We start from the raw sequence: 68,071 nt of genomic DNA on the forward strand, positions 1-68,071 counted from the left end.
CAATTTCTTACAATTTGACCCTTTTATTATCACTAATAAAGTGGAAAAAAAATCTTAAGAAAAGGTAGGGTTTTTAGGATTCCAAAAATTTAAAAAATTTGGAAAATTTTGTAAAAAATTGTCTGGTATAAACCCTTCAAAAAATTTTTTTTGAACCTATAAATTTTTTAATTAAAGGGACAAATTAGCTTTATTTTAAGCAGTTCATGTACACTGAAATATTTAAAACAAGGAATTTTTTAAAATTTAAAAGGAAATAATAGCTTTTTGACACTGAATCATAATGAAATCTTTGGAAAATTGCTGCAACATTCCACATTAATTTACTTAAAATTTCATCAAATTGATAGTACTTAATGGCAAAAATTTAAAAAATTTCTTTTTAATAAAAAATTTTAATTTTTTAAAATTTGGGTATTTATTTAATGAAAAATTTAAAAGTTTACATTTTTGTTTCAATTACTTCACACTGTATCATATTTTTTTAAAAAAGAAAAAATTTTTTATTAAACAAAAGTACATGTATTTTGAAAAATGATTTCATGAAGAAAGGTACCTTTGGGTTTGACATTTTTTTTCTTTTAAAACAGTATTTTAAGCATTATCTGGAAAAAAGGGATTATTTCTTTTCATAACAATATCTTTTTTTATTCCAAACATTTCAATGTTCTTTCAAATGTAAAAATAACGGGAAGAAAACAAAGGGCCCATTTGAAAACTTTTCATTGTAAAAACCAAAAAAATTTAAAGAAACTCCATAATTTCGGGTAATTTTCTACATTTTTCTCAAAATTTTGTTAAAATTATTTTACATTTATTGTACATTAAAAAACATAATACTCTAGGAAATTTTTTTTTACTTGAAAAAAAAAACCAAAAAAAAAGTTTTAACTATGAGCTTTAAAAAAATCTAGTGAAACCCATCCGTCCCCCAAAAAATGTAACATCCTTTCCCCCAATGCAATTCATTCGGGGATTATCGGGACAAGAAAAAAACATAAGAAGGGACCTTTTTTATTTTTACTGTTTTATAAAAAATTTATGTTTGCAAATTTGTTTTAAAAGTATGTTTTGGGAATGTACCATCCTTGTTTTTTTTTATTTTTGTTTTAACATTTTGGGAAAAATTTAAATTTTTGGGGGGGAAAAAAACTGAAAATTTTGATAGAAAAATATTTTTAATTTTAAGATGAATTTCTAAAAAAAAAATTTGGGGAAAATTTTAATGGGAAAAAAACATAAAAATATTAATAAAACAAAGAAAAAATAATAAAATTTTTAAATTTTGAAAAATTTTAAGATTTTTTCAGACTTTGAGTATATCTGTTTTAAACTTTCCCTTTCCCCTACCCACAGGTTCACATAAAATGAAAATATTTTGAAAAAAGTTTTCCCAAAAAATTTATCCTTTTTTTCAAAAAATATTGTTCCCGGGAATCCTAAGGTTCTTAAAGGGAAGCAAATATTTCTTGTATGTTAAACTTTATTTTTTGATTTAGTTTGCTAACACAATTGGCCCTTTTACTTGCAGCGGGCATATAGGCATTAATCTGATAGTTTTGAAATCAAATTCAGTTTGTTTAAAATATACGTATCATATTTTATAAAAACATTAAAAAAACAAAAGGAAAAATTTTTTTTAGAAAAAACATGCAAATTTCGACTATTACGTGCGACGTGAAACTTTTACGTATCAACGCAATATTTTTTTCCCGTCGCCCCAATACGTGCTTTTAAATATTAATAATTAAGTGCCCGAGGTGGTCAAGTCCACTATCCGGGTTTTTAAAAACAGCAATTCAATTGTGTTTATTATCTTAAAACAGCCTACCCTATATAAATTAAATTATCAAAAAAATTTTACCAACTCTCAGCCGTAATTGCAGTAGGAAAGGTTTTGTAAATATCAACCCAAGAAGCTGGGCTCGGATTGCCCCTTTTTTCCCCAAAAAAATATTGTTTTATAATTATCAATAGGTAAAAATTTTGTTCATTTTTTGGTAAAGATTTTTAAATGCTATTTTTTTCTTTTAAAATTTCTCATTTGTTTTAAATGTAGCTATTTTTTAGCCCAATTTTACGGAAGAGTTTTACTGCCCCCCCCCCTTATATTTTTTATTATCCCCTTTTTAAAAACGACAAAACATCTAAAAAACATATTTTAAGGGTTTTTTTTAAAAAAGTTATTTTAATATATTCTTTATTATTTTTTTCTTTTTTTTGGCCCTAAAATATGTTTAAAGATACGTATTATAAATTTTAAGCTTTTTTAAAAGCCCTTTTATTTTTATTTATAAGAAATATGTTTTTTCTTTTTTTCCCTTAAAATTTTTCTACCTCAAGAAGCGGGACTTTTTCTTCGAGTAAACGTTTTTATTTTTTTGAAAACAGTATTTTTTCGAGGCATTATTTTTTGACAGATATAGAGTTTGATATAATCATATTAATATATATATTTTTTTACCTAGTTTTTAGCTTAAAATTATGTTTTAAAATTTTTCCTAAAATAAATTGATCTTATTATAACAGGGCTTGCGGTCCCACGAGAAATTATATAAAATATTATTTTTTATCTTTTATATATTTTTTAATTTTATATAAATGGTTTTGAAACTTTGAGAAAACCCTTTTTTTACTTAAAAAATTTTTTTTACTTTCTTTTTAAATTTAAATTTAATTTTTTTTTGTTATTTTCAAAACAAAAAAAAGGGCCATTTAATATTATAATAATAATGCAAATTTTATTATCCCAAGAGAATCAAATTTTTAATTTAAAAATTCATACATCTTTTTTCATGAGTTTCATATGATAAAGGCAAATTTTACAACTACTTTATGTTAAAAAAAACCCATTCTGTTTTTTTTTTAAAAATTTCCCAAATACTTTCAAAAAACCCAATCCCATATTTTTTAAATTTTTTGGGTTTTGATAACAGAAAAAAACTCTGAAAGACTTTTTTAAAATTCATAAAACTTTAAATTTTTTTTAAAGATAGGGAAATATACAATTTTTTTTTTCTTGAAGGCATAAAAAATTTTTAAAATTTGGGGGTCAGAAACCCTTTTCCTTTTACTATTTAGAAATTTGGGGGGGCAAATTTTATACGGAATGCATGATAGGGTTACACGGGACTTTTCAATTTATATTTAAAAGTTTCCCACGAAATACTATTTGAAACTGCAAAAATACTATGACTACTAACAACTTACGGGTCAAAAAATCATTTATCATCCGTCCCATTTTAATCTAAATTTTTAAAATTTTTCATAAAAAAAAATCCCCCTTTCTATCCAAATTCTTTTTTTCAAAATGAAAAAATTAAAAAAAAAAATATTTTGAAAAAACAAACGAAAAAAAATTAAGCCCAATTTTGTGGGGCTCGAATTTGGTTTTAAAAAATTTAATATGAAATGAATTTTTTTGGATGACTTTATTTAACTTTCCCACCCAAGACTTTTTAAAATTTCTGTTTTTTTATCTTACATTATTTTTCGCTTTGAAAACCCTGTTTTACCTTCTCAGACTAATGTTTTTTAAACTTTAGTGTACTGTAAAAAAGGGAAAATTTGAAAACGTCACTCTCACTTAAAAAAACCGGCGTATTATCGCTTACGCACTATTTAACAAAAAAAAAAAACTATCTTTAATAGAAGTGTTTAAAAAACTGTAAAAAATAAAAATATGAGCCGTGTCAGGGAAAAAAAACCAAACATAAGGGTTTCGACCAGCATGGATCCAGACCACCCTTTGCGCACCCGCGCAGCCCTGATCGGGTTTCCATGCTTTTCGCTACCCCTTTTCTCACTTTTTAAAAAGACTTGGTAAGCAACAGCATGGACCTGTTTCAGACGCGGGGTTTGGGCAGGCTGGTTTTGGATCCATGCTTGGTCGCAAACCTTTATTTTGGGGTTTTTTTCATGACACGGCTCATTTTTTTTTGTTTACAAAAAACATTTTTTAAAAAAAAAACACTTTTTTAAATTAAAAAAAAAGTCCATGCACATGCATTTATATAAAAACCCATTTTTGTTTGCAGTTAATTCTTATATTTTTATATATTGATTTTTGGCATATTAAAAGCAAGTATATTTTAGCATTTTCAAAGCCCAAAAATTTGCTTCTTTTTCATATATCCCTTTTAATTTGACGTCATTTTATAAGTGTAAACATCTTTCCCGCCTAAAAAATTTGATTCAAAAAAACCCAAAATTATTTATAACTAACCACATTTATTAAATTTCAAAAAAAAATTTCGTTTTAATTAAGGAAATTTGATTTTCCTTTGAGAAAGAATAAAACACAGGGATGCCCAATACAAGGGGAAATTTTGGGAGTCTGGGAAAACTCTTCTTTACAGCCCAGAAAGCCCGGGAAAATTTTGTTTTAATTTTATTCACAAAAACACAAATATTTTAACTGAATTTAAATCTTTTATAATTTGCTACCATATTTTGCTTCATCTTTTAATTGCTGTAAAGGGGGCCACAGCTCCCCTTTCTAGAAGTTTTAAAAACCACGTTTGTCCCCACTGTCCTAAAAAAAATCATAATATTAACTTCAGAAATAAAAGGTTTAAAAGCACATTGAAAATATTTCATAAGTGTTTCACATGTGTAAAAGTTTTTAATACTGTGGGAAAAACGTGTTCACTTTTTTTGTGCATGTGTATTATTTATTTTTTGGTTTGTTCGTGCGTACGGCGTTTTGTTCCCAAATATTGTTTTATGTAAAAATTTTAAGTCATTTTAAATGTATAAAAAAAAATTTTAAAATTTAAACTGTTTCCTAAAACAGGGGGCCGTTTTGTGACAAAACCAGCGATATCACCTTATCCCGTAAGTTTATCTTAAAAACTTAACAAAGATTTTTTAATTTATAGTAAGAAACAAAAAATTTAAAATTTTTTAATTTTTGTCCAATAAAAAAACCCAATGTAAATGTTAAAAAACCCCATTTCCCTTTTAATTTTAAAATTTTTTAAAAATTGGGTAACCCCTTGAAAAAAACGTTATAAAAAAAAAAAATATGGGAATTTGAAAACCAAGAGTTGCTGTCCTGAATGCGAGAAAACTCGATCTTGCTAATTACTATAAATGAAAAAAAACCAATACAAACAAACCCCTTTTTTAAAACTTCTGGTTCGTTGCGAAGGTTATATTTTCGATTTTAAAAAAATTTACACCACAACAGGTTTTCCCGATCTAATCTTCCATCAATGTGAACACTGGAAAAAGCATGGATTCTGATCAGGGCTGCGCGGATGCGCAAAAACTGGTCTGGATCCATGCTGGTTTGCAAAACCCATTATGTTTATTTTGTCGTGACGCGGCTCATATCTTTTTACACCAAGGGGAAATGAATTAACAGTTTAAATGTTTTAAAATTAACACCTGTCGGGCCCTATAACATCAATCATTTCAGATATGTATCTGCATTTCTTTGTATTTAAAATAAATAAAAAAATTTGACAAAAAATTTTCATTTTATTTATTTATTAAATTTTATAATTTATTTAAATAACAAAGAAAAAATTTGTTTTTTCCCATTTTTTTTTAAATTTTTATTTATTAAGAATAGGTTAATTTTAAATAAGAAATATTTTAAAATTGTACAGAAACTTAAAAAAAGGAAAAAATTGAAAAGACGGAAATCTTTAAAATTGATTATTTTATCAAATAATGGGTTTGGGGGTTAAAAAAAAAAAAAACTGGGAAATAAAACAAGTATATTGTCCGTTAAATTATCAAGACTGGAAAAAACAATTTTTATCTAAAAATTTAAAACCTTTTTTTTAAATACCCAAGCAATTTTTTTTAAATTTTAATTATAATTTTTTTTTAATTAAAATAAAAAAAAAATATTTTTTATAATTCATTAAACATTAAAAAAAATAGAATTATGTCTCTTTTCCCTTAATTAATTATTATATTTTTAATGAAATAAGATCGCCCCCAAAATTATTTAAAAATCCAATTAGTTTACCATCAAACATACATAGGGCGTGCCACACACTGATTAAAACCCTTTGTAAATACCCTTCCAGGGGCTGTAATACCTTTACATCTTCATTTTAAATGTTTTTTAATTTTTAAAATCGGGGTTTTTTTTTATCCTGAAGGGAAGTTATGATTTACGCATTTTTTCAAATTCCCCTTTTTATTTTTTTTTTTTTTGCACTTTTTATACCAAAAATTTTTAATTAAAAAAGATACAGTTTAGGAAAAACAAAAAACAAACTCGTATCCTCCCAAACCCCAAAAATTTTGGGGTATATCCCTGCTTTAATTATCTAAACCCCGGGGCCATATTGGCTACCCAAAAAGATTAAACATTTTTAAAGTTTTTTCAAAAAAAAATCAGTTTAACCCCGAAATTTAAACGTTTTTCACAAAAAAGCAACTATTCTATTTATCGCATATTGGGTATTTCAACGATAAAAAATAACTTTTAACCTACCTGTTTTGCAAAAATTCTGAATTTTTTTTAAAACCCCCATTTCCCAAACCCGTTTTTTTTCTTTTTTTATTTTTGCCCGCCCCTATTTTGATTTTGGGTTTACAGGATTTTACATTTATTTCAAAACCAACGCTTTTAAAATCATTGGCCCCGTTTTGGAAAAAAGCGTGAATTGCCCAATACCCTTTGTGTAAAAAAAGGGATTTAGCATTAATAATCAACGAATTTATAAATTTTGATTTAGGATAAGCGGAAAAAAACCAGCCCTAAAAAAGACCTTTATTTGATCCAAAAAAATGCCCAAAATTAAATTGGAAAAAATTTATGTATCCATAAAGATAACTTTGCATACATGTATAGCATAACCATTTATACTTTTTCATTTGTAAAACTTTTATTTTGAATGCTCCCAAACGGATTTATTTTTTTTTATTTATAATAATAAAAAATAAAAAATTTAAAAATAAATAATAATTTAAAAATAATAATACTTATGATTTTGATGATTTATGATGATGGGTGATGAGATTATGATGATGATTTATGATGATGATAATTTAAAAAATAATAATAACAATAATAATAAATTATGAATTTATGATATAATAATTTATAATAATAATAATAAAATTTAAAAATACTTTAATTTATGATTTATGATGATGATGATGGGTGATGATGATGATGATGATTTATGATGATGATTTATGATGATAGATGATATAAAATTGATTAAAATAATTTTAAAAATAAAAATTTTATTTAAAAATAATAAAAAACGTTTTTGAACACTAAGAAAAAAATTTTATAAATTTTTCAAAATTTTTGTTACAACAACAAGAAGCGGGTAAAAACCCAAAAACCCCCCCCCCCATTAAATTTTTCCCCATAGGGCAAAAAACCCCCCCCCCCATAAAAAAAAAAAAGGGGAGAAAAAAAAGACCGCCCCCAGTCATCAAAAAAAAAAGGGCCCCCCCAAGGGTTTTTGCGCCAGGACTGGGTTAAATACTTATCTTTTTTCCCTGCCCAGTGTTCGGGGAAATTAGGTTTTTTACTTCAAATAATTCTAAAAAAAATATGCGCCTTTTAAATTTTATTTCCTTGATAAAACTTTGGAAAAAACGATTCTTTTGAAAAAATATTTCATTTACATTAATTGTACTGCCCCAATATATAAAAATTTTTTTTAATTTAAAAATTTAAAATTTAAATTTTAAAATTTTTAAAATTTTCCAAAAAATTTTGAAAAAGTTTATTATTTTATCATTTCATGCCTTTTCTCGGTTTATTTTCATAATATTATGTTTTTTTAAAAATGTTGTCCCAGGGCTTTTTTACCCATTGGAAAAGAAATAAAAAAAATTTCCCTATAAAAAAGTAAAAAATAAAAACAATTTTATATCATCAATGAAAAATAAGGACAAATTACACCCAAAAAATCAAATTTGAAAATTTTGTACCTTTAAATTTTAAAACTTAATTAAATTATCTTTTTAAAACCCAATTTTCATTTATTTTTTAAAAAACATTTAAGTTCAAGATTTTAAAATAAGAGATTTCTCCAATAAAAAAATTGGGTTTTTAAAAAATGTTCAAGTTTCCCCAATTTTTGCCCGAAACATGGCTGATGGGAAAACGAGGAAACTCGGGAGATGATGATGGGGATTTTAAAGAAATTTCTATTTTGAAAAATTTGAAAATCATTTTATCAACAATTTCATGTACATACACCCCAGGACATCCATCTGATTCTAGCTTGTTAACTTAAAATAAACAATGGAAACCCGGCGGGTACTTTAAAAATTTTTCTTTAAAAAAAATCTTTAATTTGTCTTGTTTTAAAAAGACGAAAATTTCCCCCAAATTAAAAAAGGGTAAAACAACACGAAAAACATTGGAAAAATTAAAAGCAGCCTAGTCTGTTTCAATTTTTAAAATGTCGGGTTAGATTTTTTATAATATCTGGGAAAAAAATCACATAGAGACTCGGTTATGAGATCCCAATTTTTAAATTTTGTTATTTCGTTTCATGAATTTTTTAAAATTTTGAAATTGACATTTTAAAAAAAAACCGTTTTTAAAACATTCAACACCAATTGCGGGTAAATTACGTAATCGGAGAAAACCCACACTCATAAAACCCTTTCTGCGTTTTTTGATCAATATCCGGGTCAAAATCCGGGTTAATTTAGTATTTCTTTGATTATTTCAATACAGTTTCGTTGGGTTTAAAACACAATATTTTGTCATAAATAGGGCCGCGCGAAAAAATCCAAAATTTGGGAAAATTTTGGAACCCTTTAAAGATTTTAATTCAAAAATTGTGTTTCAGAAACGCCCAAAACTTTTATTCCTGAATAAAAAAAAAATAAATAAATAAATTTAAAAAAATAAATAAATAAATAAATAAATTAAAAAAATTTAAAAAAATAAATAAAAAATAAATAAAAAAATATATAATAAAGAGTAATGAATGAATGGGAAGTATGAATTAATAAATAAATGAAGAATGATTGGTTATTGATTTTAATAAAGAATGAATGAATTTAATGAATGAAATGAATGAAAAATGAATGAATGAATGAAGGGAAAAATGAATGAATGAATGAATGAATGAATGAAAAGAATGAATGAAATGAATGAATTTTAGATATCATTGTTTTTCTTTTTTTCCCTTTTTGCAATACATAGGATTATTTTTTATGTTTTAGCCTATTTTTAATAAGAAAATATATAAACGTAAAAAATTTTAAAAGCTTTTGTGGAAAAATCCCGATTTTTATCTTCGTGGGTTTTAAAAATTATTGTAATTTTCACGATTTCAACTTTACAAAATTCACGATTTTATTATTTAAATTTAAATTTATGTTTTTTAAAAATCCCCAATTTTTAAACTTTATCATTTTTTTCAGGGTTTTAAAGGGAAAAGAAATTACAAAAATACATGATTCACCGTAGAGGGAAAAAAGCCCAAAAAATACTATCTAATCGTTTAATGCAAAGTATTCGCTATTTAAACTGCGGGTGTATGCCCCAAAAAAACAAACCAAAACGCTATTTACTTTGAAATTTCCGCGTCTGCATGTTTCAGGTATGCTTAAAACGTTCTGTTTCACTGGGCATATTATTTGTTCGCAATTGACGCCCCTTTAAAAACTCCAGGGAAATTTTATTTTTGAATTTTTTCAAATGTCTGACAAAAAATATGATCAGACTATTTTTTACTCTTACAGGGAAAAAAAAAGGGTTTTTAGAAGTTTAAAATTTTTATTCGCTTTTTTTTAATACAGAATCCCCTATTTGCACGAATACGGAATTTCGTATTTTTTGTAAAAAATACGGGCTTGTTATAAAAAAATTTCCCTATATTTGTAAAAAAACGGGCTCCGTAATTTAAATTCCCGTTATATTACGAGTGTACGGGGGTTCGTATACTAGTTTATATACGGACTGATATTTAAAAACGACCCCCCCACATCTCCGTATTTCAAGTTTCCCGTATTCTTACAAAGTATATTAATGATATACGGAATTCCCAAAACTTCCGTATATCCATATCTTTTTTTGCAGTGGTTTTTTATTACTTGTAGTGTAAAAAGCCCTAACTTTTTATACACCTCTCAATCACGATCATGACCCATTTAATAATTTTCAGATAAATTTTTAATTTTCAATAATAATAGATTGGAGCATTTTCTTTAAAACAAAAAACTTTTGCACCCAAAACCGTTTTTTTTTATTGGAATGGACCCTGCATTAAAAAAAAAGCTTTTTGCTTTTAATAAAACGTTTTTTGCCACAAAAAAAGAAAAATTTTCTTTTTTTCAAAATATGAAAGGCCGATTTTTGACTTAAAAATTGATTGAGCGGTTTTCAGTTTAAGAGCAATTCAAAAAAAATATTAAACTAAGACACTGGCCCTGTAATTTAATACAAACTCATCTTTTCCCGAGAGTTTGAATATTCAAATTATTAATTAAATTTATTCTAAAAGGAAAGGGTCATTTTTTGTTGGGCCAGTTTATTATATTAAATTTTTTTAAAAAACTATTAAAAAATTTGAAAAAACAAACAAAAATATTGGTTACTGAAGATATTGTCAAACCGGAGTGAAACAATTCGAAAAACGTTTTTGATTGCGTTTTTTTTTAAAAAATTTTTAGGGGTTATTTTAAGGCTTTTTTTGGCTGATTAGTACAATGTAAGTTACAAAAATATTTTAATAAGTCTACAACCCAAAAAAAACATTATATCAATTTTTAACGGAGTTTTTGTTTGTTTTTATGTTGCGTCCCCGAAGGAAATTCAAAAATACCATAAATTTTGATAAATTAATTTTAAAAACATAAAATTACGGATGATAAGCATGTTTTTGAACACTTTAAGGGTGTTAGAAAAAATATCTTTAAAAACACATTTTTCTGTTGGAATGGTTTAGCACATTATAGCGTTGAAAATGTAAATAGTTTAATGTCTTATTTTATTATAGAACGGATGTCGATTTTCATAATTTGGTTTATTATACTGCAGCCTTTTTAAAAAGGCCCCGTTTTTCAATATATGGACATTTTTTGTGAAATATAAAAATTTGGGAAAAATTTAACCGGGTTAAATAAATTAACTTGGTTATTCAGCGTTAAATTTATAGCGGTGCTGCCCATATAAGGCAACATTAGTCATTAAACATAATTATCAAAAAATTGTTTAAAAGGGTTTTTATTCAACCAAAATTAAAAACACGTGCCAATAAAAATTTTAAAAAAAGATTTTTTAGTATATTTTTATTTTTGGAAAAAAACATATATAAAATTTTGTTTCTTTTTCCTTTTTTCTTTTTTAAAAACTTCTTGTTTCCCTTTATTCTTTTTTAAAAAAAAATTTTTGCGAAACCCGTAAATTTTAAAGTTCAATTAATTTATTATCTTTAAAAAATGTAACTGACTATAAAAAATACTGAAATTATAATTTGTTATAAATTTAATACTGTTTTTTTTATCCCCTGTTATTTTTGTAATGTCTTGACAGAATATTAATGATTTTGTTCGTTTTTTTTTTCGGTTTGATAAAAAAAATTTTTGACATAAGTCGTAATCAAAAAAATAATAGAAAGGGTTATTTTTCCCGTAACTATTTAAATCTTTTTCAACTTACGCCATAAATGGTTTAGAAAAAACGTTTTTTAGTCATTTTATTGAAAAAGAACAAATTAAAAAAAAAAAAACAAAATGGAATTTTTGTTTATTTATAAAGCTTAAATAAATTAAGCGTTTGCAACACTTGCGCTTTTTAAAAACCCGAGTTTCTAAATAAAATTTTTTTAAAGAGACAAAAAACGTGGGGGGTATTAAAAAAAGATTCTTTTTATTTCTCACAATTTTTTTTGTAAATGTATGCAGTTAAACTTTTTTTGTTTGTATGCATTCAAATTAGATTTTCTTTTTGAGGGGCCCAGTACATTCTTAATATCCAAATAAGTACAATTAATCATAATTTCTAAGAATGGTCAACGTTTTTATAGTTATTTTTTTTTTTGTTATGCCCGTTGGTTATTAAGCTGTCACTCATATTGCTCCTTTTTAGATGCCGCCTGTTTTTTTTTTAAAAAATAGATTTTTGTGTAACAATATTGCAATTTTTTAACCCCGGGGTAAATTTTTTCCATATATTTGTAGTCCGTCTTCCCCATGTCTTTATGTACGTTATCGTTAAAGTTTTTTTTGTTTTTACTGAATATTTTTATTTTTCTAAAGTGTCAAAAAACCAAAAAACTGAAAACATAAAAATTGTGGGTTTATTGTCACTATTTGTTTTATGAAATATTTGCTAAGAACCCGTTTTATGAAAAGGAAAAAAGGTTCGTGGGAAAAGTTTTTGTCTGTTTTTTTTCGTGAAAAACAGATAAACGACAATGTAAAAATAATATTCGGGGTTGTTATAAAAAAAGCAAACAGAATGATACAGGCATAATCAAAAAGGGATAACTTAAATAATTAAAATAAAAAAATGCCATTTTCTTTATGTATAGGAGGTGATAGACAATACTCAAAATTTTAAAACCAAATTATTATAAAAAGACGTGCCCACATTGTAATGTAACGATAACGCAAAAATTACCTTTATATTTTTTTTTAATATTTGTTAAAATATATTATTTTCGCTATTTAAACTTTTAAATAAAAAAGGTTATCAGTACTCATCAATAAGTTTGTTATTACTTTAAAGATCTTTAAAATTAAAAAAATTAAATAAATTTTTTCCTTAAATAAGCACAATCCGGATTTCGAAAAAAAGGCGTTAAAATTAAAGATGATGTTCGTGACATTTTTTAATTTTTTCCCTAGTTATAAATAGTCCCCAAAAAGTTTTCTCCCATGTCATATTAAAAACTCATTATTATCTTAAAAATAAACACGTTTTTGGGCTCAATTGACAGAATTTTGTCTAATTATTCCAAGTTCCTTTAGTTTAAAATTTTGTAACAGACCAAAAAAAATTCTTCTTTTAAAACGAGTGCTTTGGTTTTTCATTTTTTGAACGATTCAGCATTTATTAGGGCAGATTTAACCAAGTATGCCCCAAGGGTTATTCAACTCAAGAAAAATCGGCCAATTTTTTCGGTTAAATAGAAAATAGTTCGGGAAAAAATAATATGTTTATGAAAAAATGTATAAAGTTTTGGTACAAAAACCGAAATGAAACATTTAATGCATGATGATTCGAATTGGGCAAGCAATCATTACAAACAATGGCTATTAAAATTAAAGGGAAAAAGAAATCGAGAGGAAATCGGGTGTTTGGGAAATTCGTTAAATTAATTTCGGGTTTTAAAACTAACCTTTTTATGTTTGTATACATTGATTTTAATTTTTTCCTTTTTATTTGTTTTAAACATCACAAATTTTCCTTTTTTCCCAAAAGTTTTTAAATTTAAAGATTTAAATATTTTTGCTTAGTACATCTTTTATTGCCATGAAAATGTGTCCCAGCATTTTAAAATAAAATTAAAAACGATAGGCTGTAATTGTTGTATTCAAATTTTCTCAAAAACCTTATATTATTCTTTTAATTTATTGTTTTTTCAAAAAAAAATTTTAACCCTTTAACAAGATAATAATTTTGAGTTATAATTTAATAAATTATTTCTAATAATTACATGTATATCCATTCTTTTAAAATTTTTAAATTTTGTTTCTTGCATATAATGACCCTTAAAATGTTTTTTTTGACCGTTGCCCTTTGTCATGAAAAAAAAGTAACATAAAAAATTAAAAAATACATTGTTTACCCTTGTTTAAACAAATAAAAAAATGAATTATTTAAAAACCCCCTTGTTAAAGTGTAAGTCAATTTTTTCTAAGCCCTATATCCCCAAAAACCCCCACAAACCCACCCCAAAACCCCCAAAAACCACACACAAAATAGGGGAAAAAAAATAATATATTTCAGTTTAGATTAACTGTAATTTTGTCAGTCCTTTTGCTTTGAAAAGTTTCCAATTAAAATACTTCAGTCATTGTTTTTTGTGTCAAACAATTTTATCGTTAAAATTTTGAAAAAAGTATGACTTTTTTTATTACTTTTTAAAAAATGAGAAAATGCAATGAATTGTTCATTTTATTTTTAGATTTAAAAGAAAAAAACAGTGATTTGACATTAAAAAATAAAAATATACTGGATATTAAATTAAAAAAGGGGTCAAAAAAAGGAAACCCTAAAATACGGATAAAAAGGATAAAAGACAAGTGAGCATTGGGAAAAAAACGCAAATAATTTTGAATGCCGCGAATACTAGGCATAAACATTTAATTTGAAGTTCGAATGATTTTGGTATTTTCAATTCTCATGTTTTTAAAGTTTTTTTTTTTTTCTTTTTTTTTAAGAATCAAACTTTTACTAGTATTTGATTCCGTAAAAAATAATTCCGGGGAAAAGATAAAAATAAAATGTTTATCAGGCTTTTAGTTTTGTGTAATTAATATTGCGCTTTTTCAAATTTATAGTATGGATTTCTATAATATGTGCCATAAAATTTTGTTTGTTTATAAATTTGAATTTAAAATTTCTTAAAAGGCCGTATGCCTCAAAATGCTGTTGTTTATTTTTTGTTTGGTATTTGTTACCCTTTTATAAAAAAATACGATCATTTCCCTATAGAACAAATTTTTTGATTGATTAATTTTGGGGAAAATTTTGCCTTTAACCTTTTTTAAAAATTTTGATATAGTTTTAAATCCAAATCTTTTTGATAAAATCTTTTTTAAAATTTAAATATTTTCAATGTTCAAAAAATTTTATTTTGTTTCTGATTTTTGATATCTTAGAAATTGCATGAGTCAGAAAAACTCCCTAAAAATTTATTGTTAAAATTTTATTCATTTGGAATGTTTATAACCTCAACTTTTTTCCTTTTTTTCGTTTGTTTAAATAACAATTGCAAAAAAAATTTTTTGATGAAAAATTTAAACTTTTTGCTCTTTCTATGTATGCCAAAAATTTTTTTGCAAAATTAAATAAAACATCTTGAAAAACTTGAATATATTTAGCTATATTGTATAACAAGGCAGCATGGGTTAAAAAAGGGCCGAACATTTTTAAGATTTTGTTTTAGATAAAAATTAAAAGTTTAGTTTTATTTTTAGTTATGTTCCCTATTGTTTCTTTTGTTTGTTTTTATTTAAGTTTAAATTGTTTAATAAATGTTTTTAAAAAAAATAATAATTTTATTATATTATTTTAAACGCATTTTTTTAAATGAAAAACCTAAGAAAATGAGAATTTCACAAAATTTTGTTACTAATCAAATTTAAAGTTTAACTTTTATTATGTCTGCTAATGGTAATGGACTTCATGCTAGCATTTTTAGGGCAGGTTTTATTGACTCTAGCTAAAATTTAAAGTTAAAAACGCTGTCATTTTTCAAAGAATTGTACGATTAGCGAATTTAAAGTTTAAAGTTTACAATTTCTTTGGGATAAAAGATATTAAGAAATTAATTTTCACTTTTTGAAATACATGGATAAAAAAATTAATTTTAAATGTCCCCAAAATCTTGTATTTTTTCAAATTTTTACAGTTGGGTGTCATATTACCATAAAATCTTTTAAATTTAAAAAGTTGGTTGAATGAGCTTTCTTCTTTTTGAACCCGGGTTATATAAATTTATATTTTCTATCATTAAAAAAAAAATTTTTTATACACCAAATCCCCCATCGCATATACAAAAAAATTGAAAAACCCCATTTTTTTCTACATTTTAACCTTTTAGTTTTTTTTTTTCATTCAAGCATTTGTTTACATAAAAATTTAGTATTTTTTTTTAACTAATTAATTAATTAAATTTATTTATTTTTTGGTTTTTTAAAAATTTAGTTTCTTTTTTTTTCATTTTTTTTATTTTATCATTAATAAATTTGATTTATTAACTTAAATTTTTTATTATTTTATTTACTGTTTTTATATATTATCATGATTTTCTATATTTACTTTTTCTATTCATCCCCTTTTTTTATTTTGTTTAAAAAAAAGGATAAAATAAAAATCTTTTCCTTTATGAAATGCAATAAATGCCTTTTTAAAAAAAATGTCTTTAGAGTAAAATTTTTTGTTATTTTTTTAAAGTTGAAAGCAAGACGTATCTTTTACCTATTTGCCCATTTTAAAAAAAATTTTCTATGTTTCCTGAATTTAGGTATTTCGGAAAAAAAACCCCTCCGGAAATATACATTTTTGTTTCACAAATTTAAATTCAACATATTTACATGTTTTAAAAAAAAAATATAATATATTCTAAAAAAAAACAACATTTTTTTTCCTTTTTATTCATTATTTTATTTAATTGTTTTTATTTGTTTATCATTATTATTTTTTATTTTCTAAAAAAAATGAGGGTATTCAAAATTTTTTATAAAAAAATGATTTAAATTTTTCATGGTGGGTTTAAAAAAAATTTTATGGGCGGTAGCACGAGTGAAAAATGGTAATTTTCTGCTAAAAAATGAAAAAAATCATGTATTTATGAAAAAAAAATTGAAATTTTTGTTTAATTATATGCTTTTTTTTTTTGACTTAAAAAATTTAAAGACTTTCCCTTAAAATTTTGTGTACTGGCGAAATTTAAAAAAAAGTGTCCGGCAAAACCAGTGAAAATACGGAAAAAAATGTTTAATGTGTGAAAAAAAAAATTTTTAGTTAAAATACGGAAAATGAAAAAAACGCTTTTTTACATCAAAATTTTTCAATATTCATTTATAAGTATATAATAAAAATTTTATATTTGCGTAGTTTTTTTTCCTAAAAAAGTTGATAAATTTAAAGTAAATTTGATTTCACTTTAGTAAATGATAAGTATTTTGTAAAAAAGAAACTGAAATTTACAATAATATGTTTTTTACTGCTTGAAAAATTGATATCAAAAAAACAGTTTTTTTTAGCTTTTAAATATTTTTTTTAATATTTGTTTTATTTACTAATATTCTCCTTAAAAACGAGATGATGGAAAAATTTAAAAAAAGTAACGAATTGTCACCAAAAAAAAACAAAATCTTGCCTTATATTATTACCTCCATTTTTCATTTTATACCACTTTATTTAAAAAAGGGGGTAAAAACCATATATAAAAACTTTTCATCTACATAAATAACAATTCGGGAAAGAATACTAAAAGCCCCCGAGGAAAGCAATGAAAAAAAAAAGCATGTATTGAACAAAAATTTCCATATGCGAAAAAACCCAAAAAATGAATTTTGGAAAAATTTAACTGCTTTTCGGACAGTTTATTTACCCCTTTCAAAAAAGTTTTTAAGAAATAAAAATAAATTTTCTTTATTTTTCTTTTTGCTTAAATAAAATGGTGTTATCCAAAATGAAACTCCCCCCAAAACAAAAGATTTTCCCAAAATTTATCCCCCTTTAAAAATAAAAAACCAAAAAATTTTAAAAAGAAAAGGGGAAAAATTTAATTCCCCCCCAAAAAACGGAAGGTACAAATTTCCTTTGAGTTTTAGGGGATTAAAATTTCCCCAAATCTTTTCTCTCCCCTTTTCCTGCAAAGTAAATTTGTTTTCCCGAAAAAAATAAAAAATAAAAAGGTAAACCCCCCCCCCGGAAAAAAAAAAGAAATTTTTCCCTTTTTTATTTTTGGAAAGTTTGGAAAAAAAAAATTAAAAATTAAAAAATTAATTAAAATTTTTTGGGAATTTTTTAAAAAACTTTAAAAAAAAAAACAAAATATTTAATGTCTGCCCCAGCAAAAAAAGTTAAAATTCAAGTTAAAAGTTTGGGGTGCAAATTAATTTTTAAATTGGGCTTTTTCCAACTAAAAATTTAAAACCCCCGTTCACTTTTTTAAAAACCCCTTTGAGTTGTCCCTGTTCGGGTTTCCCAAAAACGAGCTTTAAATGTAAAAAAAGTCCTAAACCCTTAAAAAAAATTTGTTTGGAAATTTAAGGTTTTAAAAAATTTAAAATTTAAAAAAAAAAAGTTTTTTTTTCTAAAAAACAAAAAACTTTTGGGGCTTTTAAAAAATTTTTTCCCCTTTTTTTTTTTTTTTAAAGCCGGGGTTTAAATTAATCTTTAAATTATTTTTAATTTTTTTTAAAAGGTTTGGGAGTTTTTTAAAACAAATGAAAATAAAAACAAAAAAAATTTTACATTTTTAACCCAAAAATTTTTAAAATTTAAAAATTTCAAGTCAAAAGTATATCGTTCAAGGTTCCCCGATCAGTTTAAACCCCCCCTGAAGGGGCTAGTCCCAAAATTTTCAATTTTGTCCCAAATATGAAAAATTTAATTTATTTGTAATCCAAAATTTTTCCAAAATTTTTAAAAAATTTAAAAATTTTAGAAAAGAAAAAAAAACCAGTTTAAAAATTTAATTAAAAATTTACCTTTCAAGGTCAAAAAATTCCCTAAAAGAGTCAAGGGGCAATTAGAGTTTTAGTTAAAAAATTAAAAGGAAATTTTTGTTTTAAAAAAAAGTCATTCCAAATTAAAAAACTGTTTTTTACCTATTTTCGCCCCCAAAAAAGAAAAAAATTTTTAAAATTTTTTGAATTCAAAGACAAGTTTCTTTATGAATTAAAATTCCAAAACCTTTGTGTGAATTTTGAAAAATAATTTTGCCCAAAAAAGAGTGTTAAAGCTTTAAAATTTTCTAAATTCCCAAATTTAAAGGGGAAAAGAAAATCAAAGATAAAACAAAGCAAAGCCAAATTTTAGAAATTTAACCTCGAAGGTCAAGGTCATAAATTAATGAAGGCCAAAGTTAGTCATGTCTTCTAAAAGATCTTGTTGCAAGGGTTGTGGTGAACAAGTATGTAGACAAACCAGTAAGAACTTATGAACAAGATTCAAGTTTGCAGATGGCAACGCCTAAGTGACTGTAACCTCTATTTCTTTTTTCTAAAAAAATAAAAAAAGAGAAAAATTGAGCTAAAAATGTATGGCATACATGTATATCAAAATATATAATCAAATAATACTTTTAACTTTGTTTACCACATTAAAGCTCATGATAGCACTTATAGTTGAACCCATTACTTCATGAGCATTTTGTGAAAAATGGCTATTATCATTGAAAAGTCTCCCTTTCAAGTTCAAATTGCTATAAAACTATAAAAACTGCTTCTATACTAATTAAACTTGTAACAAATGTAGACTTCACCATTGCCTTTGTAACAACATGCTCAGGCTGGCTTTGATTTCCTGTTACCATGTTACCATGGCAACGAGGAGACATCTCAAAATAGGGAGGGGGTCGAAAATGCGTTGTTTCGCGTATATATGAGGTAAAGGGTTACAAAAAATGATTAAAATACCTGAAATTACCCAATATTGCGTTTTTCCATGTTAAAACATGGCCTAACATATAATTTGAATACAAATTGGTGATTTGTAGAATTTTTAATTTTTTTCATTAACCCATCACTTCATGAGCATTTTGTGAAAAATGGCTGTTTTCATTAAACAGTCTCCCGTTACAAGTTCAAATTGCTATAAAACTATAAAAACTGCTTCAATACTAATCAAACTCGGCACAAATGTTGACTGGACAATTGCCTTTGTAACAACATGCTCAGGCTTAAATTTCCTTTTACCATGGCAACGAAGGGGCATCTCAAAATTGACAAAAATTACTAGTCGTTGTTTCGCGTATATATATGGTAAAGGGTTAATATAATGGATAATATGTTGCACATATATTAAAAATAGAGTCTTTTTTCTCACAAAATGTTACAACATACATTGAGTCATGACAAGTGAATCAAGAGAATTTTTGAAACAAGATAGATACAGTCCTGCATCTAAAAAGATCTTTCATAAAACTATCATGAATACCAGGTATTCAATGTAAGTTTTAATATGTTTCAATGCATGATAGATGATTGAAATTGAGACAGCATACTCCACTTTTGAGGAACCTATATCTTATTTTATACTTATGTATATGTAGGTCAAGCCTGCTTAAAAGCAAATATATCTCAAAATCAAAGTGACGTCACATTTATAGGACAACACAACCGTGGATAGTTAAACATGCTTTGAAGAAATGCCTGCTCTGCTAGTCAATAGTTCTTACCCTCTTTGAGTCACGTGTGGCTAGTCTTTTACACAGCAGTGTAATTACAATGCAAGTTGTACAGCTTATCTTTCCATTTACGCAATAAATTAAATGTGATTGGTAAATAACATTTTCTTCCACTCAAAATATAATTATTTTTCTTTCTTAAATAATATTTAAAAGATTGTGTTTGGCCATATAAAACGATATTGCATTGATGATAACATGCGCCATGAATTCGTAATGGATCAGACTCAGTTGAACTTTTATTTAACAGTTTACTGTAAGGTACGAAATTACAGTGAACGAAAACTTAATGTACAGACGTGGATCTGCAAGCGAAATTTCTTGATCATATATCAATACAATTTAAAAAAATAAAAACAATATTTTTGTTAATATATTCATAGGTGAACTTATTCATATAAGTTAGACCAAAAAAATTAAACGCAAACAAAAAAACACCTTTTATCGCCTTTACCTTTCCGAATCTGAAATCTTATTTCTCTTGTATACGTTTTACACCTTGCGTAATATCCGGCATTATTTTGGTTTGATAATTATTCATACAGTATATATCAATCACGTAACTCCGATCCAAACATTTACGGAAATAATCGAAGGGCTTCCCGCCAAAAGATAAAATTGCATTTTTTAGAATGGCCAGAAATGTTACACATAGCGTTTCTATGTTGAAAACTGTGTCAGTAGTAAATTATGCATTTAATAACAATAAGGTGTTAATTTGACAATTTATGTTCATGAATTTGAACAGGAATATAACTTTAATATATGATAGGCCTGTGGTTTGATCCCTACACCTACTATTGCCATTGTTTTAGATCTGCTCTTTCTTTTTTGCAGTAAAGGAAATGGGAAGTGCTTGCAAAATTGTCTAGATGAAACAACTAAAAACACTGTTTTGACTCTTTTGAGATTGTATTTTACGACATTGAAATTACTTTTTTGATTCTTATCCGATTTAACTCTATTGTGCTCTAACTCTCAGTACAACTAATTTATTGGCACGAATTAAATTTTATCTTATCTTAATGAATACATCTCATGAAACTAACCGAAAATGTATCCAAGATACATATAGTTTGTGCATTGACCGTATAATCAGTATGCAATTGGCATGTTAATGAAATCAAACAGTCCTCGCAGTTTACATATTAAGACTGTTTGTAAAGAACGGAAATTGTATGATATAAAAATAACTGTGTTTGTTTTATTTTGTCTATCAAAATATTAAGTTTACTGATATTAATATTACCTTTAAAATATATTTTAGTCAACCGGATAACTGGGTTATAAGGATATATAAATTAAATCTTACATAATATATATATCTTTATTATAGCTGTATGAATCCCCGCTACCACATGATTTGATGTACATGTGCAAACTCTGTCTTCATCACGTTTTGCCAGCCACTGTAAATTTAATCCTACCTCCTCATTCCTTTCAAACTCGAATTGTGTTCCAGTGCAGTTCCATGATAGTTTTGGGGGCGGGTAACCCCCAACGGTTATGCATGTGATATTACAATTGCTGTTTTCCTTCAATTTGTAGTAACTGTTATTGAAAGCTTTGTCAATATAAGGACCTCGATTTGGAGCATCTGGAACAAATAATTTTTATAAATAAATCAATAAAAACAACAACAAACTAAAACAAATTAAGCATTATAATAGTCAAGTAAGTTTATTTAGAAATTCAAAGAGCGGATAACAAAATACGCAATATTGAATCCTCTAAAATCTCTGTTTCACTAAAATCAGTAAGATTATTATCTCGTGTAAAGTACTTGTAGTCTATTCACTCTTACAAAAATTAAACCATAAAATACCAGTAGTATTTGGAAAATTTACAATATGCACCTTTATAAAAATTATATATTTAAAATGAAAGTGGGTTCCTCTAAAAAAATACATTTAATAGTTGGGTCATTTAAGGTAAATATGTGACCAGAAATTTTACTTACAAAATACATGAAGCGTTATTTTTCGAGAGACAACATTTGATCCTAAGCCATTTGCACCATTACAAAATATTTTTGCTCCCTGTTTTTCTCTAGTGACACTTATGTTTAGCTGACTTCTAGTAGAGTTATACCCTTTGTCGTCAGATACGATTTCGACAGAACTAGCTGTGTTTATTGGACTTGTTTTATCTCCAATTTGCATTAACCATTGAACAGATGGTGTTGGTCTGCTGTATGACGTTTTACATATGAACAATTCATAATTATTTTCTAATACTGTTACATTGCTATCGCTTGGCGTAGTAACTTCAATTTTTTCCACGGGAACTGAAAAGAAAGATATTTTGAATTCAGTAAAAAAGATGAAGCCATTTTTTTGAATTCCTTGCTTGACGTTATTTGAATTGATGATCTAACCTTTTTTGTGACAATAATAATTATAGTAAAGAACGTTATTAAATTATGTAGTTATGCATATTTGAACATAGTCTATTATACAACAATGTATATTGTTATCTAAGTAAATATCAACATCTAAATTATTGCCATTAATTAAAAGTAAAACATTTTTAAACAATATTTATAATCTTTAACATTGACTTTGGTAGTACGGACCTGGATTATATGCGCAATAAGTCTCACAATGGTGAACATTTGTGACAAGTTATATTAAAATCCCCAGATGAATGTAGACGTACGGCTCCAAAAACAAGCATTTTGCAACGACCTCTAAGTGTAATCTTAACCATTAAACTAACAATTTGTTTCATGCACGTGACACAGCTTCTCATAGTAAACCTTTCTATGACGATTCATAAGAATTCCACCACGTGTGGAAGAGATGCTGTGGACAAAATTTTTATATTTGACTTTGACATTGACCTTGCATAATAAATTACATGTTTTACACCAGTAGTTATTATAATGACCAACTGTCTTTCGATCTCTCAATAAATGATGATTAAATATTTTTCAGCCTTTGGAAACAACAGAACATTACACAACTTGCCATTATTCAGATTAAAATCATAGAAGACTTCCGTAAAAGAGTAGAAACATGATTATCTAACAGTTCTTCTTCATCATACTTTCGGAAAAAATAAACACTCCATATTAGTAAGTGACGTAATACAAATTCAAGATGACGTACCACGTGCACAATGAAAACTGGCGAAAATTAGATCAGACAGTGGTGTTACCAATATAGACTGATAGTGAAACTTATTCCTTTGGAAGTTATACAACTTTAACTATGAAATAATATTCATGAAAAGGCACACTTAAAAAGACTGTGTTTTAAAGCTTAATAACGAAAATAACCAAAATGTTTTTACCAAATGAACTACTTAGAGACAAAACATACTCATTTAAATTACGCGTTAATATCGTATGCTGATAAGTTACTTCTGAACATACTGCTTAAATATTCGTATAAACTTTGTGTAATAAGATTAACATTTCGAGGCCCCCAGTATGTCCCCAAGATATCTACATATTTTCGCTATCACCTATGTTACGTATTACCGCGCTATTTGACGTCAACAGCTATTCTGACGTATGTTGTTATTGTTGTTATATTACTATTGAGATGTTGCAAACATTGAATCTAGAGTAAATACAGATCGAACCTACACAACGCCTTTGTATTAATATTTCCAATAATTATGCCCAAATTTACATATCATGGAACACAAACAATGACACATAATGTTATGACCAGAGCTGCATTACTGGTACTAGTACAGGTACTGCAGTACGTACTGCAGCGATTTTGCAAGTATTGGTACTGATACTGAATTACTATTACAAAATTTTGCTACTACTGGTACTGGTACTGCATTACTGTCTCAAAAAGTGGTACTGCTACTGCATTACCCAGTACTTTTGGTTTTGATAAAAAATAAAAAAAATAACATCAATTTTTCTCATAAAATAAAGCTGTAAATTACATTAAAATTTTACTATATATTATTTTTGTGAAAAAAAGTAGGTTATCAAATCTAAAGATAATTTGCTTCAAATGTTAACATAGTATTCATCATAAAAAGCACCAAAGACTAAGTAAAAATCAAATTAAGATAAACAGACTCAATAACTCTTTACCCTAAATTATCCTTATTAAAATTTTTTATTACTTTGTATTTACTAGTAAAAGAGCAAAATAAACACTAATTAATTTCTTCTATTCTAATAATCCCATTTCAAGTGAAAAAAGTGATATTGTTAGCACCATAAAAAGTTGTTATTTACTTTGGTATAAATTGAACAAAGGTGTGAAGGTGTGAAAGGCAACAAAAGACTGTTGTGTTTTAAATGAAAGATGTATGCATTGTATTTATACAGTTGACTGGTTACTAAACAATTAGATAGGACATGAATATATGTTGTAAATATTGTTTGTAAAAAGTATGTAAAACCTACATGTATAAAGTTGTAAATATGTTATGTTTACTTTAAAGTAAATTATGATTTTATTTCTTTGCTGAATAATATTAGCAATTATTTGTTTGACACTGTATTTATTCAAACTTTGATGAATATATAAAAGTAATGGTACTGATACTTAATTACTTCACCAAAAAAAGTACTGGTACTGCAGTACCTAGCTAAAATCTAGTACTGGTAATGGTACTGCATAATTTGCCAAGTACTGGTACTGGTACTTAAGTACTACACCCTTAGTACAGATGCAGCTCTGGTTATGACTAACAGGAAAAGAGCAAAATTCACTCAAATTCCTTGGTTACTGTTTATGAAACTGTATGATAACAGTAAAAACATCCTTTTAAAATTTAGTTTGCACTGTCTGAAGTTTATTTATCAAAACATGATCTTTACTTAAATTTGCTAGAAAAGAGTACATACTATTTACAAAATTAAAGTATTTAGTATTATACATTTAAATCCTTCATAATCATGTTAATTTTAGAGACATTATGAACGTATCTAAAATTATCACTCTGAAACCTCAATTTTTATCATTCTTAATAACAATTCTATCCGGTCCTGACTTTCAATTGTTTCTATATCAAGACGTGGCCAACTAAGATTGAGGTAATGCTAATGACTTAATTACAACATTTTTACAAATAAGGGTAATAAAACGTCTTGACAAATGAGTAAATAACTTATTAATTTTCTCCTGTTAAGATAAATAATCGGCTTGAATCTTGTTATTCAAATTAATGGTAAAAGTAATAACAATTGACTGAAAGCATTCGGATTTCCACTGAATATTTAAATACAGGATAATATTTGAGTATTCCTTTTTCCACGGATTTATATTACAATTTTTTGTAATATAAATCCGTGCTTTTTCATAGAACCAATTCTTACTGCTTTTGTTTTATCTTTTTTAATGCTTAGACCCGCAATTTTAGCATAGAATATTTAAAACTTGCAATGCGTGTCTTAACAGTACCATCAAGCATTATAGTTGTATCATCAGCATACTATGATAATAAAAATTCAGAGTTACATGTATTAAGTTTGATACCTTTTATCACTCGTATAAGTGATCACATTATAAAAATTTTAAAGTTATACGGGATCGCCCTGACGACAACCACGTTGTACTTGACAAAAGTCCAGCAAATATCCATTTATTGTAAAACAAGAATGAATGTTTTTGTAAAGCAATTTTACCCAGCGTATGAAATTTTCACCACTGTTCAAGAACTCTAAAAATGTGTGCATAAGAAACCCATGGTATAGAATCAAAGACTGTTGCAAAGTCAATAAGTAACAACATTCCAGGAATTTGATAAATATTTGTATATTGCATAATATCAGAACTAAGTCTTTTATTGTCACCCATGAAGCTTCTAGATAAGAAACCAGTTTGCTAATTTACTTATAAGTTGAGCTAATACAGCTATAAGGCGTTGCACAAAACTAGCTGATGCAAATTACAAGAAACATTTAATCAAGAAAAAGGTCTCCAGTTTTTTATATTATGCTTGTCTTTGGTTCCTTTAGGGATGCACGTTAAAACCCCTTGTTTAAAAGTATCTGATAATTCTCCTGAAACGAAAGCTTGCTAAACTTCTCTTACTAGATCCCACTAGATCCCTCCCTAAAGTGGATGTGTTCCGTATCCTTTTTAAAAGCACTGTGTAAGAATCATTTCATTGTAACTTGGTGAACTTATTCTAAAATAGCACTGCATTACTGTAAAACATCAACAAAGTAAATCATAAAGATTTTTCATATATTTATATCTATAAAACAGTGAGACAAAACATGCCTAAGGTGTGTTCACCTCGAAGAAATCTATGAAGAAAAAAACAAACTTTACTAGAATGTTCATGGTTTTCAAAAAACTGAGTTACCGTGAATGCATGTAGCTTATATGATAACGGATGCTCTGCACCTTATCTGATCAAAATCGGTAGAGTAACAACATTTTTTAGATTAAAAATCCTTGAAACGATTGAAAATTAAGCGAAAAGTAACATGTTATGGCCACATTATACTTTGCAAAGGCAAATCAGAAATGCAATTGATCAAATGTGTGATACAACGTCATGGACACCGCTAGATTACGACCAGTGAATCTAAAAATGCGCATGACAGGGCACTATTTACATAAATCAACAAACAAAACCACGCTCGGTGTTAAAAGCCAAACATGTGTGTACAAATCAACAGTTTAACACACACACGCACAAAAACCGTTATTTTAGACAACTGAAACGTTCACTCTACTGTAGATTGTAAGGAAACTAAGCATGTATATGATAATAAGGAAATACTGCTAATGCAATGATTTAACCCTTACCTTTTCAATATTATTCTACGTTTTTAACAGTTACATTACTATTTGTTTTTACTTTTTGCACGATTGCTTGAATCTGTTAGTGTTAGGAAATTAATTTTTGAGAGAAATACGATATTCTTTAAATTGCAAACAAGGGTTAGAAGAGGTAAATGGCTGTGATAATTATTAAAACTGATTAAATGGCACATCTTAGAAAGTTAAATCAAATCTAGGCCTTTGTTTATAATACACTTTTTTGTTGAGGAGTGGTTTGGAGGAGAACCATTCACTGTTTTGTTCGTGGTTTTAGGAAATGATTTATGCCTCTTGTTACCATTATGTATACTTTGTCGTTTTCTTTACAATTTTATTTACACCATTTACATTTTCTATTAAAAAACAAATGTGCTGACGAATTAAACTTTATGTCAATAGCAAAAAACATATAGACCTAGAAACGAATATTAATTTTTTCATTAGAAAGTGGCGCTAATGTGGACTACTTGTCATAAATAACGCGAAATGTAAGCAAACAAGTGTTTTGAGTTCCATTCATTTTTACTGTCATATTTCCAAAATAGCAAAAAGAAAACTATTTAAGCTTTTTTTGAAAAAAAAAAAAAAAAAAAAAAAAAAAACAACAAAAAAAACAAAAAAAAAAAGAGCTCCGCTAATTCGGGCAACATACGCTCGATTAGACCTGAATATCTATCCTGCTCTCCCTAATATCCGTATTAGTTCGTTGCATGGTAAATAAAAACATCGGCCGATATGCAAATTTGCAAATTTACTAGCTGTAAGAAAAGTGTAATGTCCACCAACTTAGTACTAAAAATATCCGATTCCATCAGCTTTAAACGTGAATTGTAAATATGTAATCAAGTTGTTGATTAATATAATAATTATATGTTATATAATTGTGTACAGTGTGTTGGGCATAAAATTGACTTTTTATCATTATAGTGTTTTTCATATTGTTGACCAGTATTTGCATTTTATAGCTATAAATAATGTGTTATATAAATTGTTGAATGCCTTTGTTGATGCATTTAGCAGTATGTGTTTTATCTAAAGTCTTAAGAATTTTAATAAAGTTGTTTGTTCTTGGTGTTGTTTTGTTTCTGTTTTTGTTTTGGTTGTTGTTTTTTTTAAACGGTCATTACAAGTTAAGTTCATGTCGTAATGCTGAGAGAGTTATAAAGACATTCTTTGTATATGAATTGCTATATTAAAATAATATTACATGTATAAAAAACTTAAATAAGATAATCATAAGATCTGTCTACAATACAATAGTTCTTGTCAGCTCTGTTTGATAATGAATTTTTTTATCTTTTTACAGGTTGTGAAAACTATTACACTGGAAATAATAACTTCTAAAATAAATATGTTAAATTTCACTGGAGTACAAGAATGAACTAAAACGCCTGTTTAAACTTCAGATAAGCTATTGAAAAATGTCTTGGTATACTAGGACAAGTTGGCATTCAACATTATTATCTTCACACTACGGTGCAAACTTAACGCTTCAATACCATATAATTTCAACATCGTTTATTTTACAATTTTAACGTTATGAGGTTAGGACACATACAATTGTATGCATACTCGGATATGTGGGAAGACGGAAGAAATCTATTTGAAGGAAGACGATGCAACGTATGGAAGGTTTTATCTCTCGATGACGCCATCTTGGATAATAGTATTTCAATGCGGTTGAAGACATACAGTAAGGCATAGTTGCCCATTACTTCTTAGGGATCTTAACTTTTCCAAAATTTAAACCTTAACAAAAGCAGGTGTTAAGTCCGTAAGGAAGCTGTGAAACAGTTGTCCCGTACTCTCACTTTAGTCTTGTTTTATTTGTCTGGTCCTTCTACGCCACTGATTCCAGCACATTTCGTGTTGAAGATTGAATTTTGCCTAACCTGATGCAAAGGGGGTCTGAGAGATATTATCCCTCATTAACAAACTCAATATGAACTTTATATTGTAATTTTGTCTTTTTATTGCTTCCTAGAAATACCCCCTTTTTCGAGATTTAATACTTCACAGCAGATGCAAAGTTCGGTGTTGAAGTTGTAAAAGTTGTTCAGTACCTCAATGTTGCGTTGATATATTTGATAAAAACCAATTTAGTGTTGACGATTGAATGCCGCTTTTTTTTTTTGTTGTTTTTTTTTTTGTTGTTTTTTTTTTGCTTCCGAGGAATCTCCCCTTTCCAAATCTTTTCGTAAAGTAATTATTAAATTCCAATTGAATATATCAGTAAAAATGCATTGTACATTTTTATGAATATTTTGACTGTCCTTTCACTTAATTTGTAATGTAATAAAGATGTTGAATGCATAAACATACAATTACATTTTAGTATTCTCTAAAATAAGTATTTACAGTTTATCTCCTATGAAACGACTTGCTTAACATGTAAAATAAAAAAGCATAAAAAATACCTTTCACATTGATAACTACTCGATTACTAAACGAAAATCCCTGCTTGCACGTCCAAATATTTCCATGTTGTGACCTATCTACTTTAATCAACGTTAAAGTGAAGCTTCCATTTATATGACAATTCCATGAATATAATAAACTGTTATTGACAAAGCCGAATGCCTGACATGTGCCGTCCTCTGATTTGTATATACGCGCCCAGATGGTACTGCTGTCATCATTATTTATGCCCCATGCTGATACGTCACCAGTTAATAAGCATGTCAAAGCGACACTAGAATTTTCAATGACATCAACAGTCGCCGGTGTTAATTCTAGTAGGAATACACCTGTAAAATAAGATTAAATACAAGTATAACAGTATAATAGTTATATATATACTATATATATATATATATATATATATATATATATATATATATATATATATATATATATATATATATATATATATATATATATATATATATATATATATATATATATATATATATATATATAAAGGTATTATAATAACTTTAAATGATATATAGACAATGAAAAAAGCCCTGCATTTATCTCTTCTTTCACAAACTTTTTTTATGTTATCCAGTTGTTGTTATTTTGCAGGAATACAATTATTATAATAACTTTTAAAGGAAATCTTATCATTTTACTGAGCTTAATTTAGCATGTCAATCTTTGCTACTTGTGATAGACCTCAATAAGTTTAAAATAAGTTTTATCAAATTATTTAATTTATAATGTAAGCGGTGATCATGATATTATGGATAAGATGAAACTGTAAGTTTTAAGAGTTTATGTTTCGAGATTTAAATATTGACAGTAAAATTAAAAAGTAATTTGGAAGACTATTCTGAAGTTTCTTAAGGATATTTATGTGTAATTCGCTGAACTTAATATTTGCTAATTTTTTAATATTTCACATAAATTATAGTAATATACTCGTACATACTTTTTAATTATCGTAAATAGCAATAGCATAAGACTTTAATAATTTCTTATACTTTATGTATATAATAGTGTCAGCGACAATCTTTACAAATTTTGAGCATCTGGGCTTTCTCTTCTATTGATTTAGCCGCAAAAAATGCACAATTTGCATGGAATATAGAAATTGATCCGCCCGTCAGTCTGACCGTAAGTAAAATGTTAACATAAATTAAACCGGCAAGTTGTATTATCTAAAGTTCTATCAGTACCATTCGCTTCTTTCTTACACACAATGTAAAGTATATGACCTAATTACATAACGATTGCTTATATTTTTTTCAAGTTATTTCCCTTCATATAACTTTAAAAATATGGTTTACCTAAGTCGACATGATAAATAGAATTTCAAGTTCTACCTGATCAAATAGCTTATAAATTTATATAATTACTAATTAATACAAACGGATACGGCCAGGGTGGGTGGTTATCTGTATTTGTGTGGAGTATGTGCTCATTTAGGTCAAAGTCAAGATCACCAATGTCAATTATGGAAGATTTTATAATTTCCTTATGATGGCTTTTTATTGGCAGGTGTCTGTTGTATTCAGCAGGAACATTATGTGGGTAGTTTCATACGTTTCTACGCTTGAGTGGAGTAAGGGGTCACTGGGACCAGACTTCCACAGTTTTGCTTACACAATTTTACATTTATTGCCAGATGTCTTTCATACTTCGTTGAAGGCTATTTTGGTAGTATGCATCCTTTGGGTGAAGTTCAGGGTTGGTTTTTTACGGTAAGTACTCAAACAGTATTTAATTATTGAAAAATGTACTTTATGCTATACGTGAGCATACCTTGGATGGTCCAGATTTTGAACATACATGAGTTCAACGTCGCCTGCGTGAACAATATATATGTTTTTTCTATACTATAAAACTTAAAACTTATAAATCTATTCTAAAAGCACAGCTTATACAACCTTAAGTTTGTGACCAATGTCTTTCATATTTTTATCAGAATATAACTTTGGTAGTTCACTAATTAAGTTCGAGTTTTGGACCAGTTGTTTCAAGGTCAGTGTCATGTATTTATCTATCTTTGATTTATTTTTATCGGTAGGTAGAATATTTATTAACTTCACCAAAAAGCAATGACATGCCAATTTACAATGACAAAAAGGTAATGACTTAAGTTAACAATTACGTTTCATATTGTGTTAACTTATTATTTTTTGGAACTTTTCTCCCAAAAAGGAAAAGTGGTAATATTACCACGCGTGTGATTATTGCGTTGTTGCGTAATAATCACACGGTAAGGGGTAGTGCCGTTAGAACCGCGCATACAGTCTTAGATTTACTCCAAAATAGTTAAATCATACACCATTTGATTTCAAATGAATTCTGCATTTAATGCTATAATTTTTGTGGGAATTAATTAATTTTCTAACACACGGGGGTGTTTTAAAAAAACATTTATGCAGCGATTTTTAAATAATTATGACAACCTTCGTTATGAATAATTATATTTAGGTTCTGATAAATATTTTTTTAAGTTTTAGTTCTACTTTTTGATGTGTCATATTAATTGTGTTTTCACTTAGTGTTCAGGACAGTTGTGATTTTTATTATTGATAATAGATAGCTATGCGTGTTTGTTATATTTGCCAGGGATGTAAACAGACAATCATTGATGTGTCATTTTGCCTTAATTAGAATAACATTATCTTAATAAATCGAAGTGTTTGAACGTAAGTTAAACATTACATAAGGGTTATCAATAAAAGTGCAATCAGATAGAGCTACTTATATTACCGAAATGTATAATTTGTATTAGAAATTAGAATAGTGCACGTGTTCGATTATATCGCGCCGATGTAACAACGGTCTTGTTACGAAATTATATTAATTTAATCAAACATATTTGAAGTATGTATAGTATAATACTATTTTCTCCGGAATCAATTTTGTGTCTACATGTGTTTTAAGCTGAAGGTTTATGGAAACTTTCATAATGTTTTGATGTTAAACAAACTTGATTTCTAAAAAAATGTATAAACTGCCTGCGACAGTTAAAGCTGTGATAATCATAGCATGGTTTTATATTTAACCAAACATACTAGTAGAATAAAACATATTGTTTTCCAAAATGAATTGTGTCAAATATTTGTCTTTCTTTTTTACGTTTGTTATCCAACACACAGGAGCATCTTGAAAAAAGTAATTGCAGGGAATTGGAAAAAAAACAAGCGTCTAATTATAAATTTGATTTATTTTTCTTAGATAAATTATACTTGCTCATGTCAAAAAATATTATTTAATGATAAAGAAATATTTTTAACTAGATCGAAATTATTCCTTACACCCATTTATTGACAAATAGGGGTGTTGATAATTCTTGTATAAAAGCACATTATTTATCGCCTAAATCTTTTACCACCTGATAAATATTTTATTAGCATAATGGCGTAGTGCTTTGTGGGTGTAGAACTTGGAAAAGGCAATTTATACACTTTTTTTAGTTGTTGTTATTTTTCAACAATCCGTGAATTCCATTTCAGAACATTGTATACACACATTCGCATCCAACAGGTTAAGTATAAGACAACACACTTGTGATAAATGGGCAACGGAAAAATATATGTACAAACACGAATTTATATTGTAATATAAATCCGTGGTACAAATGAGCCAAATTGCTAAAGAATACGGAGTTTCAAACTGAATATTTTTATAATTGATTATTATTAAAATTACGTCCCCTTTATAAAACTACCTCATTTGATAACTGTTCACGAGTGTACTGTATACATATATAAAGTTATAGCTTGGAACATATTTATTTAATACATACGTAAGGAAAGGGAGTTCATTGTCGTAAGGTAACAACAGTTTTTGATTAGAAGGTTATTAATAGATATTTAAGGTCACGGGGTTAATGATTATACAAGCAAAGTAAACCATGAAACAGAAAACAAATTTCAACATTTGAATTTTACCTGAGTGTGTTCAATAGTTTTAACAATTTATTAAGTGGTTCTCTTCTGTGACCAGCGTGTGATTATTACGCGGCGGCGTAATAAGGACACGGTTAGTTATGGGAAGTGGCGTGATAATCACACGCACGACTTTATAATTAATCAGTTTAATCCGAATTATACATATTTTCTTCTAAAACTAGTTTTGCGTTTAATGGTTAAATTTTTTCAGAATACTACTATTTGTACAATTTGTTTTATTTCCACGTTTCGTTATAATCACACGGTTGGGAGTAGTGCCGTGATAATAACACGTACTGTCTGATATATTCTCCAAATAACACCAAATATATATCATTTTATTCCAAAATGAATTTCGCAAATAATGGTACATGTATAACTTTTGTGCGAATGCTATGTGTTCCCAAAACGCGGGAATGTATTAAAAAGCACATTTTACTGCAATTTTCATATAAACATATAATTGTGTTTTATTTTTTTTTCTGCATATATTTTATGCATAAAAAACCACCAGACGTTAAAAGATATTTGATTTAGTGCAGTTTGATAAAGTGCTCAAGATTATATTCTAAATCAAAGCACTGCAAGCACTGAGGTATACATTGCCTGACATTACGGTCTCTATTTGTGTCATCAAAACCATGTTGATTTCGACTGGCCTCAAAATCCATAGAGGCCATCTTCTGGCTACGTTCAATGTTCTTAACAAGTTACACAAACCTAAGCTTATTTCTTTTCAAGTTATTAATGGGTCAAAGAAAAAGTTTCGTTCCTACAGACTAGGGCTGTATTTTTCCAGGCAATTAAGACACTAGACTATATGGTTTGCAAAACTGAGCAATACAGAAATCAGTTTGCGAAACACCTGTCTATTATCTACATCATACAATATTGGAATAGTAAAACGGAGTCTTCAGTGATATTTTTTATTACTATAAAAAACTATAAAATGTGGAAATGAATCATCCAGCAAGACTAAAATGTTACATGCTAAACACACACACTGGAAAGAATGCACGCCATAGTTTTTACTATATCCATATAAGGAAAACCTATGACCACCTGGTAGAGCACATTTTGACCCCCAGGGCTATAATTTGAAGAATCTTGGTCAAGGTCTACACAAGTGAAGGTGTCATGCCAAATATCTAACGTCTAGCCTTTGTACATTCAGAGAAAAAAACATTTTTTTAAGTTTGTACTATATATACACATGAGGAAAACACCTATGACACCCTGGGACAAATTCACTAGTGCCAACATTTGAACAACTATGATAGAGGATCTACTGATGATATTATATACCCAGTATCTAAGCTCTAAGCCTTTAACCTTCAAACAAGAATATTTTTGTTAAATTTACTATATACATATAATAAAAAACCTATATATATTTGACCCTAGGGGCGAAGCCAATTTTGACTCTAGGGCTATAAACTGAACAATCTTGGTAGGTGTTCGCTACACAATGTTTCATGACAATTATTTAACTTCTAGCCTTTGTCAATTCAGAGGAGAAAATTTCAAGTTTATACTACATACATATAACTTAAAGGAAAATCTATGGCCCCCAGGGTGGGGTCAATTTTGACCCAAGTTGTAAAATGTGAACACTCTTGGTGAAGGTCTACCAGATAATGACTTATGCAAAATATCAATTTTGGAAGCCCTTCACCCATGGAAAAATTCTGATTTGTTTGGTTTGGTTGAAATTGGACAAAATGTTTTTCAGAAGATAATGTTTTAAATTCACTATTTAATCTAGAAAAAAACACACATACACACGCATGCTCGCACAAACACTCGCAAGCACCCACACACAGGTGAATCACTATATGCCACCGCAGTATCTACTTTCATCAGACCAGTAGTATAACACATTTTCAAAAACATAAGGTGACAATTACATTGTTGATGTGTCCACTCAATCCTTATGAAATTTAATGAAATCTTTTTAACATATAAAAACAAAATTTTAGCTTTCATTCCAAGCTGTAATCAAACAATTTGAGGTAAGATACATTACCATGGTCAATGGGAATCCAAAGATTACTGAATTACTTGTAAAGCATGTGGATTTACCGAAAGAGTGCATCATAAAGTATTAAGCACACACTATGCACACACTATGCTATATATCAAAATAAAATGCCCAATATCTTCATTTTTATGTTAACTATAAAGAAATTAATAAATTCTTTTTATGTTATCTATGATTTCAGTTAATAATATCTTTTTGCACAGACTTTCATTACAGTCTCCATTTCCTTTCAAGCTATCATCATCATGCAAAATAAAACTCACTGGTGAGGAGTTAATTAAGGGCTTCACCCCTCGTACAAAAAGTTCAAATTAAGGAGTTGTACTGTTTACAATGTCTAACCAAAAATAAAGTCACATAGACAATCATTAAATACTTAAAACATTATAAATCATTAATATATGCAGGAAATATTTATGAATATCAAAACTAGGATGAGAACAAAATGCAGCCTGACTAAGACTCAATCCAGTGACCCTCAGAATACATGTACCATACCTCAGCACCACCAAAAAACCCAGGGTAGAGTGACCAGAAACACTCGTTACAGCTATGATCATCGTTAAACCTTGGTTAAACTCTAGTTAGTAATTTATCCTCTAACCTAAAACGTTCGTTTTACCAAGAATTCTAACGAAATTGTCGTTAAATAACGAATACTTCGGAGTACACGTTAGACCTTCGTTGAAGATAAAACAACATGTGAGGCTCTTTCAACAAACTTTCTATGAGTATATATATATTTTTATAGCGTATTTCCTTTCTATTTTTTCTGATAATAAGTGCTTGATAAGGTGTTACAATCTGTATAGGTTTTAATGTGTAGTTATTATTTCTTTATTTATTGATTTTATTATTATTATTATTATTATTATTATTATTATTATTATTATTAGTCTGACTACATTCATTTACAAAATAATACGTTACTGTTAAATAATAACAATAATAATAAATGGCGCTACCGTACTGCTTTTTCTTGAGTGAGCATTTCTTTCGTAAATGATTTTTAGAATAATTCAAAATATCTTTATACAGTCAAGTGATGTTGTTTTTTTTTTTCATTTCGCTGACAATTGCCGCCATGCTGCTAGAGTTTTTAGATAACTGACATACTTTGGACTCTAATATTTTTGAATACTTCTTAGGAGGTTGATTAATTTCATCAACTGACATAGAGAATACAAAGCGACTTGTTGATAGCCTTAGTTATATTATGTGATAATATTCTTTCTTATTCGTGTTATTTCCTCATTATTTCTCGAAAAAAGCTAACACTATTTGTATTGCATGTTTAACAATACAATTTATTATTTCGTGTATGGAATCAAACAAATACAATATTACATTAAAGTTTCAAAATTTTAATACTTAAAAGACTCAGAACTTATACTAGTTCTATATACAAAATGAAATTAAACAATTCAGCATAAACACATTCATGTACAATAAAAGAGCGTAACACAGTATATGGATAAATTTTGACGTTTTTGGTTATAAAGAAATTCAGCGGAGTATATTAAGAAAACCATTTTATACGTTTCTTATACTTTAAATTAATGGTTACCTCTATTTTCATGGAAAGTAAAGTTTATAAATCGAAACTTGCTTGTTTCCCAATGTAATTTTCAAGCTAGCACCATACGGAGATTTATTGAATATTTTCACCAGTGTGAAACAAAGGTTATGTAAAGAAAGTTTTACAGAAAAAGCAGTTTATTTCTTCATTTGCATCATTAAAATCAAAAGAAAAATTACGTTGCTATTTAGTGTCAATATTTTTGAAAGAGTTCTTTGCAAGCATCGATTAATATATTAGCGATTAAGATATATAGACATCGGCCAACAGTCATAATGTTTGAAACTATTTATTTCGTATTCCTAAAAAATGATTCACATTTATTCAAAATTCTATACGTCGCCTTTAAAAGGAAAGATAATTAACATTTTCTTTTAAATTGTGTATAAATCTTTATTAATGTACATGTATTTCATCACAAAGAAATATCATATCATATATATAGATATAGAGGAAATAATTTTATTGTTTTGTTCTATCATTATACATGTGTATATCTATCTCGAAAAGTATCCAAATCTTATTGATTTGCATTTACTTTTGATTAATGAATATATATGTTTGTATTAAAGAAGATACAAATTCCATTTAACATTTTTTATGTGACTGGCAGATTTTTTCTGATTATATATCTGTTATATAAACATGTACATTTAATTACGTTTATCGTCAACACTATAATATTATTTTTTGTTGTTTTGAAATAACGTTCTCGTAAAATTACTGAAGCTTGTTCTATATATAACGTCATTAAAATGTAACGTAACATGTCTTCAAAGTTTATTTTAATTCATTAAAAATGTGTATTGAAAATGTATTGTTTAAGCATTTTTGTAAATGTATTATCACACTAAGTATGATTGTGTATTGTGTACTATTTACATGTCAAAATAAAATAATGGTCTGTTCTGTATTGCATTGTATTGACGACATAGGATTGTTTTCTTTAGATGCGTTTTAAGAACAGAACATGAATTTTATTTTAGATTTGAGCATTTCGTTCCAATCTTTAACATGTATACATATTTGACAATAAGGCGCACGTATGGCATACATACATACAAACAAACAACCAAACAAACAAAAAGATTTATACAGAGTGTCAACTGTTTTTTGAAGCAGCTCTGTGTTCTCAGATATATATGGCTGTACATTTGTACAAACATTTTTAAACATTGTTACGCGATCGCTAACGCTTTCGTTAGCGTGGTTTTAACGAAAGCTTCTGGTTACTCACCCAACCCTTGGAATAACATACTGCAGGTCTACAGCTTAAACATTTGCTCTCATCTATGCATTGACATAACCCCCACTATATTGAAATTTGTCCTTTTTCATTGGAACACTTAAGTGACAAAGTGAATTGAACACCATAGCTTCATATTGGATCCTTAAAGTAACAGGGTGAAAAAGGTTCAGCCTGTCTGGAGCTCAAACCTGTCATGCATTGAATACCATTCCACAGCTCTACCAACTGAGATATAAGGTTTCTTAATTACATATTTTCTCCCATTATTATTGAACAGCTTAATATACTGAGACATCCCTACCATATTGAAATTTGTTCACGATTCATTTCATGAATAACAGAGTTTATTTTTAATTATGCTTTTCAGTGGATTACTGATTCCTCCGTAAATTTTAATTGATAATGTCACAGTAAAAAATATCAAAATATAATATCACACTTTTCATTGACGAAACTACTTTTTTAGATTTTCCCCTTGTGGTATCTCAATATTTTTAATGACAATTCTGACAATGCTGAAAATGTCAGGCTGTTTAAAGAAAAGCAAAGTTGTAATTGATAAATAACTTAAATGTCAAAAGTAATAAAAAGAAGAAAACTTACTTCTATTCATTAAAATTACCAATCACCAAATATCGTCTTTTCATTTTTTGTGTCATTTTATAGTCTTAAAATACATTTCTTTCACATGCAAAACTGCTTTTGATGACATTTTGGCATATTTAAGTATCCTACGAGCAATAACTGCCGTATGCTTTATGAAAACTTGAAAAGCAATGACAGCCACCAGCCCGAAGAATAAGTAAACAGCACAGCGTTCGTAAGACTTCCAAGCTTCCTAGCAGATTTTGAATGTTTACACACCTGTCAACACTTATTTATTGACTGTTACAATCCTCAAATAAGTTTTCTTTCTTTTGTAAATGTGTATGACTAACAAATCTAAATAATATCCCTCCGAAACAAACACAATATTTTTTCCTCCAGTGAAATACAAAACTTTTAAAAATTGCTGCCACTTACATTCAACAAAGCCAGGTCTAATATAAATTCGCAGTAAGTAACAGAAATATGGATGGATAATTTTCCTTTTTCTCCTACTAGAAGTGTTTGTTTTTATTATTACGAATGCGATCATTTATATTTCTTTAATAAAATGAATAATATCACCGCCATTTTACGTTGATTGTCAGCCCAAGACTTGTATTTAATGAGAAATTCGACTTTTTGAGGTTCTCAATGGGGATACCAGATTTTAATATTTACGTTAATATCAAGGAAATTTCGTTTTAACTTGTTTTTAAGCATAAAATAATAAGAAAATTTGTTTGTTTGTTGTGTAAGATATAATTTTATTTCAACTCGTGGGCTTTAAAAACAGTATAATTTAATTCTTATTCGTGGCTACGCCCCTCGTGAGAATACTGTTTTTTAAGCCCACTCGATGAAATAAAATTTCATCTTACACACAAACAATATCCTCTATATACTTCTTATAATCTATATCACATTTTGCACCAAATATCACAGGGTAAGAAAAATATGCTGACCGGAAACCTGGGATTCTCAGAATATTATACATGTATGTTGGCTGTACTGACTGAGCCATCTAGCTGGCATGTCATTAATCTTTTTATATATATAATGCATGGGCATATAAATCAAAGGTACATTCATTGATACTGACCAATTATTTATTTAAAGTAAATCATATCAGAAGAATCCCTTGAAAATGATATCATTTCAACATTTGATTAAGTTTTTACCCATAATTATCACCACTACCTTGTAAATGGCATTATCAAACTATACCTGCAATATTTTATAGAAACAAACAAAACCTTTTATTCAGATATTTCAACATAACTGTTTATAGATTCAAGGTTCAAAATATTTTATTTTGTAACATAAACATGACGTTTCTAAAGCCACATTGACACAGTCCTGGTTTGGGGTCCTGGTTTGTCATGATTAAGTCCACCGAGACCAACCGTGGTTAACCGGCATATGGCTGTAGTACCGGCACAAACCGTTGTGAACCGGAACAAACTGGGAGATCACCACATTTGTATTAAAATGTTTTATACAACCTGGGCTCACAGGCGCTTACCGGGAGGGAAGTTAAGAACAGTGTTCTATCGGCTTGGTACCGGGAATCGACGAGGAACCCCGTATTTATACCACATTCATACCGTGACAATCCGTATTAAACCAGGTAACGTGTTTATCAATCAATGTCCACACGGAAAAAGCCCGGTGATGAGACGATGTCACCACAGTAAAAACAAGCAGAGCTACGGTAGAGCCAGGGTACATTAAGGTTATTAGCGGAAATGCTCCTGTTGGACCCGTTAATGTCCTGAATATTGCCGGCAAGTCCCGGTTATACAACGGTGATAGTCTGTGGCCTCAGGACCCCATGCCGATTACAGGCAATATAAAGAACAGGTATATATACACTTTAGTTCTACTTTGGACCATTTTATTAAAAATTCGTTTGATTTAAGCCAGTCAGCTACACCCCAGTTACACAGAGCCATCGGTGATTGATCGGTAGTTTTTTAGCCAAGTTATGGATTGGACCGATGACAACGTATTTAACACCGATATCACCTATTGGTCACCTGTTTTCCACCTATCAACTGCTATTTGGTAAAGATAAGTTTCATCGGTGAAAAATTACCGATTGGGATTTTTAAACACGTTTAAAATTCTGGATCAGTGAAATTATTTTAAAAATAACCGACGGCAACCTATTTCACGAGATATGCAAGCTCTTAATCACCGATATCGCCGATCGGACAAAGATAACCAAATATGATTCACCGGCCATATCTGACAGAAAGTGTTTAACCACTGATGACTGGCTATCAAACACCGATTAATCAGCAATACGCCCAATTTAACTCTTATTTACAAACGATAAAAACCAAAAGTATTTCAGCATTTAAACATCGACCCATTCCCGTTTGAGTTTGCTTTCTGTCACCGATGGCCGTTTACACAGAAAACCAGAAATAAAATCACGCATGACAACCGATCATAACAGCGAGTAAATTTAAAATTAAATGACCGATTGGGGACTGTGTAACTGGGCCCTTATGGCCTCTTCCTGCTCATCTGTGAGAAGAAGAGGGATTGGTCTCTGCTTTTACTTCTGAGGTGAGCTTTTCTTAGTGTCCGGGAGGTTCGACCATTAGCCCGTAGCGTTACTGTGGCTAAATCGGTGATGGTGGGTACGGACCTTGTTAAAACCATGTCCAGTCTGGTCTCCACCGGCGTCAACCGGAAATACACCGGGTTAGCATCGGCACTTATGTATATATCCGGTGCTATATTGGATACTTAACTGGGAATACACATGGGCTCTGTCGGGGATGTGTAAACACAATTTTATTTTTCAGAAAAACACCACGGCACAATCCGGTTCACCGGCTTAAGACACCGTATCGATACCGGGACAGTGTAAATGGGGATTAATGCTACACAACACAACAATATACTATGATACATTATAATTTGTCAACATGACACAATTTTAAAGATAATTATATTAACATAAATTATGATACATATAGCCAAACAAGAGAGAAAATGGAAGATAGATCGAACTTATGGAGAAATTGTATATTTAATGACGTACTGCTAAATCACTGCAAAAATAAGTCAAATGTTTATAATTTTGCTGTTCATGACAATTTTGGGTTTCAGTTTTTTGTGTCCCCACAAAGCGGGGAGTATATAGCGTTGCACTTGTCCGTCCGTCCGTATGTCCGTCCGTTTGTCCGTCCGTCCGAACGCACAAACATTTTAGGTATATGAGCTAACTAACGGTACACTGGGACAAAAGAGAACAAAGGACATCATTCCGTAAATAATAGTTAGCTCATAAGGAAACAATAGTTAGCCCACAAGGAAACAAAAGAAAAGAACAATAGAAATAGCTCATAAACCTGAAAAATTGGTACGTCCGTCTGTCCGTACGTCCCGAAATCTTGTGAACGCAACTCCTCTTAAACCGGATGGCAGATTTTGCTTAAACTTCCAGGGATGAACAACCTTAATGTGTAGATAGTAGTAAAGGGGGAAATTTTCGCTGCGACCAAATTTAACAGAATTATGACCCTTTGTTATTTTTTTCACTATATACTATGTAGAAATTTTGTAAACGAAACTCCTCTTAAACCGGATGGCAGATTTTGCTTAAACTTTCAGGGATGAACAACCTTAATGTGTAGATGGTGGTAAAGGAAGGAATTTCTGCTGCGACCAAATTAAACTGAATTATGGCCCTTTGTTGATTTTTTCACTATATACCATATATATGTTGTCAGTGGGGGCATCCGTGTCCTTTGGACACAGTTCTAGTTCTTCATTTTAAGGCATGTAACTCATGTTTACTAATTTGTTTGTTCTTATCTGTCTATCTTAGTCATTATGTATATAAATATAAACATATTTCTTTTATATTTATAAATTGAATAGACTTAGATGGAAAATATACCAGTTTAAGAAGTTCATCAAATAGATAGAGGTTCAGGAATGATGAATATGCATAGAAATATTATTTTAGACTAGACTTTAAACTTGGTTTTCCAGTTGAACACTGCGGCTTGAAATTTTATTTATTTTTTTTTATTCATTTCAACGTTGGTTATCAGTTAAGATTTCATCATAAATATCTTCAGGATTCAATAAATTAATATTTGTGGTTTCAGGGGAAATTAAAATACTATTTATGCCAAATCAAAGCCATGATGCATAACAAACTGATCTGATGATGTTCAACACCAATCTAAATATTTAATTGAAAATAAATCAAATGTACCTATAGGTGATGAAAGTCATATTTCACTTAAATTTCATTGACAGTGTAAATATCTTATTTGGTTTGTTGATAAGAAAATAGTTGAGTACAAATCCAGAGTAGAAGGATTCATCAGTCAGAGACATTATGCTTGCCCATGGCTAAATGATTCAAAATATAAACAGAACAATTCATGGGACTTTAAATCAGAAAGGAAAGCCCAAAGATCAATGAATACATTTATTTTATTTTTTTCATTTTAAATTTTAACATAACTTGGTAAATTTTAAAATATCAACAAAAATATGTTAAGGGAAAACTGTTTAAAATGATGTTTTAATTCTAGTGTTATTATATTTCTTTATAAGACATTATTAATTTTAATGACTTTCATTTTTTAAAAATTCTCAAACTTCAATACAGTGGAGAAGTAATTATAATGGTTCAGAACAGTTCACTATTTAGAGGAGTTGATGTGTAAGCAGCTTAAAAGCTCAGCCGGTAGAGCTGTAGTAAGGTATTCTGAGTGTCCCGGGTTTGATTCCTGGTCAGGCTGCACATTTTTCTCACTCTGTTACAAAATTACCAATTGGTGGGACTTAAGAATCTTGTGATAATTCTAAATATAATATATTATAAAGTTTTTATATGCATTAAACATTTAATCTTGTTGCATATAATTATAAAATTGATTAACTTGTATGAGAGATATTGGTGGAGTGACAATGAAAACACCATATGTTCCTGTATATATATAGAAAACAATAATTTAATAATAGAAATTAAACGTTTACATAATGATGTCGATCCAGGATTTGCACCCGATGGGTTTGTTAAATTTCAACAAGGGGTATAGTACATATTTCAGCGTCGTACATGTATTTGGTACCTTTGCCCTAGTGGTTAAGGTGTCTGCCTTTGGTTCGTGAGGTTGAAGGTTTGAGCCCCACGGGGAGGGTAATTAAAGTATGAATGTTTATCGTTAGACTCGTTCCGAAATGGCCGCTTTTTGAGCTGCTACGTAGTTAAAACCGATTTCTATCCGCCTAGCGCCCGGCATAGTGGTGGGAGCTGGGAGATACAATTGGTATTCAAGCAAAATGTTGTCTTATAAGTCAGAAATGACTGTCCTTTTCAGCAGTGGTAAACTATACTAACCAAGACCTTTCCCCTTTACTTTTTATTTGATATTTGACTTGTTTTCAAAAACAGGCAAGTCCGTGATGTAATATTATATTTATTTGGTCACGGTTCAGGGGAAAAGATGTGTAAGCCCCTGGATAGCTCAGTCGGTAAATGTTGTGATACGGTATTCCGAGGGTCCTAGGTTCGAGTCCCGGTCAGGCTGCACATTCTTCTCACCCTGTGACATTTGGTGCCCAACTTGGGGCTGTGACTGAATATAGATCAGAATTAAATTCACATTGCTTTGTAACCTGAGAAATTTGAGAATAATTTCAATATAGCAGGAAAGTATTTCACGCTTAAAAACTTAACTATTTAGTGGAGAAAAAGTTCAAGAGGCCGGATAGCTCAGTCGGTAGATCCGCGGTCATAGTTAGGCTGCACATTCTTCTCACCCTTGGACATTTGGCGCCTAACTTAGGGCTGTGACTGAATGTAGATCAGAGTTAAATTCATATTGCTTTGTAACCTGAGAAATTTCTCAGGATGAATTTCAATATAGCAGGAAAGTATCTCACGCTATTTAGGGGAGAACATGTATAAGAGGCCAGGTAGCTCATTCGGTAGATCCGCGGTTTGGTATTCGAGGGTCCTAGGTTCCGAGTCCAGATCAGGCTGTACATTTTTTTGTTTTGTTTTGTTGCTTTCTTTACATTAATTTCAATTCTTTCTGTCGTTATTTCATGTACATCCCTTGACTGCAACAACACATAATAATGAAAAAAAATGAAAGTGGCATCGATGGGTCACGCGCAGGTAACAGTATGATTTAACGCCATATTTAAGGCGATTGTACGCTTAATATGGGGCAACAAAATGATTTTTATTGTCACGGTCCAGAACTGTTCACTATCTAGGGTAGATGATTTGTAAGCGACCGGAAAGCTAGCTTAGTCGGTAGAGCCGCAGAACGGTATTCCGAGGGTCCCGGGTTCGAGTTTCGGTCAGGCTGCACATTTTTTACCCTGTGACACATTGAAACAATTGTCTCCCCTCCCTCATTTTATCTTTTTGTGTTGTTGCGGTTTTTCACAAAATACTGAAAAAGGTAAAAATGTGTGTGACAAAATATAAAGAAAATATATGTTTCTCAATTTGTCACTCTTTCAAGGTTTAGTTGGCTTAAATCAGACACCATAGTTTTGTGATATGGCACTAGCTCACTTAAATGCAGTAAAGCTGAGTTCTATTGTTAATTTGAATTTTCATTTTTGTCTAAATGATTTGATAAGTTGAGAAAACGGTTTGTAACATTTTTGTTATCAACGTTAATGCAATCTGATGACGCATACGTACTTAATCAGTTAAAAGAAAGTACAAAGATCACATTTCAACAGGATTTGTTCGCCATTTTGAACAACGGCCGAAAGATAAAAGCTGCATTTAATCGTGTTATTTATATTTATGGCGTTTGTCGATTAAAAACAATCATTGAATTGTGAATATTAACATATAAGACAAGTTACTTCACCTTTATTCTTAAGAAATAATGTGTATGGTTATGATTGACAAGCTTTATATTTGTAGTACCCTTTCGGGCAAAGGTTTTGGGCAATTTGACCTAGTTTTCGGAGAAATTGGCCATTTTCAATTACAGCTTAAGATAAGATCTAGATTCATAAAAAACAATGGTCAAGAAACAAAGTTCATCACCCCAGACAAGTGTTTAAAAACATTTATTTTAATGAAGAACCTTGCAGGGTTTTTTCAAATTGCCCTACGAAAGATGCAAAATTTGGCGATTACACATTTCATAAAAAAACGCAAATGTGACGTGACTATATGAAACTAGGAAACGCCCAACACAAACGCACACACATCATAGCACTAGTGAAGATGTTTCTTGTTTTATGACATTGACGACTCGTGATGTCGATACAATCTTCACGTATGATGATACAATCAACTCTTTTGGTACAGTCCACCATCAGGAAGCAACGATCATCAATCAAAGCTTCCATCAAGTCAATTATCATGTTAATAAAAATTAATATAAGATCTTGTTTTAAAGTATATATTGTGCAAATGTTCATATACAATATTTATTTAATATACAACTACACACTCGAATTAATGTCTTTCAATGAGTAACTAAGGAAAAAGTAAGCTATCAAGTATACTTATAGTCGGTAGAGTTTAAGAAAGCTTATTATATAAGAATTACTATTATCATTGAGAATCCGTTGTGAAGTACGAATCATCAACGTCCAACAGAGATTTTGCGATTTCGTTTTACCTTATTTGCGTGTACAAAATGTGCTATATCTATAGAACAGACTCGTGAATATTTCAATACTTGTGCAAAATGTTTTCAGTAAAAATCTCTGGCGCCCCTGTTAAAGCATCCGACAGATCGCCCTTTTCCAAGAGTTCGCGATAGTACAACATAAAATTTTGTACAATGTTAATAGCGCAGTGGTACGGTGATAAGAAAGCAGGAGATATTGCATTTTTATCGCACCATAGTATCATTGCAATTCCAGCTTCTTGCAATCACTTTTGTGTCAATCTCAATCGTGCATCACAATTAGGTAAAATGTCACACGATTTGTAAAAAAAACGGAAAACCGTATGAAAGATCATTAATTGCATTGAACGCAAATAATTAGGTTAAAACTGTCCTTTTAAGTTAATGATAACAATGTGAATATCATTTTATCAGTAGGTTGATAGTTTTTGGCAATGTTTATTCTGTATTTATGCATATGAGCCTAAAGGTACAGTTAATCATACAGTTTACCATACATACAAAAGCTTAGGTTATCCACTCTTGCCAAACTTTATGTGAGTTCATGCTTTAATTTTAGATTATTGCATAGAACAAGAGGAACAAAATCTTAGTTTTTAAATAGATTAAAGAAATATTACCTGGCAACACAAATAAACTTAGTGTGGTCAATCGAATAAAGTAACATCTGAAACCCATTTCTTGACTTATTTTCGTCACACCGGAAAACTAAAAAAAAGACAACATTTTGTACTGATTTTTTAGTCTGACAAGAATGACAACGTAGTACTACATATATGCACAAACTAAATACCGAAACATTGAACTTAAGACTGCATTTTACAAAATAGAATCTGCTACACTTTATTAATAAAATGGGTTTCATATCGACTCCCGTTCTTACTTTGGTGAACATACGACCAACATGTATTTTATATTTATAAGTTTAAATGTCTGCAACATGACTAAGGCAAAATCGAAAGTACAATTGTTGTTTGGCGATAAATTCGGCTATTGAGTCATCCAAACATCAACAGAAAAATATTTTCGCTCCAAAATGAAAAATTTTCCTCATTATATAACGGATGTTTTTATACAAACTGCATCTTCTTTTATAGATGATTACTCTTTTGTGACCGACATACCCGGCAAACTGTAAGGCTTTAACGGTAAAAGTGTGTTATACCCAATGGCGTCCGTCTGTTCGTCCGTCCGTCCGTCCGTCCGTTAGCAATTAGGTTTCCGGAGTATAACTTAAGTTCCATTTGGTCCACAGTATATTAAATTCACAGGATGATTGTCCATATTGGGTAGAAGACCCCTATTGATTTTGGGGTCACAAGGTCAAAGTTCAAGGTCACTATTACCTTAAAACTGAAAATGGTTTACGGAGCATAACTTAAGTTATATTTGGCCCACAGTATTCATACTTCATTGGATGATTGTCCATATTGGGTAGAAGACCCCTATTGATTTAAGGGTCACAATGTCAAAGGTCAAGGTCACTATTACCCTTATACTGAAAATGGTGTACGGAACATAACTAAGTTCTGTTTAGCCAACAGTATTCAGACTTCATAGGATTATTGTTCATTTTGAGAAGAAGACCCCTATTGATTTTAGGGTCGAAAAGTCAAAGGTCAAGGTCATTGTTACCTTAAAACTGAAAATGGTTTACAGAGCATAACTTAAGTTCTATTTGGCCCACAGTATTCAGACCTCATAGGATGATTGTCCAAGGTCAAGGTCACTATAACCTTAAAACTGAAAACAGTTTCCGCTCAATTACTTTTAAGTATGAATCAACCAACTGCTGTAAAATTTTATAGGATGAACAGCCATGTCCAATACATGACCCCTATTGATTTTAGGGTCATAAAGTCAAAGGTCAGGGTAACAATGATCTTTACACTGAAAGTTGTGGTTTCTGTAGCATAAATACAACTTGATGGTGTTTTGAAAACAGTCTTTAATTTACCCCCCCCCCCAAGTCTCCTGTCCCCTTCCCTTGTGCCCTTCGACTTTGTGGGCCTATTATTCAACCATTTACTTGTTTTCTTTGAATTTCTTATCATTTACAAATTCTATCCTATTATTCAATCATTCATTTTATTTTTGTTTTTTTAATTTCTTATTAGTTACAAATTATTTATCATTTTACACTTTTAGTGATTAGTCTGTCCGTGCTCTGCATTGTGCCCTGTCCTGTTTTTGTTTGGGGTCCGCCTAGGCTCCTGCCCTGGCTCTTGTTGCTGGGTCGTGTGGGGGTTGCATTCATTAAAGCCGCCTTTCTTTGTTGATCTTGTTTATCATATTTTGATTAGATTTACATCCAAACTTTAAAAAACCGTTTATAAAGCAGTAGATGGTATGGCAATTAGGAAAATCTGTTTTTATAAAATGCAGTTTTAAATAAAGGTTGAAAGTAAACTATCACACATTATGTTTAAAATCTGAGCTAGAAACCAAGACATTAATTTTAAAAAGATGAATAGATTTTAAAAAATGTCAATTGTAAATATTAATTTAAAATAAAATATATACAAATGAATATATATCGTGAAAACTTTACTTACAATTTACAACATCCTATCAGATTTCAACAAAGTTCACGTTTGAAAAGCACAAATCTTTTTATCACTTCCTGATTAAGTCTAAGTATTTTATTTATTTAACTTCCTGATTAAGTATATATCTTATCAAAACATTCTATACCAATACCCACTAGCTAAAGATATACATATACCGTTATCAATTTGAGGATTAAATGAATAAAATTCTTACTTATACAAAAATACTAGCTCATTGCTATTAACAAATTGATGTGAAATGGTGATTCTTTTCATGAGAATAATAATTTACATGATTAAAGATTTTAATTAAAGGGTATAAATGTAAAATTCATTTTTAAAAATTTTCGATTGCATATACAATAAAGCCTAGAAATTCCGCCTCTAAAAAAGAAAAAAAAAACACAAAAAACAGGTGTTAATCTTTAAATCATTGACACCAACTTTTTATTAAATATTTTGTAAAAATAAAGTGAAACATGAGTATAAAATCAATAAAAGATGCAATAAGTCAAATCATACATGGCAGGATGGCAAATATTGAATATAAATGTATGCCTAAATGTTATTTCTATCAATAAATAGACATATTAATGAGATATAAAAAAACATCGAGGAAGAGCGGCGTGCAATGATCGAAACCCCCACATGACCAAACAATACAGGACCAGCGACAAGAGCCGAGTATGACCCTAAACAAAGACAGGACAAAACACAAGGCAAAGCGCAGACGGAATAATCAATGTAATAACACCCCATTTATAAAGTTATCGGTGATTGATCGGTACTTTTTAAGCCAAATTATAAGCTATTGAGGAAAGATAAAATTTTAAGTTTTAGAGATTCTGTTTTTCTCTATTTTGTATGACTTTAAAAGATGAACTATGTAAAGATAGTATAAAACAAGTGTGACACATGTCATTATTTTATAATCATAACTTGTTAGCAGAAAATAAACACTTTAATATGAAACAGAAATCAGATTTGTTAGTGTTTTTTGATGATATAATTAATCAACAAGGTGATTTTGTAGATTTAAAGCAGGTGATACAAAACAAGTCAACTTAATCATAGTTTGAAAAAATATGAAAAATAAGAAAATATGAAAAACGATATTTTGTTTTTAGAATTGGAAAAGATATAAATATTTGTCAAATAGAATAAACATGCTACCTAAATTATTGGTTTTAGAAATAGTCTTAAATTGGCATGAAATAATAACAAAAATACAAATTTGACCAAACATGTAAATGAAGGATGGCATATGGTAAGAACTTTACTTAACTTATGAGCTACACTAAATAAATTCATCCCAGAACAAATATTGAACTATGTTGTTTGTTTGATTTTTTATAATTGTTTTACATATTATATGAAAATTGATTAAATAAAATTATAATGTATTAATAATATCATAATTTTATTTTTGTATTTACTCATGACTATGTGATGCTTGTAAGAATTTGTATTGATTTTATGTAAGGTATCAGCGGGATGCCCCGACCCTCTCATACATATAAAGGGATAAATAAGCGGGGATAAAAAAAGGTCAAAAAAGAATTAGGTTTATTTTCTCCCTCACTTCGTTCGTCCGAAAATAAATTATTTCTTTCCTAAGCTATATAATACAAACCAAGAAATAAGAAAACTCAGATAATGTTCAATAGAAGTGGGTTTACTAAAGCTCGAATAAACAAAGATGTCTGGAGTTATTATATTGTAAAAGGGATTAAATGCCTAAATGTTTAGAAATTTGAAGCCTTTTATTCAAATTGTAATGGATATAACCATCTGAAGAAGTACTTGATTTCCATCTACCATGCTTATTTAACAAACTGGTATCTAAATTGAGAGTACTATTTGCACAAGCTGAAGCTCCGCCACTACGTAAACTATGTAGACCAAATTTATTTTTGTCTTCCCCAATTGCTACTATAGCTTGCAAAAATATTTCCCTGGATCTCGTGTACGACAAAGGACTAAAAGTGTTAACTGGTGCGTATTGGTTTTTACTTTTAAGAAATTTGACCTTTGTAAACATGTATTCGTCAGAGGAAACGGTTAAACCTGCGGCAGCTAAATAATTTTTTTAACCACGATACCGGACATAGTTTATTTCCCGTCTTAGCAATGACTATTTCTGAACCTTTTGTAACTGATCAGTTTTACTTTTCTTAATAAACAAAGACATATGATTTTCATAAATTTTGATATCTTTCATTTGTAACGAACTTAGCTCACTAAATCTCAAAAAACCTGAAAATCCAAGAATACACATTGTACATAATCTATTATTTTTAAAGTTCATCTTTCCTCCATTGCTATACAAATTTACAATACGATTCAAAATGTCTGCTGTAACTGGTTGTTTCTTCTGTTTTTGGTTGGCACAAGATACGTCTGCTTCCGTCAAAAGTCAGTTTAGTTAATTTGTGCGCACACGGATTATCAAAGAGTGATAATTCGTGCTTCCAGTTTATTGCATAAAAATAACCTTCCGGAACAGAATTAGACACTTCACTGATAGTTAAATCACTCAGAAGAAGACAAACCGTAGTTACTTTAGCTGGTAAACTGATAAAAGCATGTTCACCGCACCAAACGTCAAATTTGTTGAAGTATCCGATGTATTTCTGATTGGTATTCTTGGATTTAGAAGCCATAACTATGTCTGGTATCATACTTGCTGCTGCCCCAAGAGAAACATGATTTGAAAACTTTGAAATCTCTTCCCATATTGCATGATTTTTACGTTCCTGCAAATACAAAAAGATGTTACACATTTTTTTAGCAATTCTCAAAATCAGTGAACTAATAAAGCAATGATATAAACATTAAATATTTTATACACAGCAATTCTGAAAATAATCTCTGGTTTACTATAAATCTTTCTCAAAATACTTCCTAAAGACAACAACAAAAAAAACTAAAAATTATTCAAAATTTCTCTTTTGATAACTGTAAATCCTTGAATGATAATCTTCACTAAGAAAAAACTGAAAAGTCTATAAAAGAAATGATTATTTCTAGGATAACTGATTTTCTTTAATAATAATTCATCTGTACTAGGATAACAATAGATCCTCTCATTAAATAATTCTCATTATAGGATAACTGTAGATCCTTTCAATAAATAGTTCTCATTTCTAGGATAACTGTAAATCCTCTCAATAAATAATTCTCATTCTAGGATAACTGTAGATCCTTTCAATAAATAAGTCTCATTTCTAGGATAACTGTAGATCCTTTCAATAATAATACTCATTACTAGGATAACTGTAGATCCTTTCAATAATAAATACACTTTACCCGGATAACTGTAAATCTTTAAATAATAAGAACTCATTACTATGATAACTGTAAATATTTCAATAATAAACACCTTTACTAAACGACAAACTCGTTAAAAGGACAACTGTAGATCCTTTAATGATAGTTTCTATTTCCTATAATAAAATTAAATTATTTCAAGATAACCACTTAGTATTTGGAATCACTAATTTACATATGTTTTTTTTTATTATTATTATTATTATTAATTTAACTATTTAACCTTATTATTGTAAAAATAGCCCTACCATTTCTAAAGATAATCAACAAAGTCAATAAAAAAAACTCTTGTTTAATAACATTATCTTCAATAAAATGATAATCTAATTTAAAATAGTTTCGATATATAATTACTGCACATGCTCTAAATAATTTTGACTCTCATGACAAAAACTTTACCAGCGCATATTGTGTAAATATAGATTACGCTATATATGCTTTGAAACTTGCTGCGTAATATGAAAAGAATAGTGTAAAGTTTTGTAACAATTCCAGAAAAAAACACGCTCAGTTTTAATAAAAAGTATATAGAAAAGGGGTTAGTAAGCTTCCACTCATAATTTTATTTTTAACACTAAAACACTCCCGTTAAAAGAAGATACTGCAAAGACACTGTTTAAACACGAACCTGGAACAAAAAAATGATTTTGGTTTCTCATATTCCACAAAATCAACTACAAATTCCCTGTATGAACCAGTAAACGTGTTGACGATAGCGGGCCAAAACGTGGAAGACTTCCACTTAGGGACTACTAAAGTCCCCTCTGCCCCACATTTAATCATATGTTGAATGACCTTGTTTACTAAGTGGAAAGGAGGTACTAACCAATTATTCTTTCCTGACCAATCAAACGCAAATGAATCTACTCCTGGTGTCCCAGGGCACCAAAACTGAGAATTAAATATTTCAACATGTTTGTTTCTATTGTCAGCAAATCTGTCAATATGAAACGGACCCCACACATTATTAAAATATTGAAACACTAAGGGTGAAACTGCCCAATCGTCAAAGTCCAAAATCTTACTGTAAGCGTCAGCTTCTACATTCATATCTCTTGGAAATCAAAAAATAGATAAATACAGAATCCCTAAAGAAATCCCAACACGGCAAAATTGAAAATGTTGCAGGCTCGGTTTGATTGAGCCTGTTCATGGACGGTACTGGAAAGTGCAAGTTACCGTCCACGCCCCCTAGCACCGGCTTAAGCAGAATTCAACATTTAAACATGAAATAGTAAAATTTTAAATTTAGAAACATCCGCAGATGTGTTCATACGGCGGTTATCATGGAACCTTCAATGTGACACTTCCGTGCCATTCCATGAAAAGCGGCGTATGGTCCCCAAGTAATAAAAAGCGTGTGCCCTAAACGAGAAAACAATGGGCGGAACTAAATAAAATGGAATTTTGAAAGGGGATCAGAGGTTATGAAGCCTGCGTATCACAGATAAGACGTCAAAAGACAAATTTAAAAAGCAGGCAACATATCCTAAGGGTGATTCAACATTATTCAAGTAGGAATATTGGAACCACCTAACTAGAAAATGCCGAAAAGTTGAAACTAAAAATACCACAAGCACAACAATAATGTCGTGCTGAACGATCTTCAAGGATCGAAAATATAACATCATTGATTAAATGTACGGGGAGACTTTTTACAGCCGCCACACGGCACAGAGATGATTCCAGGAGTATTTTGTGTTGTACACAGAAGTCAAATATTCTTTTTGCAATAGCCTGCAAAATAACTTTTGTGCTTACACGACTGCAATTCTAACTATATTCTGATTATCAATATAAACCTTAACAAATTTACCACTCAAATGTTTCTCAAAGGACTGTAATGCGAACTCTAAGGAACGTAACTCCCTAAATGTGGAACTCTGTTTAACCTTTATTTCGTAAATGTGACTCTAGAAACTTTGTTAATTGAGCTTAATAAAACTAAATAAAACTTAGACTAAAAATGTAACTCTGCCAAGGACGGGGAATCTAGCGAAACAATTGCATCCCAAAAACGTTATTACTTATGGGAACATGAAGATTTCGTGTCATAATGTGACATACATTCCCAAAACAAAATGACATTGATATTATTGTTCCTACTATTTTTGCCTATGAACGTGCTGTACATTTCCCTTGATTCTGCATACAACTTAAAATCATGTGCTTAAGCTTTTCAATTTTTCTAATTGGAATTTCTAGAAGACCTTAAGATAAATCCCACAAACTTCCCAACCATTCTAGGACTTTTTTCTTCATTCGCTATTAAACCTGCTCTAATTAAATCCTCCCTAACCTGTGAACTTACTTTATAGCATAATTTTGGGCTGTCTGTACCCCAACCGTCATCCAGATATACAATTATCTTAATCCCCATTCCTCTCCAGTATTTAACCAATGGCCTTAAAAGTTTAGTAAACAACCATGGAGCTATAGATATTCCAAAAGGGAGAACTGTAAAAACAAAATATTTATGAATACCATTCTCTACCCAAGAAAATCCTAAGTAAGTTTGATATTCTTTATTTATAGATACGTGATGATAGCGAGATTTTAAATCAAACTTAAAACATTAGATTACCCTTTTGACAAAAATCTAAGGCTTCTTTCTGACCTTCAAACTTGACCTCCCTTTTTAACACGTGCTTATTAATATGACGTAAATCTAAAACAAGCCTCTCTTTACCATTTGAATTTACTGAAACAGTCAACGGATTAACACAAAAAGGTTTACTTTTAACTTCAATAACGCATTGCTTTTCTAAAAGTTCAGAAATAGCTGACGAAACGAATTTATGATGTTTCACAGAAGAAAGATTGTTTCTTAAGTAAATAGAACTAGGCAGTGTGCCAAACGGAATCTTATATCCGTTTCTTATAACGTCTTCTATAAAAGTATAAACTTTGAGATTTTTTACCCAAAAATCAATGTGTCTATTGATACTTTCCTTTACTGAAATTATATCATTCTTTTTCTCGAATTGTTTGGAAACATATGAATTAAAATACTTATCTCTACTTTCCGTTACTGGCGTCTGGTTTTTCTGTTGTGATTGAGGGTTGCAGCTTACTGGCCATGAATCTCTGTGTGTACCGGCAGTCTCTGGCAAAGTGTTCGGGCAGATTGCAGGATAAGCAATGACCTGTAAATCCCTGATTTCTTTGCACGTTTCCCGGGATATTTGTTTGGAAATAGCTCTCAAATCTTGGTGAATACCCACGAAAGGGCGCCCGTTGTTGAAAAAGAGGCCTTGGCTGGGGCTGAGCACGTGGTGGTGGAAAAGTCTGACTACTTCCATATGGACTATATCTGCGTGACCTATTTGCCCTTGCAATAGCGCCTCGTAGCTTAGAAGCATCGTCGTCATTATCAGCAAGCGGGTCAGCGTCATATTCCCTGACTGTATCCCAACCATGTTTGTCGGCAATTTTTAACAACTTGTTTCGTTTACGAATCTCCAAGGCTTCGTTTTGAGCAATATTTTTAATGGCAGAAACGTTTTTGAAATAACACAAAGCCTCTATTCTATTCAAATTGTCCAGGCGTTCAGAGTTGAAATTAAATTGTCTTTTTACCAGAATCTGTTTTAAATTCAAAAGTACCTGCGTTAGCCGGTTTATTGCCGCCGAAATTCCCAAATCTGAATTCTAACTCGTCTAATATTAAGCCTCTCTGTTTATCCAAAGCCTGTTCTATTTGAGAGGAAATGTCGTTTCTCACTGGAGTCGAAGGCGTTCCATTTTCATCGCTTATGATGTCCCTTCTGGGAAGTGAATCCTCTTCCTCGCTCATCGAGTGTATTGCAATACAATTTAGTGAACCTTGCGAACTATGTAGTAAACCTCGAATGATTTAAAACCGCGAAAAAACTCATGAAAATCTCGTGCCCCGTGCATTATTCTACCCAATTATAAACCAAACACCAAAAGATTAATAAGTACCAAAAAGAAAAGAGTACTATTCAATAACCTAAAATAGTTTATTAATTTTCATGACGGAAATTTCAGAGTGTGTTATTGAAACAATGCAATCAATTTTATTAATTTAAAATATTTATATATTTCACAGTAAGAAACACTTAACTTGATATTAAATCAGACATTCTACTTTTCTACAGCAATGATGCATGCACGTTTAAAGATTATAAAGCTTGATCTGATACTCGATTCTTAAAAAAAATTTACCATATAAAGTATCAGCTATTTAAAACACATGCACATTGAACTACTACAAAATTAAATGGATCGAAACAAACTGTTATGCGGCTTTATTGGCGACGCCGGTGAGCGGCGTCGTCTCTTATGGAATGCTTTTTATTTTGGCCCATGGAAGGAGCTGTTATTATTAGCAGTTAATGTCATGTTGTGTTTATTAGTTTTATTTTGATTCGTACAAATCAAGTAAACAAATATGTTGTTATATTTGTATTTAATAACTTTATGTAAAAAGCATGTGCATTGTGATATTATTTTCACGCAATTGCAGGCTCAGTTTAACAGCTTGTCCCTTAGTTTTATTGACAATACTAAAACCCGGATTTCGAATGTCGTTGTGGTCTACATTGATGCCGTATCCATTCATTCATTCATTTAGTAAACATATTTTCAAAATTTTCCTACAAGAAGAAAGTTCACCTGCAAATGAGTATTAGGATAGGTAATTAACTGTTGTAAACGATTATCCTATTGATTTTATCCATGTTACGTTTATCTGTTGCACAGAATGGTTGTTTTTACAAAGTGTACCAGTATCCGGATGTTGAAAGCTATCCAATTTTCTGCAATTACTGCTGTCACATGGCCATCTATTTTTTGTGAATACTTTACCATCAATTTGCATGGCTTAATAAAACTGAGCCTGCAACATTTCATAATTTTGCTGTTTAGGGTGTTCTTTTGTGTTTCAGGTTTTCTTTATTTCAAGGCCATGAGGGGAAGTAACTCATGTTTACTAAATTATTTGTTCTTTTCTGTCTATCTTAGGTATTACTTACTATTTTTGTTGTATAAAATTTACCAGTTGTGAAGTCATCAAAAGCATGTTAATGTTAGTGTTAGGATTTCATATTTATTTAATAGAAACTGGAAATTATTAATGTTATGTGCATACATGTATATCTTAGTATATTGATATGGTGAGACTTATAATATTTCTGAATTTAAAGAGTTACAGTTATGTCATTATTATTAAAGGGATGAGACTTTCATTTAAAGTTATAAATGATAACACAGTCATGTATTGATTGAAAATGTCCTTAAACTTGGATCAAACACTATAGATAATAAAGTCTCCAAAAATCATATTCTGAATAGTTATTCTAACTTTTTTTCTAACATGTGCATAGTTTGAAAAGAACAGCTTCTGTCTAATCTATTTGAATGTAATGGAGGGACACCGGTCTCAACCTCCAGGTCTCCTGAGTCAACCCGACAACAGACTTTTCATAGAGTAGATTGTTACTTGCCTTGAATAAATTTGTGCACTAAATTTTATAGTGGGTGATTTGTGCCTCATGAAAACCAACATAGTACAAAAGTAACCGGGCGCAAGATGAAAACATGAAAATACAATCTACCACAAAGTGGTTCGTTTGTTGTTTTTCATGTTTTTGCCCGGTGCCCTTGGTGCAAATACAAATCAGCCTTCATAAAATTTCTTAGAAATATCAAAGAAAAAAGGTTAGTTTTTTATTTGTACAAAAATATATATTGTACATGTATTAGCACAGTTATGTTCACTTTCAAATTGACCTGTTATAAATAATGGCACAACCAATAACTGTCTAAGCCCTTTTTAGTAAAAAATAATTAAACAATGATATATAAATTGTTATTTTAATTAAGACTTTGATATTGTAAGTTTTTTTTCTTATTTATTAAATTATATTAAGAATTAATTATCTGTTAATTTAAAAATCTAAAAGTATACATTGTCACGGTTTAGAACTTTCACTATTTAGGGGAGAAAATGTGTAAGCGGCCAGATAGCTTAATCGCTACAGCTTCGGTACAATATTCTGTGGGTCACAGGTTCGAGTTCTGGTCAAGCTGAAAGCTTTTCTCATCCTGTGACTGCATATAAGCATGAGCTCAAGTTATTATGCTCTGTAAACATAAGAAATTCAAGGACACAAATCAATATAGTGGGGAAATATGTTGTGCTTTAGAACTGTTTCATTATTTAAGAAAAAATTTGTAGCCGGCCGGATAGCTCAGTTGGTCTTCTAAAAGTCATGGGTTCGAGTCATGGTCAGGCAGTTCCAGTCAGGGTTTAGAAGTGATTTTTCAAGTGACACATGTTTGATTTATTTAACAGATTGCATTAAATTTGAAATGGACAAAGGCAGTATTGCATGATACTTTTAGATCTACAAAGGGCATTTGTTACAGTTGATCACACTATACTGCACATGAAGAAGTTATTTTTCATCTTCAAGAAACTTCAAGCATCTGCCATATGCAATGACATTATTACATGGTTTAAGTCTTATCTCTGATAGACAGCAGCTGGTGGATGTGGCTGGTACTCATTCTACTACTGCTCTGAGTACCAATGGTGTCCCCCTGATCTTCATTTTAGGTCATCTTTTATGACTAATGACATGTTTGCAACCCTAAGCAATAAGCTTTTATTATATGTACAGGCACCAGTATCAGACCTTGGAATGAAAAATATGACCAGATTGAAAAAAAAAACTGTGTTCATCTTAAAAGTGTCAAAAACAAAAAAAATGTAAATAATGACCCCTTTAAAAATATACTTTAAGTAATAGTATATTTTTAAAGGGAGTCATTATTTACATTTTTTTTTATTCTGTTTGGTTTAAGTTTCAACTCCAGGTCACATGTAATGGTACTGCTATAAAGTACACATCTTTTGTTAAGTATTAAGGTGCAAACCTGGATCAAATTCTTTTGGCGTCGCCCTTTGATGCTTTGCATCAATGCTTTTCTTGTTAGGTATTAGTTTTACATTTTTGTTGCAATATTTTTTACTGATTGCGTCATTTGGTAGTTTGAAAGTATTTTTTTTCTTTCAAAATTCAAACATATATTGTGTGAAGTTCAGGCAGGAGATATATATGAAGGGATGTTCAAATATGAATGCAAAATGGTCAATTTTCAAAACTGCTTAAAAACAGTGCCAACATAATTATCTCAATCCTTCTAGTACTCACCACCATGTTCTTTACAAAGTTTTAGTATTTTAACCTAATTTTTTAAATGCGTTTTCATAATCTTTTTGAATAATACTGTTTAGACACTTGAAAATAGCTGAATCGAGATTTTTTTGCGTTTGATATTTTCTTCCAGCAAGCTGATTTTGAGACTCCGAAATAGGAAACAGTTACAAGGGCAAGCTCTGGCGAATAAGGAGGATGAAGAAGCTCGACAACATTGTTTTTATAAAGGAATTTGCCTTTGTAAAACTTGGCATTTACAGATTTACCCTTTGGTACGGCAATATGAATAGCAGTCCCTTGATTGGTAAAAAAAATAACATACATGTCCTTTTTGACGCTCATGGTTCATTTTGCTATGCAAGGTCTTTGACTTCCTTTGGTTGCCCATATTTTGTTATGCATATTTCACTTGGGCGCATACAAAGTGAACCAATGTCTCAACGCTAGTGATGATATTTGCGAATGATCAATTCTTGTATTAAGGGAAGTGTTTCAAAAAGGATTTGGAAATTCTTACCCGAACAAGTTTTTTCTCTTTTGTAAGGAGATGGGGTAGCCATCTGGCACTTATTCTTCACATTTTAAATCACGTCTGAAAAATGTGAAGCGGTTCCTACAGAGACCAACGCATTTAGCAATATACCTGGTTGTAAATCTTGCATCAGTAGCAATCACATCCTTTACTTGTTCAATATTTTTTGGCCAAGTTGCAGTTTTCAGACGGTGTGTATGGGGTACATCTTTTACTGAAGCCAAGCCATTTCTTAAAATACTTACATCATCGTGTGGCAGATGGAAAAGAAAGTTCATAGTTCCCATAAACACGCGCATTTCATTAAATGAGTTTTTTGCCTCTAAACAAAGAATACAGCGGTTCTTCAAATAGGACCATATTTGGTCAGTTTTTAAACCATTTTAACTTTAGTATACACGAGTAGATAGCGTTAATCGCGCTATTGTCAAAGCGGGACTGAACTGATTCACACATGTATTATATCAATTTAGAGCATGCACAAGCATATATGCGTTGTATGCACACAGTTCGTGCAACACCTGGTTAAAAGCGAGATATTGACCTAGTTGCATTCATATTTGAACACCCCCTCGTAGCTATGTACAACGTTATTTACGAGAAATTATTGTTCGATGAGATTTGTATTTCCAGTAGAAACATGTCTAAAGACAGAATATTTGAAAAGATTTTAGAGTGATTAATGAAAAATATTTTCTTTTTTAAATTTCTCTCTTTGTAGTAGCGTCAATGGCCAAAACGCGGAACTATTTTTACACGTGTATTAGTAAAAACATAAAAAAAAGAACCAAGAAATTTCGTTTATAATATTTTCTAATTTGAAACCAAAAAAAAAATGAAATTATGGACACCAATTATCAATTTATTTCGTAAATTACTTTGATAATCAAAAAATAAAATTAAGACCCTAAATATAAGATATATTAATAGTGGAAACATACAATGGCGTTACATGTAAAATATACATGTCGATGGATGCAGTATACATTAAACAGTTTTTGTTGCTGTTGTTTTTCTTTTTGTTAGTATCTTATCACGTTTAGATTTTGTTTTCCTATAAGGAATTTCATTTGTCAAAATGTAATACAAAATGAGTCTGGTTATTTTAACAGTATTCAAGTAAGATTCATGAATGGTATACATGTGAACATTTTTTATGATTAAATGCGTGTCGTATGTTTTTTTATTGTTAAGCTTATTATCAAAGTGGTAAAATAAGGAAACCTGTGTTGTATGAAACATCTTTGACTAATATGTACGGCATTTTGCGGCGCCTTGAAAACAATTCATCAAAATTTCAATTGTTATATCTAAACTAGCCCATTGCGAAGTGTATTTCGTTTTAGTAAGGGGCATTACTGTTCATATCTTTGTCTATCCGTTTGCTTATGTATTCTCCCTGTAAGTGCGTAATATTTTATTATGTAATGACATTACCAGTGTCTTTGATATTTGCTCTTGCACAATCTGCAGTGAGATTCTGGAAGAAATAGTACTGCAATGTTATCATTTCCATACGAAACTAACAGCAGACATTGTTTCTCAGCAGTCATTAATGATGATATTTATCAGTAGAAGCAGCACATTTTCATAAACAATTTACTCTTGCTATAATTGCAGCAACCAGTATTCGAAAAGAATAAAACAATTCAGTACGAAACAAGAAATATGAAAAAAAATCTGTTACTTGTAAGACTACTAAAATGACAAGTATATCTAAACTGCATAATTAATGTTTTTTTTTTTCTTTAACAATATTTCTGACGATATTCAAAATGACAATTTTGAATAAAAAACATTTACAATTTTCCTATTCTTGATAAATGCAACTCAAAGTAATTCTTGATCGGATAAAATTAACAAGTACCAAATTAGTTATACGGATATCCTATTTCTTAATTTGCAGACGGTTATCTCACTCATTGATTTCTTTTTTATAAAATGCCACAAAAGAAAATACATAACTAGTATTTGAAACAACAAACGAAAAACTAGCTTATATTTTTGCCAATGTAAGTAAACTGGTAGCATTATTGTTACCATCCAGCATTTGCTGCCGGATCAGGATATTTCCGTCGTAAAATGTAAGATAAACGTGTTGTAAATGTCTGCATTGAAATAGACTCAACCTTCGCAGAAAAAAGTGACTAAATGCTATGAAGAGTTAAAATAAAAATGTGTGCATCTTCTGAATTAGTTTTTATAAATGCTGCAAGTGAAATGACTATCGATTTCCGGTTTTTACGAATGGCAAGGCTACATAGTTCTTTCACTCGACACTTGCCCGTCACTAGCTCATTTTGTTCAAAATGTAATTTGCCCTTATATATGTAACATTTTATCAGTATGTTTTACAATCTTTCGCAATTAATACTTTGGTGTATTATATTATAGGCTCCTAACTCAGGTGTCTCGAAAATTCTATATAATAAAATATCATTTCTTATAGCCATGCACAATTATCCAATTGGAATACAGTAGTATTATATACAATATAACGTGGTTTTAACGTCCTAGAAAGTTAAACGAGTAGACGTGATTAATTTCAGACTATATAAATCCCCTTTATAAAAGGGTATTAAAGTGTAGTACAAAGTAGTAGATGATCAAAGCATGTTGATATTTTAAAACCATAATATTGCTTTGCGCAAAAACTTTGTTTTGGATTTTAATTTTGCAGTTATTTCCTTTATTAGGATTTTGGATGACATATGTTTCGACTGAAGCAAAATTTACAGCATGACATACACCAAAGACTATAAACAGACTTAACGTTTCACTAACTTTACAAGCACTGTTCTGACTTTGGATGCAAATACCATAACTTAGATCAATGTTTTTTGTTTTTGTTTTTTTTAAATGAACGGCATCGGTCATAAAAAAACGTGTGTGTTTTTCATTTGAAAACAAACAAATGAAAATAAATACGAATTGTCTAAGATTACAGAAAAAACTATTAGTGGAATCTAACTTCACGCGTTTCTTAGCAGGGAGAATGTGGTCTTAAACGGTGAGGATTGGAGCAAAAACTAGTTTGAATTTAGTGCATGCAGGACCGCTTAATGCATCGGTGCAGGTTTTAATACTTCACTTTATATGTCTTTGCTCAAGATTATAATATATTTATAATAAAATTCAAATACTAAGAGTATTGTTATTTTTTCCAAGACCATAACGCACAAGGATACTATCAGAAAGTACTTTTTGAAATGTGATCTTTTACTGGACTCAGGCTTAAAATAATTTTGCATGACAATCTGGAAAAGGAGAATTGAAAAATGACGGAAACACATCAGAAATGTTGCAAAATGACATCTTCGAGTAGAAATTAGAATAGGATTAAACACATGAAAACGTGAGTATAATGAATATTCGGTATGTCTAAAGATAGTTTGATTTTAAAACAGTACTGACATATTAATAAGCTATTTTCACACAATAACAGTCTTTAACACATCAACGATTTATTGTAAATCGGTTTTGTGGTAGATATGCCGACTTAGTATACATTGCAGTACCTATGAATAACAGGAATTGGAAAGGTTTGTCTAGTTGAATATGATTAGGGAGGATAATCATTTTAATAGAATATTAGAATGATCAACAGTTGTGCATGAAATGTTTAATAGAAAAAGATCACAACCATTTATTGGGGTTATAATTAGATTTCTATAAGGTATCGGATTAAAAAAACACGAAGCATTGTATTATTGATTTAGTCTGTAAATAGGCAGTTTATCAGATAAAACATTACTTATATCATAATTTTGGCCACATAAACACCAATATTTTCACTGTATCGTTTACGATATAAATAGGCTCTCAAAGATGCTCCTTTTGTTAAAGACACGCTTTTCACAATTATTTCGATAACGGGTACATTGATTTTAAAATTATTCCATTTTCCTTGTTGTCTCGACTTAATACTACAATTCACTTTGCCATATTTACATTCAATCTTGAAGTTGTGTGAACAAATATCAATCAAATGTATGTCGACTATATTTAACCAATTGATTAGAATATTGGTTTAATGTTTCGAAATAATACAGTGATATTAAAAAGTGTGCCTCAAGAGATGATACAATTATTGAAAATGCGACATTAATTACCTTATAAGTAGTATAAATCTACGCAGGTAAACGCTCTTCTCTCAAATGTAATGCTTGTAGGGAAACCTTATGTCTTTCTATACCAATCGAGCTTGAAAATCGCCCATACAACAAGTCAGTGTTACTAACAACCTAAAAAAAATATCCTTCCATTAAACACCCGAACATATTAAATGAATATTACTTTGTTGCAACGTCACTATGACATAATTTTATCGTGGGCTTGAGGTTTCGTTTTGAGCTCCTATAAATGTTTTTCTCGAATAAATTTCCTTTTTTGTTAACTGTTTATATTTTCAAACAGAAATGTTAAATAAAATAACGTAAATAAACTTTTACTGGTTTCCGTTAGTAAAGTTGGGATACAATACTGAAATCCAGTCCTGCATATTCACTGCCTGAATTAACATACTATCAAAGTATATTATATATTTCTCAGGAACGGATAAGGTGACCCGATTGTTATTTGACTCGGAGTTTATACTGGCTAACGTAAAGTGTCAAGTATAACAGGAGGGTCAAATAAGCATTTTTACATGTCATTGAGCACAGACATGAGTACAGAATATCTCGAATTATGCATGACTAAGAGATGTATGCTTTAGTTTTTAGTAGGATATCTAGACAGAATTAAAACAGTTTCATGGTGTTTCTATAGATTATGATCTGATAATATTTTAAAGAAAGAAACGCTGAAAATTATTCGCATTGGCGTCAATGACATGTTGTTTTTGCATTATGAGCACTTGGTTTTGACTCTTGTTGTTGTTTTACTCATTTAAGGACGTTGCAGGTGCAGATAACTCAAAAATAATTCTGGAAAAAACTTTTGGGTTTACTTGAATTAATGTTGGTCGCAATCTACAAAAAACGGGAGACTATACGTGTATGTAAACAAATCCAATACTGACCAAATATACGGATTTCCCGTATACCCGATGTATCTAAACTCGTACACTTGATCCGTACGTTAGACAAATATGTCTCGTAATCACCGGTGTATGTGAACTATATGATACCGTATATCTGTATATCAGTCTTTTTTTCGCAGTGAATGGTCAACATGTGAACATGTTTTTATTACAAATGTTTGTCGTTTGTTATATAAAACCATGATTTGATATGTTTAAGATCATATTCAAATTGAAACAACTCTGACTTATATGCAAAGGAATTTGCGGGGCCTTGAGAATATTGCATCAACATTTTCCTTATTTCATTTCATTCGTTAGATTTTACCTAGCTCTAGCAAACATCATATCATGGTGTATTTTGTTCATGTAAGTGGCATCACTGTTTATCAAGTGTGTGTCTATCTATTTGTTGCCGCTGTTGTAACTGCGCTTATATTCTGGAATAAATAATCATTATATGTTATCATTTCTATAAGTAACCAATTACGTAAGTCGAACGTAATCGCCATATGAACAGTAACATCTAAATCATTCCTGGCAATATTTACAAATAGAAGCAGCGCAATTTTATGAACATTTTGTAACAAGCTGTACCATCTCATAACGCTTCTAATTTGCTAAAAGGAAATATCCGCGGAACTGGTCCTATCGTATCGGAAACCAGTAAACGAAAAGAAGTCAAAACGTAACCCGTTCAATCGTAATTTGACTCAGAGCTTATCAATGCATAACATATAGTTTTAAATGTAACAAGGCGGGAAATATAAGCAACTTTATCTGATCACAGACATGAGTACAAAATATCTAGAATTATGCATGTCTGACACTCACGTTGGTTCCTAATAAAATTCAATCAATCTTTCAACATATTAATGGTTTAAGAAGTGTGCTTTAGTTTTCAGCGGGATATCTAGTCAGGATAAAATAGTTTCATAATGTTTATTTAGGTATGTTCTGAGAAAATTATGATTAAGGAAACACTGAAAGTTTTTTTAACTGGCGTCAATGATCTTGGTTCTGCATTATGTGCCATTGACTTTGATTTTTTGTTATTGTTTTGCTCATTTCATAACGTTGCAGGTGCAGATACCTCATGAATACATGCGTCTGGAGAAACTCTTTCGGGTTTACTTTTGTCATGGTTGGTCTCGATACAAAATTTATTGAAATATCTTTAACATAAAATACCTTTTTCCAGTAAAGGTAAAGTGAATTCTGTCATTTCTTTGACAGAGAATTGACAGGTTAAGAAAAATTAATAAACAAACCGCTCTTAACTATTCCTTTAATTTTGCATAATGACTTATAAAGCAATTCAGACACATAAATGAAAAAGGCATTTGGTTTGATCTAATCATTCTGAGTCATATGCTTTTGAAATTAGCAAATCAAAATATCTAAATGTTAAAATTCTAGGGCCACCTAAAAACGATAATAGAAACTCATGTTTATGCTTTACATATTTCTGTTATCGTATAAAAAGTCCATGTTAATGTTTTATTGATCTCTATATGAAATATTTTATGATTATCTCCCAACATTTCTAAACAAAGGCACTTTCAAACTCTTGAAACAAGCAACAAAACCATAAATGTAATAATAGAATTGAAAATGATTTATTTAACCTAAGTATAGTATGAAGTTTGTCGGAACACAGCTGATTTGCATATGTCAATTGTAAAGGACAAAATTGTAAACCAAATTAATTCATTTTAAATAAAAAAATTGTATTAACTTACCAGATTCTGAGGGCATAATTCAAGGAGTAACATAACGCCATAAGCGGCATACACGGCAAAAACGCAAGTTTATCCACAAATGCAATTTCACAAACTAAACGTTTATATTTAAATAAAACATAAGACGAAATGAACAGCACATACACCTAAAACGTTTTGATAGAGTTGAAGTAAAGTAACAGCTTAAAATAAACTACGATACACGGCTCGAACAAAATTAAAGTCGGACTTTTATACTATAATGGTATCTCGAAGTATGTCTGTTATTAATTATCTGCAAAATATATGTACTAAATGGTTTAAGAAGGCAAAATGTATTTTTAAAAAGTCATATCTTAAGATGAGAAACATATTTTCTTAAAAAAAATTAAAAGCTGAGATTTAAGTAGACACTACTTTTAATCATATAACAGTATCAACAATTTTGAGTTTATAAACTAAACGGCAAAAATGTCTTAAAAGAGGAACGAATTGTGGTATCAAACAGTAGTTGTTATTGGTTTCGTATGTTTGTATTTTTATAATACAGACTTTGATACGATATGTGTTATGTAGAAAAGGATTTGATAAGTCGTAGGAATGTGATAAATATTCGTTTCTAGAATTGTCCAAGATAGATATATCTGTAAAACCTTTTAAACATATTTTTTTTGCTCATTACCAAATAGCATTGGCTGTTATTGAACGGACTGTATTCCGATATTCATTCAAACACATGCGTATTCATACCGCAACAGCGCTCTTCATTAGGAGAGAAAAGATGCGTCACACCGCTTGTAGTTTTTTTCATGATGTGGCATCTCAACTGTAAATGGAGCGTTGCGCTAGCTACCATTTTCTAAATTTTTAGGATATTGCCCAAAGTTTATCGAAACCAGTCGATAAAACAGTGTAAGGCTCTTGGGAGCGTACTCGATCTGGGAAAAATGTAAAAAAAGGTTTTATGTGTTTCCGTGGTTTTGCATGTTTGTATGTTTTGAAACTGAGATACGACGTAAGTTGAAATTTTTCAATTTTAAAGGATTATGTAGGAAGTTATAAAGCACTTTCAAGAATTTTCATTTTCAAGCATTTCTTTACGCACAAAGCGTCGTCAATATCAATTACGTTATGTATTTTAGAAGTTTGATTAGCCTGAAATATATAATAACTATAAGTTTACCTATTAATGATCTTAATACTGATAATGAAGCATTTTTATTGTAACGCTATAAGCATTTTTGAACAGTGGAGATGTTAAAAGTATTTTGTTAATGAAGTCATTACTCTTTTTTACGTATGTATAGGGGAATTTGAAACAAATTGAACAGTATAAAATATATTTTAGCAAAACTGAGATTGACCATTCTAACAAACAAGCGGCGATATGTTTTTTTTGAAATATTTCGCTTTTTGTCCGGTTATTTTGTATTCGATATGCATATACATATACACAAAATCATAAGTTTCAACTTT

The 68,071-nt window shown here is 29.7% G+C and overlaps 1 protein-coding gene across 1 annotated transcript; it reads right to left on the minus strand.

Moving 5' to 3' along the window:
* Positions 1 to 21,248: 21,248 nt before the first annotated feature.
* On the minus strand, positions 21,249 to 46,968 carry LOC132748458 (nephrin-like). Its single transcript, XM_060738079.1, has 4 exons — positions 46,874 to 46,968; positions 29,215 to 29,544; positions 22,003 to 22,329; positions 21,249 to 21,639 (listed from the first exon to the last, which is right to left on the minus strand). The coding sequence occupies exons 1-4, from the start codon at positions 46,929 to 46,931 to the stop codon at positions 21,344 to 21,346; spliced, it is 1,011 nt and encodes a 336-aa protein (XP_060594062.1). The 5' UTR covers positions 46,932 to 46,968; the 3' UTR covers positions 21,249 to 21,343.
* Between the last annotated feature and the right edge of the window lie 21,103 nt (positions 46,969 to 68,071).

This window comes from Ruditapes philippinarum, unplaced genomic scaffold (genome assembly GCF_026571515.1).
Source record: "Ruditapes philippinarum isolate M1 unplaced genomic scaffold, ASM2657151v2 ctg1480_1_1_1_1, whole genome shotgun sequence".
Taxonomy (NCBI): domain Eukaryota; kingdom Metazoa; phylum Mollusca; class Bivalvia; order Venerida; family Veneridae; genus Ruditapes; species Ruditapes philippinarum.

Excerpts from the sequence above, each read along its gene's own strand:
- LOC132748458 (XM_060738079.1), bottom strand. The coding sequence starts at position 46,931 with ATGGGTTTCAGATGTTACTTTATTCGATTGACCACACTAAGTTTATTT. Across the intron at positions 29,545-46,873 it reads AAGTTTATTTGTGTTGCCAG|GTGTATTCCTACTAGAATTA; the intron begins GTAATATTTCTT and ends CTTATTTTACAG. Across the intron at positions 22,330-29,214 it reads AGTAGTTATCAATGTGAAAG|TTCCCGTGGAAAAAATTGAA; the intron begins GTATTTTTTATG and ends CTTTCTTTTCAG.